Source organism: Podarcis cretensis, assembly GCF_951804945.1.
Source record: "Podarcis cretensis genome assembly, chromosome: 5".
Classification (NCBI taxonomy): domain Eukaryota; kingdom Metazoa; phylum Chordata; class Lepidosauria; order Squamata; family Lacertidae; genus Podarcis; species Podarcis cretensis.
This window is the reverse complement of record NC_137174.1, coordinates 42092514-42164445: the sequence shown is the minus strand read 5'-3', so window position 1 is coordinate 42164445 and position 71932 is coordinate 42092514. Positions and strand designations below refer to the sequence as shown.

At 42.3% G+C, this 71932-nt stretch overlaps 2 protein-coding genes and 2 long non-coding RNA genes across 6 annotated transcripts in view; 2 read left to right on the top strand and 2 right to left on the bottom strand.

The window, feature by feature from the left end:
- The window catches only part of LOC307216809, a 25301-nt gene extending 18195 nt beyond the window's left edge, over positions 1 to 7106 (top strand). The window contains exon 4 of the long non-coding RNA XR_013839330.1: positions 6712 to 7106. This is a non-coding gene — a long non-coding RNA (uncharacterized lncRNA). The remainder of the gene's footprint in view (positions 1 to 6711) is intronic.
- An 11412-nt stretch (positions 7107 to 18518) lies between these two features.
- LOC307217357 lies at positions 18519 to 42152 on the bottom strand. 2 transcript variants are annotated; one of them, XR_013839573.1, is made up of 6 exons: positions 42060 to 42152; positions 41032 to 41111; positions 28421 to 28520; positions 25773 to 25863; positions 22518 to 22575; positions 18519 to 19900 (listed from the first exon to the last, which is right to left on the bottom strand). It is a non-coding gene; the product is annotated as an uncharacterized lncRNA (long non-coding RNA). The 2 variants fall into 2 exon arrangements; XR_013839574.1 differs by lacking the exons at positions 22518 to 22575; positions 41032 to 41111; positions 42060 to 42152 and having other exon boundaries at positions 18519 to 19616; positions 19797 to 19900; positions 28421 to 29488.
- Positions 42036 to 55096, bottom strand: LOC307217355 (uncharacterized protein C10orf143 homolog). 2 transcript variants are annotated; one of them, XM_079978475.1, is made up of 4 exons: positions 54718 to 54882; positions 46613 to 46777; positions 46427 to 46492; positions 42036 to 43977 (listed from the first exon to the last, which is right to left on the bottom strand). In XM_079978475.1, exons 1-4 carry the CDS (start codon positions 54781 to 54783, stop codon positions 43921 to 43923), a joined length of 354 nt encoding a protein of 117 aa, XP_079834601.1. In that variant the 5' UTR covers positions 54784 to 54882; the 3' UTR covers positions 42036 to 43920. The 2 variants fall into 2 exon arrangements, with proteins under 2 accessions (XP_079834601.1, XP_079834600.1); XM_079978474.1 differs by lacking the exon at positions 42036 to 43977 and adding an exon at positions 44011 to 44531 and having other exon boundaries at positions 54718 to 55096.
- Positions 55097 to 66497: 11401 nt separating this feature from the next.
- GLRX3 (glutaredoxin 3) overlaps positions 66498 to 71932 on the top strand; it is a 20885-nt gene continuing 15450 nt past the window's right edge. The window contains exons 1-2 of the mRNA XM_079977372.1: positions 66498 to 66656; positions 68576 to 68684. Coding sequence (XP_079833498.1) covers positions 66574 to 66656; positions 68576 to 68684 — 192 coding nt within the window. The 5' untranslated portion in view covers positions 66498 to 66573. The remainder of the gene's footprint in view (positions 66657 to 68575; positions 68685 to 71932) is intronic.

Below are 71932 nucleotides of genomic sequence, written 5' to 3'. Positions count from 1 at the left end.
GACCAGTTCAAGTTCTGAGTCAAGGTCAGCCTCGTGTACACAGGATTGCAATAATCCAATCTGGAAGTTTAACTAGAGCGTGGAACACCATGGTTAAGTCATCTCTGCCTAAAAGGAATCATAGCTGGTGAACCAGCCATAGCTGGAAATAGGCACTCTTAACTACCAAGGCCTCCTGAACCCCTGCTCCTTTCAGGGGAATGTAACCACTATCCAGAAAACACTCTCTTCCCACATTTGATAACTTGGAACACATAACACACCCGTCTTTTCAGGATTCAGTTTCTTGGCCCACATCCAGTCCATCACTGCCTCCAAACACTTGCCTAACACCTCAGCTGCCTCCTCTCCTGATCCATATTGTGAATGGAAGGACATGTCTGGAGTTATGCAGGAAAAGCACCCCCTAAGGGTGGAACTGCACAGTATATAAAGTACAGGGACGTTTACCAAATACTGTGACAATACTTAGTTTGAAGTGGATGTCCTAAGTGGGGATATCTTTTCCCCAGTGGTGATAAAAGCCACTTAGGGAATAGTTTTCATTGGGGGAAAATGGAAGGAGCAATGCACATTGATGAGAAGGGAAACTCTCATGGGGCTAGCAGTCCTTTTCACTTGTTGAAACAGTAAAAATAACTCCTCTGGCACCAGAAATGTTACTTAAAAAAAAAATCTATTACTTATTTTCACTTTTTACATTTGCATTTCAGCCATTCTCTGTTGAGTACAGTGGTACCTCGGGTTACATACACTTCAGGTTACATACGCTTCAGGTTACAGACTCCGCTAACCCAGAAATAGTGCTTCAGGTTAAGAACTTTGCTTCAGGATAAGAACAGAAATCGTGCTCTGACAGCGTGGCGGCAGCAGGAGGCCTCATTAGCTAAAGTGGTGCTTCAGGTTAAGAACAGTTTCAGGTTGAGTACAGACCTCCGGAACGAATTAAGTACTTAACCCGACGTACCACTGTACATGGAATCACCCAGTTTTTCCTTCTCAAAACAGTCTTAAAAATAGGTTAAGTTGAGGAAGGTGAGTGAGGAGTATAACTTTCTCTGCTGCGATTCTGCCTAAAATAGCACTCAAAGCAGCTTACAGAACTATTAAAATATAAATGTTAATTGCTTACTTTCCCCCCAAAAACTGTACAAAAATAAAGCATAAGGTAACAGTATAACACATGAGAAAAAATTAAACAGATAAAAACTATTATGAGCGTAGCCAGGATTTTTGTTGGGGGGCAGGTCTTTTGTTGGGGGGAAGAAGCTCAGCTAGCTATGTATTTTTTTACTGATTTTTATTGATTGAGGGGGCAGCTGCCCCTCCCTGCCTCCCCTTGGCTACGCCCATGAAGACTACAATGCTGAATGTATGTATATATATATATATATATATATATATATATATATACGTGTAAAGACTGATACAACCATGCACAGGATTGGTGTATCAAATAACAACCGGCATAACAATCCTGACCCAGGATCTGAGAAGGTTGACAAAATAAAATATGTTTAATCTTGTGCTTGAAGCTTCATAACGTGGTAGCCTCCCTGGTATCCCTGCAGACAAAACTTCAAGTGCTGCGGCAACCCTTTGGGGGGTATGACCCCACTCCAAATGATCAAGCCCAGGAGAATCCAATTTATAAATCTCTAAAAAGAGGGGGAGTTATGCAGGAAAAGCACCCCCTAAGGGTGGAACTGCACAGTATATAAAGTACAGGGACGTTTACCAAATACTGTGACAATACTTAGTTTGAAGTGGATGTCCTAAGTGGGGATATCTTTTCCCCAGTGGTGATAAAAGCCACTTAGGGAATAGTTTTCATTGGGGGAAAATGGAAGAAAGTGGAAGTCCTATATGCCTGTCTTCAACTTCAGATTGCAAACTCTGTGGCTGCACCATATGTGACATACACTCCACCCCACCAAGAACTGCATATATGTCATTTGGCCTCTTCAAACTCCTTAGGGATTCATAGGTCACAACAAGTACATTGGCTCATGTTTGGAAGCGAACTGGCAACCAGAGTAGCTGAGCAAGAGTCAGTATAATATGATTCCACTGCCTTGCTCCATCCGGAAGGTGGGTGGTGGCATTGTATTCCAGCTATACTGGCGTGGTTAAGAACAGAACCTGTATAATGCCATCAGTGTGTGATTTTGCTTAAGTGTTTCATGTGAATATCAAATGCTATGGATGGACCTTTACAGAATAGGTTAATTGCTTCTGGGAAAGGGCCACAGCTCAGGGGCAGAGCCTCTGCTTTGCATGCAAAAGATCCCAGGTTCAAATCTCTAGGTAGAGCTGGAACTTCCTCCTTTCTGAAAGCCAGAGAGATGCTGCCATGTAGTGCAGGCAATACTGAGAGAGGCAGCTTCTTATGCAGCAAAACAGAAATTACCCAACACTGCTGAAAAAGCCCCGTCGTTTGGGAATAGAAATAAAGCAGTGATTCCAGCTATCAAAGGCTAACTTCTCCTGACTGTTCCTAAACAAAACTGAAGTAGTTTCATCACAACCCCTGAGCTGTGTCCAGGTTGAAATGGATTGAGGAAGTTAGCCTTTTCTAGAATTGCATATCGCTGATAGACCTCCATATGCTCAGCCATATAGTACTAACAGATACCTCTGAATGCCACAGGTTCAGTTTTCCATAAAACTGCCTTTCTCTCCTGTCACAGTAATGTGCTCATCAGTGGCTTTGCATTGTACTGCATTGTACTACTTCAATGAAGGGAGCAGCACTGGTATGATATCCTGGGTCAGTACACTGTAACGTACTACAGATGCAACCTTGGTTTAGTAACACAACATTTTTCTCCTAAGAATTGAAGCACGTATAACATCTTTAAAGAGGGATGGAAGGGGTGAAAGGCAGTTCCCCAAGTCTTTCTCAGAGAAGTAGATATTATTTTGTATGTGCTAGAAGTGTTCGGTTGCAGCCTTAAAGACATTTAGTAGGACGTACATTTTCTTGATTTCAGTAACTGATTGCTACAATGCAATTCTGCAGTGATACAAATTTATTGCAAATTATTATTACAAGAAGAGTAAGCTTTAATTTTCTTTAGTGTACATGCAATATTGGAAGAAAACATAAAGTGTACATTTCCTTAAATTCTTGCCCTGCCTATACATGGGCTGCTTAAATTCACATGTATAAAATGGCTGTAGCACAATTCTCACTGTTGACCAGAAAAGATTAATGCCTCTTAACTATCTGCCCTATACTCAAATGCTCCCTTGGCACAGGTCTTTCTGAAATGAATAGCGCTTGCTTGGGTGAAGCAGTTTAAGGACCAAGCCTCTATATTTCCATCAGTGCAGGAGCAAGAAGTTTTTCTGGAGACTCGTCACTTCCAAGGAACATTCCAGCTAATGGTGGTTTTGCCCACAATGCTGTGTTTCTTTTGTATCCCAAACCACAGATTGATAGGTAGCCATTATAGCTGGAATTCCTTGAAGCTGTAATGAGAGGGCTGTAATTTCATGGCTGTGAGGCCATAAGCTATGAAATATGACCTTTATACAGTGTGAGAAAGAAAACCCAGCACTGTTTTTATATTGTTCTAGTAGGAATCTACTATGAAGAAACCCTCAAATTTCTCACACAATTGGTCTTAGGGTGCTTTTGCACTTCACCAGCGACCCATGGGTCAAACTGACCTTTGCCACAGTCTACACCAGAGCACTGAAGTTAAGTAACTGAAGCACATACCGTTTTCCCAGACACTTCTAGGGTGAGCAGAAGCAAAGGAGAGCAGGGGAGAGCACTCGTGTAAGTGCAGGTGTAAGCCTTCCTCACCCTTGGATGGCAAACTGTGCTTGCTCTCTGGCCTGTATTCTTCTGTAACTGGTCATCCAAGCTACTTCCATCTGTGCTGCCAACCTAGTGTATGTTTCATCTGCTCCTGATCCAAGCCAGTAATGAATCAGCTCTGTAGGTGGAGCAAGATGGGATGATAACAGTGCAATTCTCTATGTCTGCTCAGAAGCTCAGACTCATTTAATTCAATGGACCTTTCTGCCAGGGAAGTGGGTGTGAAGATTGTAACACATTTCAAGTGTTCGCTTACATTGTTCAGTGATATTTGCAATAACCTTGCGCAGGAGGCCTTTATTATGCCCATTTTGCAGGCTGGGGGTTGTGGCTAGGGCTGATAAAATAGTGGCTTACTAGCTTTGCCCACTGAGTTCATGACTGAGAGCAGAGGTTTGAACTGTGCACATCCCAGCTCATAGATTAGACTCTAAGATATGGGCTTCATGTTCAATGGGAAGACAGCCCAGCTCGTGCCTGATCAGAACTTTGAGGGGAACTGTCCATACCAAAAGAGGAAGGGCTGCTTTTCTGCCCTGCTCCTTATCTCTGGTTCTGTTTCTCCTCTCACAGCTGATGTTGGTATAGGGGAAAGGCAGGATCCCCCTCCTTCCTCAGTCAGCCTTACATGGTAAGCTGCCATGAGTGGATTTGGGGAGAAGAGATAGGACTGCTAGTTATTTGAATGACTTGCCATCTACCCCTGGACCCACATAGGCAACTCTGTTAATGGAGAAAGATGGAGAAATAACACTTGTAGTACAATCCTCTACATGTCTGTGCAGAAGTAAGAGGCACTGGCTTGTATGCAATGGAGTGCTAGGTCTATGCTCCAGCAGCTCAAGAGTTTCCATTAGTGCTATGGGGCTTTGCTCCCTGTCGTCCCCCTAGGTAAAGGTAAAGGAGACCCCTGACCATTAGGTCCAGTCGTGGCTGACTCTGGGGTTGCGGCACTCATCTCGCTTTATTGGCCGAGGGAGCCAGCGTACAGCTTCCGGGTCATGTGGCCAGCATGACTAAGCCGCTTCTGGCGAACCAGAGCAGTATACGGAAACGCCGTTTACCTTCATTTATCTACTTGCACTTTGACATGCTTTTGAACTGCTAGGTTGGCAGGAGCAGGGACCGAGCAATGAGAGCTCACCCCATCATGGGGATTCGAACCGCCAACCTTCTGATCGGCAAGTCCTAGGCTCTGTGGTTTAACCCACAGCGCCACCCGCGTCCTGTCCTCCCCCTACATGCCCCCTAAATCTGTCCTGGGTTTCCCCTAATGCTCTGGAGTAGATTTGAGGAGGGACACAACTGGGGATGCACACGAGGAGAGAAGAGGAGAGGGTGCAAAGTCCTGTAGCACAAGTGGAAATCTTTGTGCCAATGAGACACTTACTTAGTGTTGCATTGGGTACACCTTGGGGCAGTCATTCACTCTCAGCCTAACCCACCTCACAGGGTTGTTGTGAGGATAAAATGGGGAAGAGGAGAACAATATACACCACCTTGAGCTTCTTGGAGGAAAAGTGGGATTTAAATGCAATAATTATAAATAAAGCAAATAAGTAATCAAGTTCCATGTGGCTTTCCCCTTGGTATAGGATTTCAGCTTTTGTATTTCTGTAGCACATTCAAAGTATTCACAGCACTCAACATACTTACAACAGCCTTGCGAGGGAGGTAACTAACCAGCACTTCAACAAATATCTGAATTCACCATAAGAATCTTTAGCTTGCTCTCTTCAGAAACTGACACTTAAAGTTATATTACAGATTATTAGAACCGAAAGAGCTCTATTTAAATAGAACCATTTCTTCACCACTTCCTGAGCTGTTAAGCATTACGACATAGTCATGTTACACATGTTCAATATAATTGTAAAGTTGGTGTATTATAGTTCCATATACAGTATATATAACCCCTGGAAGAATAATCAGAAAGCAGGTTAAGACAGAATACAATTTATTAGTACCTGCTTTTTCCTGTAAAGACTATACTGGTGGCAATAATAATGACTTATGTGACTTGGCTAAGCTGAATATTATTAGACAAGCAGAATATTATTATAAAGGAAATTATCTGCACTTTATTATGTCCTGTTTTATTCACTTCTGCAAAACAGAACATTTTGGCAAGAATGGAATTGTCTGGCTTGGGCCATTTAGGGTCTAATCATATATATTTTTATATCTGTAGCACTTTAAACTGTTCCTGTTGCAGTAGTTAAAATACAGAAATGTTTATTAACTTTTAAAATGAGAAAATTCTGAATGAAATTATTGTTTCGCCTCTTCGATTAAAGGAAAATTGTTTTGGATGATCTTATCAGGCTTTGTCGGCCTGCCATCTACTGGCTGGACTTTTGTAAGTTTTCCAAAAGGACGGAAAAAGTTTCCTAAATGGAAACATATGTGCAAGTTTTTAAAAACTTGCTTTGTAGAGTTGACAAAGCCATGGCTATGAAGAATGCATAGCAACCACAGAATGCATGGACATGATAGGAAATGTTAGGGGGACCAAATAGACAATAGATGACCAAAGGGATAAGTTTGGGTATCTTGCTGATTGTCTAATACCATGTTTGTTTTTCCTCTCCCCTTTTAGTTAATCTTAATAGCCGAGAGCTACGTTTTACTATTTTTAAACCACTGAGTGAAGCTTAATGAATGCTACCTCTTCAGATCTAAAATCCCAACAGTTGTTAATTAGTCATGGTTGACCTACAGTGGTGACAGACTGTACCAAAAATACTAGGTGTAGGAAAGGAAATAGTTACAGCTTCCACTTCTAAATGGATCAGTACATAATTTCCCTTTAGTGATTCATAGGTTTACTAATAAGGGCACAGGAATGACAATTTTCTTATGTCGCCATTTATGTTTTGTAGACTCATCGAGTTGGAAGGGACTTTGGAGATCATCTAGCTAAACCCGCTGCTGAATGCAGGTCTGGGACAAAGGATGCTGCTACAGCATCCCTGACAGATGGCTGTCAACGCCCTGCAACAAATAAGAACTCACCACCTCTCCGTTCAACAACTGAACAGTTATTCTTGTTAAGAAGTTTCTATGGACCCTGGGCCCTAAATAGTGGTGGTTGTGACTATGGTGTCTATAGAAAGCACGACAATTTTTAGCTGGGTCAAACCAATAACCTTTATTCAGTTCCATTTCAGTTACTGAAAAGAGAACTTGATTGTGGAAAATGGGTCAAATCTAGTTATTTCATTGGCAATCAAAATGCAGGAAGATGAAAATATTCTTTACTGTGATCCACTGATGTCTCTCCATTCATTGTTTTTATGTGCACATTTTAAAATAAAAAGGTTTCAGCTCCATTCTCCCTCTCCAAGGTATTAAGCAGATTAAAGAAACAGACAGCTCAACACAAGTACAAGTTTATTTAAAGATTTGTCACTGGTGCAGTGTTTGTTCTTCCTTCAATATATATTCTAATATATATGTATGGCAACCCAGCAGTCCCGCACTGCAGTCAGCTTGCCATTTCACATGTTCATAGCAAAGTCACCTATTCATTGGATAATAAACCTAACCTACCTTGCAGCTGATGGGTTCTCCATCATGCAGATGAACTGCCCCAACTCTGTTCAGCAGAAAGCATAGGAGGGCTTACTTTGCTATAAATAAATTGTGTGACTATGTTAAGTGGCTAGTTCAAACTGTGGCACAGACCCAAAGCTCACTTGAGTTGCAGAAGGGGAAAGGAGTTGTCACCAAGAGAAGAGTCATCTTACTGTGTTGTGAATGGAAAGTATAGCTGACCAAATTCCTTTCTAAGAACTGATGCCCGCAAGTCTCTTCAACGCTGTGTTTCAGTAATTTGTAAGTGATACTGAGATGCTTTGTCCCCACATCCTTTGATTCGCATAAGTGGAACTGTTGGTCCCCTAATTCTGGGACAAGTTGCAGTTCTGGTATGAGGCATAGCATGTACAGTGCAACCTAGATCATTTGGCAGTACACTGTGGGCTTCACACTAATACCCGCAGTATTATAAGTCACGCAAATACAGAAAAAGACTCAAACAATGCACAGCTTGTCTGACAACCATGCCTATCATATGAAGCAGAGAAAGTGCGCCCTTATCTGCAGTTGGCTTATGAATACTAGCCTGTCTCTTACCCCGGAGACCTCTCTGGGGATGTAATAAAAGCCTCCCTGGAAGCCATGCTTAAATCCTAGTTTGCACTGGAAGCCTACAACTAGCTTATTCACACAAGACTTTAATACATATTATTAACAATATCTTAAATATGACACTAATACTTCAGATAGTCATACAAAGCAAGAGAGAACAAAATTGGTAAAATTTCACAATCCGCCTCCCTCTCCACACTTTCCTGCTTCGTTTGAATCTAAATCATAATACACATAAAGTTTTGTGTACTCTGATCTTCTTTTGACATATGGTAAAAAGACCCAACATAACATTTCTTCAAGGAGCACTTGACTAGTAATAGATTTTACTATCATGATCTGATTTGAATAGTTAGGCTGCACTCAAGATACCGTAGCCACACAATCTGTTGGCGAAACTTGGGAACCTCTAACATTCTGTGCTACTGAGTGCCCCAATTCCCATCCAGCCATTTCCTACTTAATTATTTTCCCGCCATTTCCTCCGCCATTTTTATAAGCTGTAGCACGTTAAGGGTTATCATGAAGGCGCTTTGTTTTTGCTATTCACCTTAACTCTAGGAGCACTATAATCCTAACCAGAACTAAAATTAATTAATTGAGAAAGTGTGTGGACAACGACTCTACATCCTTGTCTCTGCTGTGACTCCTGTAGAGAGCACTGGTATCTATTTCTAATACTGCTTAGATTGTAAGTCACATTTGAATGTCTGCTAGAAACAGCTTAGTATAAGTGCACTGCCATTTTCATTCTGCCTCAAAAGGCTTCAGCTGTAGTGCCCTAATGCCCTAGTAATGGATATCCCGTTTAGAATACTGAACCTATTTTAATATGACAAAGCGAATGCAGAGCATAATACAAATTGTCATAAAGAACAGCTTAGTCCTCACAATGCCCTCAACTGGCGGTGTCACTGAAGTCAACAGGATTTGTGCTGGCGGTGTCCCTTGGAGGCAAGATGTCAATGCTTGAAAACTTTTCCATCCTCTGGGTCTTTTCACACATGAGACTTGTAGTGTTTTTTAAAATATTGCTTTGTAATGCAGATGTGAAGCCGGTGCTGGCCAGAATGCTCATTCAAATGACGAATGTCTCTCTTTTCCTTCCCGTTTTGCACTTAACAAGGATTACACACTCACATAAATAGCATGAGAGAAGCACAAGCAACTATTTAAACTTCATGTCTGATAACACTTTCAGTCTCCAAGGATGCAAACCTGTCATCAGTTATGCTTTGGCAAATCCCATTGACAGTCAATGGGTACACACATGTTACTAATGCCATATAAAATTGCATTTTAAATGTGTATAAATGGCGAAACAATAGGGATTCGGTCTTTTGGTATAATTTATCATCCCTTTTCTTAGTTATTTCCAAAGAGTTTCTTAACTTTTGATCATTAACGTAGGCCACAGGGTTTGTTTGTTTTAACCTATACCTTGTGGGAAATTCATTAAAACAATTAACGAAACAAATCCTTTCTTTCAAATCCTTTTTTTTAAAGAATGGCTTTTTCCGTGGTACTCAGCATCCTTGTCTACCTCTGTTAGGAGACCTAACTGGCAAATCATCAGTTATTTCCCCATCAAACTTCAAGCATCTTCTGTATTGATAGAAGAATTTGAAACCTCCATTCAGCTGCAATGCGCCAGGTGTATGAAAATAACAAAGAATCTATTAGAAGCGGCTGATACACAAATTGCTTCTCTATTTGGATTTGTGCTTGGAAATCTATTTGACCTACTTTATCTTGCCTGTCTGTTAAAAAAGCGGGGCGGGGGGGGGGAAGGACCGTGTGGAAATCAATGTGGATCTGCTTATTGCACAGAAGGGCTTGTTCCAACCAGGAGACTACTGTGTAGGACAGACAAGCATCTGCTTTGATACAACTTCACGACATAATAAAGGTTGCATCCCAGCATCTAAGCTGTGACTGTGAAGAGCTCAGGTGGCTTTGATATTTAGGCCATCTGGGTGCTGGTATCACAGTGTGCAGAGCAGAGGTCTTATTCAGATCACATGCCATTAAGCCAAAGGCAGTGTCTTTATATTCCATACAGATATAAACAGCCTACAGATCTGTTTTGCTTATTCCAGGCCTGTTCAAGTTGCAAAAACAGGACATTTATTGATGATCCATAGAGCTGCTGTGCTGTGTCCAAATTGAACTGTTTCTTATTAGCAATAATTTTGCCCTAGAAGAGTTCTCACACAGGAGTCACACCTGGTTTACTGTATTAGGATGTCCTTTTCATAATGCCACAGTACTAGAAGGGGCAAGAAATCCATTTGGCCCAAAGGCCACATTGTATATTATGATTTCTCACACAAAAGGCTGCTGTCAGACCCAACTCTGAAACTGAGGCAGGAGAAGTCGAGACGGACGAGGGAAACCAAGTGACAACAGTCTCTAGCCAGAACAGGTTTCCTATTTGTTCAGGCCAGTAAGCAAACCTGACCCAGAGGTTTTTATAAGCATTGCAGGGTACGGAGCCTGACCTAATGGTACAAAGAGGCTTCCTTGACTATTGTGGCTGGACTCATATCAGTTTCTTATTTTGGCCAGAGCTGAGTGGGTGTGTGAAGAACAAACTGAAGCCCTGCCAGAGAGATTCGGGAGGTTGCCAGTTCAAGACTCACTGTGGGCTTGAGTCCAGACAGGCACAATAAGAGAACAGGTGCAATGCATAAACATTCCAACAGAGTAAATAGTTCCAGATGACTTAGACAAGAGACTTAAGCAACTTTCTATGGGGAAAAGCAAAAGTTGCTTTAAAAAATGGGATCTGGGGCTTTTTCTGGCATTACAGTTGGCCACAGACCATATATTGAATGGCTGAGACTTAACCCTTCAGGTAATTTTTCTTAGGTAACCCAGTGTGTGAGTTAGTTTTGCTCATGCTGAGGATTGTCATATTGCTACATCAGGGTTCAAGACAAAACCTGATTGGTCATTTTAAAAGTGGGTTTTTTTTGCAAATGGTTTTAAATTTTTCAGGCCAGAATGACTCAAGGGAAGGTTTTCCAGTTGGCTTTTGTAAAGGGGAATTAACAAGTGGTAAATTGTAGCACAGCAGGATTTAGCCTAGACCTAAATCTAGCACACATTAAAATTTTGCTCCAAAGAATCTTTCCACCAAGCCCCAATGTTCAAAGGGAAAATGTTTCAGCAATGTCAGTGATCAGGTTCCACTCAAATATAAGAAGACTGGTGGTGCAGGAAAGGCCAAGAAGAAGGGAATGCAAGACTGCAGCGACAAAGCAAATCTGGGGCATAGCTAGGCAAGAGCTGAAGAGATATGGAGAGCTTGGGAGATGCAAGGAGGATATGGGGCACAGCTTGGCAAACTTGGAGTTGTATTAGGAGGGCATTTGTGCAGAAATGGGGAAACTGTAACCCTCTAGATGTTTTTGGACTGCAACTCCCATTATTCCACGAGTCAGTATGACCAATGGAGGCTGGTCTATTGGGGTGAACCCACTGTTTGTCAGCTTCCTCCATCTTAGTCTCAGTGTTGCTGTAGTGGAACTCAGCAGGAAGGACTACAGAGACAGAATTAGAATTAGTTGGTTCCACCTGTCATTGCCACTGGTTCCACCTACTGTTGACTTACTTATCTTCTGGTCCTACTGGGCTCCACCCACCACTGAATATGGCCCATGGTCAGGGATAATGGGAGTTGTAAGCCAACAACATCTGGAGTTTCCCCAGTCCTGTTTTTATGACTGAACTGCCCTATCAGCAATTGGATCAACTGGCTAGGGCAGAGATTATTGCAGGTACTAATGGTTTATAGACATTAAGGTTGAAATTACTGCCAGCAACCACAGGTCTAAAAAGAGTTAGGAATACAGGTTGTTTGGTCTCTGGCTGTTTACTAGTGACTGTAGCAACAAGATGGAATTTTTCAGGTGGAATTTGCATTTAAATAATATGTTACGATATTTAAGCCCAATAATAATTCAGATTTCATGTAGAACTTCACTTAAAATGCAGAAAGCTGTTGTGCTGATCCCGGGGGGAAGGTTACCGTAGGCGTAGTCAAAGTCCGGTCCTGGGTCACTAGCCTGGAATCAGTCCACAAGGAGCGGGGCGAGGTCCGAAACAGGAAGCCGGGTGGAGGCAGGAGCACTGAAGAGTCAGGTCTGGGTCCGGGCATGAACAGGAACTCAACAACGACGTTGCTCCCACAACCTGGGACCGGGCCGACTGGCCTTTATCTGTTCTGAGGCTAGGGGCGGTCCCGGCCCCCAGGAGACCCGCCTCTCTTGGCCTTAAGGCGAGCACTCCTCCTGGGAGCAACCAGTTCCCTTCGCCTCTCTGCCCTGAGTCTCTGCAGTTCAGGAGAGGCTAAAGGGTTACTGGGCCCAGGGGGAGACTCACCTGCAGGCACTGAGTCCTCAACCACCTTTGGAGCCAGAGTGGGATCACCTGGTGCCTGCTCCTGAGGATCTAACACAGGTGCAGGCGCTTCAGAATCCAGGCCCTGCCCCAATTCAGCCGGCCCTGGAGGCGGGGACTCCTGTGCAGGCTGGGATTCCTCTGGTTCAGCCTCTGAATCGGAATCCCAGGCCATCACAGCTGTTAACTATCACATCAGACACCAGTGATGGATGATAATGGATGGTTGTTTTGGAGTAACTGTGAATGTAAACATGATTCAAGGCACTGGAACAAGCTGATGGAAAATATGTATTCAGTGAATCACATGACTTTCATTCCCTATTGTAATGTGATCAGAGAATGATGAAGCCAAGAAGCATTTGTGCCAGGGAGCCTCATACAGGAAGGCAACTTGGAGACTGGATTGATTGCCACGTAGATAACCTGATATATTTGTGCTTACTTTGCTTAACTACCTTCCTAGTAAAATTACTGTGGTACACATCATCTGACATTGCCTAAAATAGAGAAGGGCTCTGATTGGATATTTGCACTAGTAGATAAGGTTAAAAAACAAACAAACTACTAATCTACCAAGTATGAGATGTTGGGTGGGTGGGTAGGAGGGAAGACTAGCAGGGAATCACATACATACTTGCTCTCTGAAGTGGGTTCCTTGATATAGTGCACTGGTGAAGGGATGCTGTTGAGGTGCAAGTTCTTAACATCCTTGTACAACCTGAATTGCATTTGAATACCACAGCATTTTTGTGAGCACAGTTTAAAAAGAACCCAGTATTAACATTTGTAAAATCCACGGCCTTTTACCAATATTATACACATATGATGAGGGTTTTTATTGATCTTGTTGTCTTGTTATGCAAGATGTTTTTGCAGAGATTTACCATAATAATGTCCTCTAATGAAGCTGATTATGTATCCCACAAGGCACATTAATATATGAATAAATTGTTCTTAAGGTAGGTCTATTTATCACAGGAACAGCAATAAGCATAATACAGTGTTCCATAGAGCATAGTATACACTGTAATATATGGATGCTTCTAATATTTATATTTTTTTCCTATAGGATCATTTCCAGAACAATGAGCATTTGCAGTGCTTGGTGTGAAAACAAGGAACCAATAAGAGCAAAGAAAAATGTTAAGAGTGCACAGGCCAAAAACAACCCCATGTTCATCACTTAACAATGTGGTTAGTGGTCACTATAAAGATCACATTATCATTATGACCATTTTTCAGGAGAGAGATTGATGGTGATGTCTATGTGAATGTATGGAACTGTTTACTCTGGCACAAAACAGCCAAAGTCCAGCATATACATACCCCATTGATTTATATGGGAGAACTAGGCATATGCTTTACCATTTCCTGTTAAAATGGACCATTTAAGTATTATTACATGCCACCCCAATCTCAGAGTGGCGTGAGATTCGAGGGTTCTAGGCACTTAAGCCGGGGTTTGGTTTCCTTGGAACGAGGGACAGCGGAGATTGTGGCATCTTTATGATATTTCCTTTATTTACACACAAGTACAACCTGGACATATGATGAAGGGGCTCACAGTGTTAACCCCCACTGCTGTTTCTCCCATGGACATGAATTACCACCAGCATTAATTGTGCTGCATAAAATACATAAATAGTAGAAATGAAAATAGGAAAGCCTCCTGAGAAAAGTGTCAGGGAACAGGAAGGCTGGCTAAAAGATTAGGAAGAAGTTCTTCACTATCTGCCCAATCAACAATCTAGTTTCATCTAAACAAATAGATGGAGAGTTGGTGATCACATTTGTCTCACTAGAGAGACCATAAGTCAGGTTGTAACCCTAAAGACACAATAAGGAGGAAGTCCCATTGAAAGCAATTGGGCTTCCAAGTAAGCATGCATAGGGTTGTGTTGTCATGGTCAAGCACACGCAGAGATCTGCAGCTATAACCTCCAGTTAAATGACCTTGGGTAGCAGAACTGGGAGAGACACTTTGCTTGTAACCACAGAGAGCCACAGCTAGAATAAAAAAGTACATATGAAATACATGATAAGGGAAGATTTTTTTTGGGGGGGGGTTAAGGGACATATAAACATTATTTCTTTTTAAAGTTTTTTTGCTTATGCTTAATATATAATATATGCAGGGCTAAATAGACTGTTGGCCTGACTCATGATTAGGAAGAAGAAGAAGAAGAGTTTGGATTTCATATCCCGCTTTATCACTATCCTAAGGAGTCTCAAAGCGGCTAACAATCACCTTTCCCTTCCTCCCCCACAACAAATACTCTGTGAGGTGAGTGGGGCTGAGAGACTTCAGAAGCTTCATATGGTTTCTCCTGGTCCTTCTCCCCACCTCTGACTGTTGTGGTGCCTCCCTGCTTATGGCAAGTGGGTTACTCGTCTCATTTACCATGAGCAGAAGTTATATTTTGCACACACCAGCAGAACCCACACTGGGATAGTTTGCAATGCCACACAAAGCTTGGTTCATCTGGCTTGTTCTTCTCTAATCAGGAGCAGGTCCCACAGGCACAGGAATAAACACAAGACAGATAGCTGCCTACATCAGCCACAAATCCCAGTGACTCAAATGAGTGCATATGATTGTCCTAAATAATTGTGTGTTTTTTTAAATGACTGTTCATTTGCGTTAGCTGGTTTATGGGATGGGTCACTTAAGAGCAGTTTGATTAGCTGCTAGATATGAAGAGTCATTTTTTTTTTGCTGTTTTATAATGCTGTTGTTGGCATTACTTTTATATTCTATTGATTTGTTGTGTTTTAATGGATTGTTGTTTACTATCCTGGGAGCCCTTGGGTTGAAATGCAGGACATAAATTTAAACAACAACAACAACAACAACAACAACAACAACTAATAATAATAATAATAATAATAATAATAATAATAATAATTAGTAGTAGTAGTAGTAGCAGCAGCAGCAGCAGCAGCAGCAGCAGTTTAGGTGGAATTGTCATCCCTGAAGATTTTCAGGAAAAGACTAGGCAGGGCACTTTGAGTGAGTAATAGCTCAGGTATAGAATGCCTTACCTTGGCATAGGGATCTAGCCAAGATAAACAGTGCTGTAATCTATGTTTCATTGTTTTCCAGGTTCTGATCTTGACACTTGTCTATGACATTTAAATGAGTGGTCATGAAATGACAGTGTGGTTGGAGAGGTTGGGTTCTTTCTCACTGTTTGCAAGGGTCTTTCTTGTAGCTATAAAAAGCAACGGGGGGGGGAGTTCAAAAATCAATTGGTGGGGCTTTTTTGTGACTGTTTTTGCATTGTCCATTTGTTTTTGATGTGGTTTACATAAGTTCCATTGGCATAATTTGGCATAACTATAGTGTTACTGGTTAATGAAGACCAACCACAACATCAGGACCAGTGCCAAGTATTAGCGGGTGTATGGGTAAGGTGCTTTCTGGCCTCTTCAGCACTGCCCTGGTGGCCTCCACTGTGGATTTATTAGAAGGCAACAGATCTGACAGCACTGGGGATAGCCTGAGTCGCCATCTTGATTTCTACAGAATGTCTCTTGGCCGTACAATGAGGCACAAAGACATTCTGGGGAGATTAAGATGGTGGTGGCTGCAGCTGCCTCAAATGGTGCTTCTGTTTGGAGGGCTGGGTCATAGTTAACAAAAATTAAGGTGGAAGGAGCAGGCCCTCTGGGATCTCCCCTTCCTTTTTGATGTTTATATGTCCCATTTGGAATCTGATCCACAGCCAAGCACATCAGGGTACCAGAGATGTGGAAGACTGAGAGCCACCATTGCCACCATTCATGCCAGTCTGGTAAGTGCTGCTGCATTTTAAAGGGGGTTTCCAAGGGTTTCCAGAGGTTTAGAGGGTGTTTACAGGCTTCTTAGATGGTGTTCCCCACTATACACAATTTCACGTATACATGCAGTACTTGGTAACATAACCCCCATGTAACTGGGGAGACACCTGTAGATGAACACTTCATCTTATTGCTTTTGCTTATTGTGGGACCTGCCCTTCCATATGGTCCATTGGCCCATGAATGTGGATCCCTTCCCATCTGCTATCTGACCTTTCTTTGTTTGCCATTTATGTTTCAATATTTAAGGGAGAATGAATGTGAAATAATTTTGCAAGACAGGCACCTGGCATCTCCATCGTTCTTGGAAGTAAATATTTGATTTAAATGGAACTTACTTTCAAGTAAATGGGCTTAGGATGTAGATCATATTACATTATATTACTGTAGTCTAGAGACAGCCTTATGTGATGGATGATGCGAAGGGCCACAGAATCTAGCAACAATAGCCAAATTGTTTTTAAAGCTGCAAATAAGGCACAGTTCACTCTTCAGACTTAAATTTGTGTAATTCACAGTGTTTGTTTCTTTTACTGCATGAGTAATGTGTAATCTGCATGTCTGATTGGGAATACCTTTTTCATCTGAGTGCACTCCATTTTGATTTGTGTACCTCTGGGGTGCCTAACAATGAAGATGCCAGTTGCGTGGAGAGGAAGAGGTTTGCTGAATCACAAAGAGCAGACTTTATCAGGAAAACCTAACAATGTGTTATACTTTACTAAAGTAAGCCCTGTGTGGCCAGCTGGAACTTGGAAATTTACCGGAAGCCACTGGGACAGTTAAATCACAATAGAACTTATTTTTAATGAAGTTTTCTGAAATGGCACATGACTACATAATCACCACAACAGAAATCTGTTTAGCTGGTGTATAAAGGAAAGGCATACTAAAGCTTTGACAAGGAATGGAACACACTTCTAGAAGTCTGTAAAGTGGAAGGTTCCTCCAGATGACCTGCTATTGAGCATCCACACCTGATTTCCTTGCACCAAGTTTACGCAGAGGTTATACTATGTTTGGTCTTTATTGAGTGTTTGTTTTGATTTTGTTAGCAGGGAGGAGGTTATACAACAATGAGGATTCATCCAGGTTTTCTTGTCTGATTTTTCTAATTTCCTCATCAGTCACTCATTCATTCCATACTTTTTGGTACATTGCCTCACATTCATTCATTCCACACGTTTTGGTACATTTGCAGTTAGGAAACTAAATGGAAAAGTTTGCTTCTCCCCAAAGTAGATTTGTTTTATCCAGGTGACAGAGTGCTTTGATCCACTTCCTAAATTGCCATTATACATTTGGATCCCTATCATAAAATACAGATGGTTTGGAGGCAACCTGAAGTGATCAAGAAATTCAGGCAACTGTGGGTGCTTCCAGGCTGCAGCTATTTTCAGGAGGGATTTGATTACAAACTGGCAAAGTCAGGCTGCGGGTGGGAGGTCTTGTGTAACAAAAACACCTCTGCAAAAGATCGGGCTTCCTGGGATAAGGAAAGTTATGGGGAAATGCACTGGAAAGTGTGAGATAACACTTGCTTTGAGGCAACATCATCTAACCTCCCTGCAAACAAATGAATGTTCATTAAATAGCCAACTTCATCTAATCTCCTTGGAAACAAATCAGAATGAAGGCTCAGTTTCCTGGAATCACCATGTAAAAAGCAAAGGAAGAGATGATGCAATATTCTGTGACCTGGTGTTGCCAACACCGAATAGCTCCATGTTTCTTCAACAAGTGTTTTTGTATGTAGATATGCTTACAAGTGTGTATGCAAGTACCTATTTGCTTCTCACCTTTGGCTTGGTTGAGAACCAGTTCACATGGGCACTGCTATATCTCTTGCTATGATTTCAACCAATCCCAATCAGTCTGTTAGGCAGGAAAGTCACACAGATAGGAATACAAATGCGGCCATTATAAATCCTTCTTGTGCTACAATTTTCATCATGAGAAGGACATGCAGTAGCATTCCTTTGAACAGAACCATAACACAGGAAGCAGACATGACCAGCCTTAACCTCACTATAAGAGGAGACAAATTAAGAGGTTCAGTGAACAAGTCTTTATTTATAAGGGGAATTAGCGGCAGGCTAAAGAGGCTGCAATACTATCACTCTCATCCTTGTGCATATGTGGTTCAGTTTAGAAATTGCCAATTCCATTTTGGTTTCACCATTGTTGAAAAATATTTTTGGTCGTACTTTCAACAGCTGCCTCAAGAATTTTCACCATTGTTCCTCATCAAATGTCAACCGGAAACTCTCAAGCTCACCAGAAATTCAGCTCAGTCTCAATTTTCTTTATTGTTACAATTCTAACCTCCCAGTTTTAGATCTTACATCAAGACCACAGTCTGGAAGAATGACGTTGCTGAAGCTAAGCAGACCTGGGTCTGGTTAGTCCCTGTAGAGAAGATTGCATGGGAACATCATGTGCACTGCCTTAATCACCTTTGCAGGAAAAGAGTAGGATATAAATATACAATACATCAATAAGAAACACATTGCTACTGCATTACAGGCTGCACCGGTTAGATACTCCTGCTTTTTGAGACCAAACATCCAGTTCCACAGGATCCAGCTTAAACATGTTCAAAGGCTGAAGGTAGGCACCAAAGGCTTGTGGAAGGTCTCTGGTGCTAGATGGGTCAAATTTGTGTAGGCTGTGGTTAGCGGACACAGTGCCTTGATGATGATCAGGGATGCCTAGGTTCACCCTAGGCCCCTAATTATTTCTGAACCTAATCTACCTCACAGGGTTGTTTTGAAGAAAGGATGCACACATCCCTAAGCGCCTTGGAGGAGGAAAGGCAGGATAAAATATAATACATTAGTAATGCTGAGAATTCAGGATCTTCCCACCTGTATAATTATCACCATATTTATGAGAGCACTCTCTTAGGAACAGAAATCATACCACAGAAAACGTCTCAAAACTTTGCTGTTTTCATTCCCCCTCCCCGCTTTGTTCTATGAAAAGTTTGCTCTTGAATGTAATTCCCTCTTTTGAATTCAGCATGCCCCTGCCACAATAATTTGAAAGAAACAAAGGCCAGACTAAGATGACCTGGGTAATAGGCACCTTCTATATGACTCCACAAGCAGCCTCCATCCCTGCCTGAGTTACTTGCTTTCCCCAAAACAATGATTGAATTAATCATATCCAGATGTCACCCGAGAAGTATGTGCACCTGATCTCCAAATGGCCTATTTATCACTGTACTAATGGAGACATTCAGCACATTGCGAACAAGTGCCTCACTTTTCCATTTCCTGGAGGTATAGCAGATATGCTGTGTGCATTTCCTAACACCTTTCAATGGATTTCAAATATGGCTATTGACTTAGGACCACTTTGGATGTCACGACCATCTTGAGGAAACCTGTGTACAGAGAAACATGAGTAGCATAAAAGCTTCCCTGCTAGACGTACACACACACATATGTTCCCTGTATTCCCACATGTGGTGCTTTCTCATGTGGCTTTTACAGCTCCCCCATCCCCACCCCACTGATTGTTTTTTGTGCAGAGTACAGAACAAAATGAAACCATCAGGAGTTACCTCGGCATGTGCTATTTTCAAAAAAAGGCAGAAAAACAATTCAAGTGGAGCACAGTCAGGGAGCAATCGTCAGCAAGAAATGAGATCTTGGTTTTCCATTTCATCTGCAGAGAGAAAACACAGCAGAACTGGCATGTCCACATTGTCCATACATTATGAAATCCATATGTACTGAGAAATAAAACAGATTCATTCTGCGTAGGTTTTCCCCACCTCCCCCTTGGAAATTGGAAACACAAAGCGTTCAACTGGAGAAAATAACAAGAGCTTATTGGATCACCATGGAGGCAGAACATAGCCATTGTAGCTAGTAGCTGTTGATAGCCTTATCTTCCATGCATTTGTCCAATGCACTTCTGAAGCCATCCAAGTTGGTGGCCATTAATGAAGAGCCATTGTAGATTTCTTGAGAGTAGACCATATTGACTATTCTGTCATAGTAGGCAGCTGGGTGGGCAACCAGCCCTGCGGGTGGCAGATTTGGGTGGGCCACAATCCACCTGAGCCAAGCGACTCTGTGTGTGTGGCTCATGAGAAGGCCAGGCCTGCTTATCCTCTGCATGTTGAATGAGATGTAATTCCCACTGAGTTCAATAGTGTTTCCATTTAAGTGAATGTGTATGAAATTGCAGCCTAAATCTTTAAAATCATATCATCTTGCAAAAAGCCAGCTGCAACCAGAAGTTTTTGTTATGAGAACAGTTCTAGACTCTGTTTTTATTTAAATAAAATCCTTTCCATTTAAGAATGTGTTGTGTGCGGCTGAATGAGTGAATTTTTATAATATCCTACCAGGATGTGGATGGGTTGTTTGAATGAAAAGGGTGGGTGGGTGGAACACAAGATACATGGCTTCATTTCCTTGCTTGGCCACAGTCGCTCTTTAATTTATCTCATAAAACCCCAATATCCCTACTCATAATTAAGTGGGATTAATACTTCTCTGCTGCAATGGAGCCCTAGTTAAGAAGGTTGTTTTGAGCATGAAATGTAATAGAAATTGCTAGGTACTGAGATATTATAGTAATGAGTGAGACTGTAGTAGTTCCATGCTCCCCTTCACTCCAGAGATGTCAGAAAGGCCTGTGGGGGAGAGCATAGCCAGTCTTAAAAAACATCAACAGGGGCAAATCTTTCCTATACTGCCTGCAGACCAGACAAGGTGGCCAAGTGTCCTACTATACAGAGGACAGCACTTTATCTGAAGGACTTTTAGAGCACAATTTTCTCTTTCAAGGTTGGGGAACTACATTCCCTTTCTGAGCAACTTTCAGAGGGACACATTCCCATTGTGGGCAGGGTCTGAGGCAAAAGTGGGAAGATTTTACCTCTGTACAGTAGGCTAGTTTATTTTCTTTCTGCCATACAGGCAAGCAAGAGGCATTATCAAATGTGTCAAGGACACATTCTAGCATGGCTAAAGCACTTGAGGAGAGATGGGGGGCAGTGGCAATAAAGAGTGTCACCTAGGGAGAGTAACCTGTGACCTGAGGGGCCTGACCTAACCTCTGACGACCAAGGAGAGAGTCCTGGAAAGTTGCACCCAGCCTCTGGTTCTGAGCTTTCCTGCCCCTGATCTAAACCAACCAATTCAGCATCTTCTATCTCCAGAGTGCCCACCATTCAAAACAGTCAGAAAACTTGAGCTCCAGATTGAGTTTAGCTGTCTTCTTGTAATCCATTTGGTAAACATTAGGAATAGAGTTGCCAGAGGTAGTAATAAATTCTTTCTTTTTCTTTTTTACATTTATACTTGAAGGTTAATGTGTAACATCTCAAGCAATGGCACTTTTTTTTTTGTTTAGCCAAAATTACAACAACCCCAAGTCTGTTTAAAATTTGGAATAGGTTCCTGAACCATTCAGAAAAGCCTTCCCTGGTGTATTCCACCACCGTTAAGGTTGCTCTTTACTGATGTTTCCACCTTCATTTCAAGAGAATGAAATGGCAGCCTGTCTATCACATGATGACTGAAAGCAGCAGTAAACTGAGACTGGAACAGAAGTACAATCCACAAGGGAAGCTCCACAACGGGTTTAATGTATTCCCCCCAGAAATCACAAAAGTCTTCCAGGGTCTTTTGTGTTTATCGTTAAAGATCTACAACATTTATGTGACTAAAGGCACCTGTGTAGTTTATATTTTGTTGTTACATAGAGACATTTCATAAGCGCAAACAGAAAATGGCAAGTTACCATTCCTAGGGCTTGCAACCAGGGACGGAAATGTAAATGCAGCGGCAGAGTGACTTTGGCATATTCTTAATTATGTTGGCACACTTTTGTATTGATTTTTGCTCTGTTAATTACTAAAGTATCAATATGTTGTAAAATACCATGCATTCATTATCTTTGCTTGCAGTCCATTTAAATAATTACCAAAAAAATCCAACTCCCCACCCTACCCCCACACCCCCGTCAGCGCTACCAGTGAAGCGGTAATGTACTTACTTTCCCCCCCTTTCTAGGCACACTTCATTACACAAAACATTTATTTCAGTCCGTGTATTGTTCAGAATCCTCTTTCCAATAATAAGCGCACTGCATATTTTTTTTCCTGGGTTGGTGTTTGTAGAGCCCTTGTAAATAACGCATGCATATTGAGAACTCCTCTGCACTTTCTCGTCTTTGAACGCAATTAGAAATGGTTATGTTTTTAAATCACCTGGGATTTCACATTCCCCCCCTCCAATTACTAGAGAATCTTCCCCTCTTTACTTACAGCCTTAGAGGATCTTTGTGGAGCAGCCAAGTGTCTGAATTTTGAAAGAAAAAGCTAGCTGGAAGAAGGGAACAAAGTAGTAATCATGATACAATATTAAAAAGGACATTAAAATGAGCTGGAAAAGCAGCGGCAATCATCCTGCTCTTGAGAAATACAGGAGCATCAGGAAGCTGGTCCACACAATGCAACACCCACGTATAAGAGAGCACATAACAAACCAACTTGCGCAAAAGATGCTACTTAGCAGCTTCCCTCTTCTTACCTTCAGGAAACCTTTCCCACATTGATCTGTCTCCCGGGGACTTACAGTGCTTTCTTTGCACAGCATCCTAGGGCATGGTCAATTATTCAGGAGTGGGGAACCTTTTTGATCTTAAGCACTACCTGCGACAGTGTAGGGGTGGGCTGCAGGCCAGTGGGTGTGGCCAGAGCTGCTGGTGGGTGTCGCCTTGGGGCATGCCCACACATTCCACCTTCCTCTCTCACACACACATTCATCCTCTCTCACAGGGTGAGAGGTGGTAGCAAGTGGTTGCATTGAGCACATGGAAGGCCTGTGAGGGCCACACATGCAGGGTGCAGGGTACCCACAGTGTGTTACCAGGCCAAATTTTCTGAACAATCCTGTTGGGGCTATTTCTCTCAGCAACTCAGAGCACCCTCTGCAAGGCACCTGACACTCACCTGTGATTGTGGGAGGAGATGGGCAAAAGTCCAGGCAGCTTGTCAGCCATCTTTTTTCCCAAGGGTAAGCTAAGGAACATGAACATTGACTCTCCTTCCTTGGAAGTTTTTAAGCAGAGGTTGGTTGACCTCTGCTGTGTGGGGGCTGGAATAGATGATCCTCATAATCATTTCCAACTCTACAGTTCTATGATTCTATGAAATCTGATGGGAGAAATCCCATTCCTGCATCCAAATTACATTTCTTGGCCAGGCCATTTATGTACCAGAAAGACTGAACACAAAGACTTGACTAGAGATGGCAAGGGAAGATGAGGCACTGAGAGAGAGAAAGGACATTCTGCCAATTTAAAATTTGCCAGGAGGAAGGGTGGGGGGAAGCCTCTCTGCAGAAGGGGGCAGGTTGTCTCAAAGTTACTAATGCAATTGGTTCTGCATGTTTACGTGTTGTCTAGCAGTTAACTGAGTGTGCAAAGGAAGTACTTCTTTAAACGTGCATATAATATGGATCATTGACCTTCGACAGTGGGACGGTGGAAGCAACTGCCCATTTGTCTGGAAAATGTTAAGATCACATTAGACAGTTTTACATTCTAGCAGCAGTCCATTATTATCAATCACTGGGCAATTCAAGTCTCTCTGCAGTAGGTTCTCACCACCAGTTCTTTTTAGAAAGCAAATATAGGAAAGGTGAAGGACATGAGGCTATAATAATGTTTTTATTTTGTGTGCTATGTTTAAACATCTTTATATTTTTGAGCGTTCTCACTCACAAAACAGCTGCAATCCTGAATCTGCAGACTTGGTTGTGGAGAAATTATGACCAGCTAAGCCTATTATCCCAAGAAAAGTGTCCGAAGTTACAGCTCACAGTAAAGGAGGCTGCCAAATGGCAATGCATTCCTTTTTCTACTCTATAGTGATTGACCTTATAGACTAGATTGGAATAAGTCAGGAAACAAAGCATTTGGGGGTTGGGGGATCCCAGGGGGAACTCTAAGCTGTTAACAGGAAGGTCTATGCTTCACATTTTGGGAAGGTAGAATATTTTACTGATGTTTGGGGGCGGGGAAATGTTATGGATATAGCACACCTGAGAAGTGATATGATTCACTGGGCATATGCCGTGCACACAAAGTTTGGAACCAGCTTTGTGTGTACGATAGCTTGGTTCTTGACCAAATTCCAAAGACAGTCCATTCCCCCACCCGATCTTTTCCCACCCTGCTCCCGCTATCACAGTGGTACTTATTTCTCTGGCTTCTGCCTTTGCATGTTGGGTCTAGCTCCTCCTGTGTGGTTTTAAGGGCAAGGTGAGAGAGGGCAGGAAAACAGAGAGGCAGGTAAGAGGGAGAGGAAGCTCTCAGTAACACCGAGTCTCCCAGTTGCTCATGCTGACCAGCAAGCCAGTCTGATCCAGAAGTATTTTATAAGACTCAATGGTATATCATCTGCTCTGCTCAGGCCTGACTTATTGGCACAAGGAGGCTTAATTGAATGGTATCACTCAAGTTCATTCCTTTGCCCACCACAGCTGTATGATTCTGGCACATGAGTTGAAGCCTCACTGGAGACTCCTTAATTCACCCATTCAAGACTTGCCATGGGCTCACTGCACTACTGTGCGTCTTTGCCATTGTGGGTACTTCCTCACAGATTTTGAACTCAGGTAAGGATAAAGGTAAAGGTAAAGGTACCCCTGCCCGTACGGGCCAGTCTTGACAGACTCTGGGGTTGTGCGCCCATCTCACTTAAGAGGCCAGGGGCCAGCGCTGTCCGGAGACACTTCCGGGTCACGTGGCCAGCGTGACATCGCTGCTCTGGCCAGAGCCAGAGCCAGAGCCGCACACGGAAACGCCGTTTACCTTCCCGCTGGTAAGCGGTCCCTATTTATCTACTTGCACCCGGAGGTGCTTTCGAACTGCTAGGTTGGCAGGCGCTGGGACTGAGCAGCGGGAGCGCACCCCGCCGCAGGGATTCGAACCGCCGACCTTTCGATCGGCAAGCCCTAGGCGCTGAGGCTTTAACCCACAGCGCCACCTGCGTCCCTAGGTAAGGATACCCAAGAACAAAATAATATACACACAGCTCATCAATGGCTTGTGTGTGTGTGTGTGTGTGGTAGTCCCCTTTGAAATATATGGGAGCTGGTGCAACAATATTTACATCTGTGTCATGATGTTGTACACATTAATACCTATGGGACAGCTTAAATAGTACATTGCATGTATTTTGGAAGTAGGGTGTTGGAACTGAGAGAAATAGCAAATATTGATGTGTTCAATCTTATAACCATATAAATCATCTGTTTATTGCCATTTGCACACCCACGAGTGTAAATGAAATTTAGCATGACATGGCAGTATATTGATCAAAAAGCCAGAGGTAATGCAACAGGTAATGCAGTGTAAAAGAAATGTTAGAAACCAGGAAAGAAGTGCTAGCATGATAGCCAAGAAACCTAATACAAAAACCCAGGAATTATACATATGGATTTTTCATCTGTTCACAATGTATGTCCAAACACTTTCAGGAATAAAAAGAAAGAACTTTTAGTCTGACAATTACTTATGTAGTCCTGTTTCTTCAAAGATCATCAACAAAAGATCGTCAACAGAAAAAGCTAGCAAATCTTCAGACCGTCAGTGTTTCTTCCTCGCTAGAAAAACAATTGAGGAGATTAATTAAGTAATAAACCTTCCCATAATCACCACTATAAACATGAGTAATGACAGACCCAACTTCTGATTTCACCTCTGCACTCCACATCTCGGCTTCATTATCTCTCTCCCCCCCCCACCCCCCAGCGCTTCACCTTCTCCTCCATCCTCTGGAGCCCTGGATAAAATTCTCCATTTTAATCTAGTTTTTAAAATCACCTGAAGACTTCAGTAATTTTGAGCAATACCCACTACATTAGCAGTGCACTCCTCCTATGCATGTCCACTCAGCAGTAAATCCCATTAAATTCACGGAGATTTATTTCTTCAGTGCTGCAATCCTACACTCACTCACTTGGGAGCAGGGGTGTTGCTGGAAGTGCTGTGCCAAAAATTCATTCTGTGTCCCTCCCCCCTCAACTATTCCCCAGCAATTAATTCAGCAAGTAATTGCATGTGAAAATTATCTAGTTGAAATTTTGTATAAATTCTCATGAGTGTGAGGGTTTTTGGGGTTTGGTGGTTTTTTTTTCAACCTTTAGCTTAATTTTAAGGTGACCAAGTTGTGTTTGTGAATGTCCTTTCTTTCCTTCTACAAACAAAGTCTCCAATGGGCAGTACCCTACAGCCTTCCTGGGTGCCTGCAGTTCCTGAAAACCCCATGACAACCTCAGCTGGGCTTTATTAGCAGCATGGGAGGATTGGTAGGCTACTTATACTGTGCCTAATGAGTGCAGCGAACTCAGACGCTCAGTAGTCAGCCTCCCCCCCCCCCAGCTTCCTGTTCTTAGGGGAAGGCACCACAAGTTAACTTCTCCCATGGAGCTTTTTAGATCAGTAGGTGTAGGCAGCCAGGGAGGCTGCAGAGTGCTGGAGAAAGCTTTAATGGAGTGGGAAACACACAGACCACAACCTCAAACCTGCACCCATCAAAATTCTAAAGAAATTTTAAAGTGCCCAGGGATTGAGACTGAAAAATGGAAGCATGTTTTCCAGGTGAAGAAAAGTTTTGAGAAGCTGGAGTATAGGCACAGGCACTTGAAGGATTTCAAACACAGGACCATTACACAAATTTGCATAAAGGTATAGGCTGTCTCAGAGCTAATTAAGATGATGGGCAGCTCTGGTCTTTTTTCACTGGTCTTCCTCTCCAGTGCTACAAAATAATTTTTTGACACCCCTCTACCAAATACTACAAGGCTCTGATGCTATGCTGTGTGACAGCCTGTGACCTACACATATCTAATGATTATGTTTATCCATGGTACACATATTCTATGTTTTTTTTTGGACATTGGGAGTTATTTTTTGATCTGTTGTGGTTGTGGCTAATCATCTCATCTGACTCCTAAGCATTTTTTCTCTCCCACCCCTCAAGTCCAAGTTATTTAAACAGGAAAAAAAAAAGTTTAAGGATAATTTCTGGGGTGGTTGGAACCCAGTCCCCTTCTGTGCTTGCAAATCTCTCCCTCCCTGTTCATCAAATTGATTTGGACAGATCAGCCTGGCTGGTGTGAGGAGAGGGGCAAGGGGGTGGAGAGTAGTTTGGGTGTGAGTCTTCTGGTGTGAGTCCTATATAGGGAAGGGGGAGAAACTGCATTTAAATTTTCACTTTCTGGAAAAAAAACAAAGAACTGAACAACATTATAACTGAAACCCAGCTACCCTTGCAAAATTGCACTTCTCCAAATTTTGCAATTCAGTTCTCAGCTAAGTAATGTGTTGAAAATGCATATACATGGGTATAAAAAAAACCATACAAAAAAGCATTCTGTTAGGAGAAATTGCTTTGCAAAAACATGTATATTAGGCAAAATTGCATACAAGTTTATTTGTAAAAATGCACCTTTAAAATGCTGGTGAATTTCCATGGGGATTTTTTTTCTTTCTTTCAAAAATGACACACAAACTGATGTGAAAATGTGGAGAGCTATGTTTTTAACTAGAAAAATGGGAAACAAGTAGAATTGAAATTGACAGGTCTATCTATCCCTAGCTCTAGCGCATCAAAACTTTTCAAAAGTGTGGTATATCGGTCCTGCTGATAAGATTCTGTATGCATAATGCATACATAAAAGTGCAACTCTTGTCTCAGATTACAAAGGAGAGCTGCAGTTTTATGCATGCGTATGTAATCTTTAAATATTTGCCTTATATAAAGGGCCTGTATATCAACACAGAGATCAAGCTGGAGAGAGTGGCTCTTTATTTCGTCAGGAAGAGCCGTTTTTTAAACAGGCTTCATTTCCACTGAATAAACCAGCAGGTGATCTCTTATGCATCTGTTTTCCCTTGATCTTACTGTGTGAGCGACACTTGCTTTACACTAGCATTAACTGTCAAAATATTATTTAGCTACTGTATGCCTTCTAGAGCAAGCTTTATTAATAAAAAAAAGTAAAGGAAATGTAGTGATAATTGAATCTCTTTATAGTCACCATGTAACAGAAAGGGAGGAAGATGGTTTCTGACCTTAGGGGAAAACATCTGGATTTCCTCTTTGCCCCCAAGATCATGTCCTCTCCCTTACACTATAATCACTTTGATTCACAATACCTCAGAGGGAGATAAAATTTGCAATGTGTGCATATGATCACAGAAACGCAACAGCATTCCTCCATTTCTGTCTTCCTTCCTTCTTCTTCTTCTTGAATCCCTACAGGAATCACATTAAATAAATATATAGCAAGCTGCAGTGTCACAACAAGTAGATGTACAATTATGAGGCCTAATACCCAAAGGAAATCAACCGGAGACTTATTAATATCCAGACCCTACAAAAGACAACTGTCAGACAATTGGTCAACAAGGTACATCGTATCTGTTAGATACTGACTAACCCATTATGATCTTTATGGAGTGTCCTTTTGGGGTCTAGATCTTCAAATATGAGTTGGAAGACCCTTTCCTTTTATTAGTTGCTAAGCTCTTTATACTTTTACCATATTGCAGCAGGTTAGAAGTCTGAGCTTTATTGTCTTACGTTATTGAAAATCCAGATTCCCTCAGCCTTCTCCCTCAGGTCAAGATTTGTCTGCGAATACATTCTCATTTCTCCATGTACAAAGGCTGTCTGGAGAGAGGCAGAAAAAGATTATGACTGTAATATACTTAAATCCAATTTATTTGCCTGACTAGAAACTTCCACACTTCACAATTGCTTCCTACAGAAGATTTTGTACTTAATTCTTTCTTGGCAGTAAAGAGCAAGCCCGATTCAGCTCATCTGACAGATATATACATGACACACACACACACACACCTGAGCCAAATGGAAGAGCCCTGGAAGAGATGGGTGAAAATAGCAAATTTGCACATTTACCTGTATGTGTTCACACTTTATTTTAATTTAAGTATGATTAATTTGCATGGTAGAAATAGCTCTTTAAAGCTCATGTGAAAAGCTGGCATGATGGCGAGAGGGATGGCTTTTTAACTAGATAACCCGACACCTGACACAAAGGAATTTCATACAGATGTACAACTGTTTGCATTGTAACCGAACACAAACCCCTTTTTATCTATTTTATAATGCAATACTCTTGTTATTGCTGAATCTTCACTATGCCTTAAAGGAGTGCATCTATATTACCTGCATTACATCCTGGAGGGAGGAAGAAAAGAAAAGTGGGTGGGGTGGTTTGAAAAGGATTCACCTGTCAAGAGCACTGGACCTCAAACTGGGCTTGCAGAACTGTTTGGAAGCAGTCGCTGCTCCTCATGGATCCGAACCATAAGGCACAATAAACCAGTAGCCTTGTTGGCTGAGAGCCTCCACTTCTTAGGTTATTTACCTATATGTAACAAGCCAGCAATATGCTGCCTTTGGGGGGGGGGCAGCCTGGTGTGCAATTGTTCTGTCCTGGTTGTTTATAGTCTGTGTCCTTAGCCTTTCTGTTTCCTTGGCTCTTCACCTTCTTCTGACTCTTTCCATTTGAAATTATTTGCTGCATGGAGGATGTGCCCACAGCCAGTCACCTGATATGGTACTGGACCTGTTCATGCCTGGACACACAGTGAGACCTGAACCAACAAGAAACAATCCCAAGCTAGGCGTTGGCACAAGCCAAGCTGGATGACAGACTGCAATCCTATGGAGTCACTTACATTAACACCTCAAAGGGGAGGGAGGAAGAACCCTGACTATTTTTGGGTTTGGCATCCCAGTCAGCTTGTGATGGATGAACTCTCTTGCCTTGTCCAAAAAAAGGTCTTCTGCTACCAACTAAAAATGCAAAAGGTAAGAAACTGGGCTCTTTCAATAACCAGATTGGTTTTTTCTATTCTTGTTTTAAAATCAAGGCTGAGAGCACTGGAGGGAGGGGGGGACTGATAGGGCAGGAAGCACAGAGGTTAACAGGTGGCAGAGTCACAGCAGAGCCAACTCCTTCTGGCTTTGCTGCCGCCTTCCTCCCTACTGAGATCTACAATGGCAACCCTGAGACTAAGAAGAAGGAGGCTGCCAGCCGTTGGACTAGATATAAGTAACTCTTGGGGTGGCTGAGTCTTGCTTTATATCATATTAATCAGTCAGGGAAAATGCTGATTGGTGGAACTGAAATTTGAAGAACATGCTACCATGCAAACAGCGCCAACACACTAGCTCATCTTCCAAGTAGCATATTTGATTCCTTTCTCCCTAAGGCTTGTATTCAGTGGAGTGTTAGGAAAACCAGTCTGCGCAATGATTTCTCCTTGTGCAACAAAATGATCTCTTTCTTTGTTCCCCCTCTGCATTCTCTAAATCTGTTCTGGAGTTTCCCCCTAACACTCCAGGGCAGGTTCAGGGATGGCACAGGGTGTGCTTGGGGGGTAAGGAGAGATAAAAACCCCTTGCGCCAATGCTAGACCTTATGCTAGTGCAAATATACAGTGGCTTGCCACCCATAATCTTAGGGATCTATTTTACTTTCAGTCTGAAACCAAAGCTCAGCTTGGAGAACGTCTGCCTTCCATACAACTTTCACTCAAGCTGTAGGACTCAGAGGCAATGGGGTCTGACATGGACCAGTTGAAATCAATACTAATATGTCCTAAAGAGCTGGATCTTCCACAATACTGATGGGACTTAAACTGTCATTATAGAGAGCCAGTGTGGTGTAGTGGTTAAGAGGGATGGACTCGTAATCTGGTGAACAGAGTTCGTGTCTCCACTCCTCCACATGCAGCTGCTGGGTGACCTTGGGCTAGTCACACTTCTCTGAAGTCTCTCAGCCCCACTCACCTCACAGAGTGTTTGTTGTGGAGGAGGAAGGGAAAGGAGATTGTTAGCCGCTTTGAGACTCCTTAGGGTAGTGATAAAGCGGGATATCAAATCCAAACTCTTCTTCATATATATATATATATATATATATATATATATATATATATAATTGTGAAAGGTTGTGCGTAAGGATAACAATATGTTGGCATAGTGATAAGAATAATGTACAGCTGATCAAGACAAGTGGACATCAATTCATGTACCAACAATGTGATTGTTTCCTCTTTGGTGATGGGCCTACACCTCTGCGCTTGAGTCAGAATTCAGCACCTGCTGAAGACATTCTTATGTAGACAAGCATTCCCAGAGGTTTAGAAAGTTTGTATGAGTTTTAATTTGCTATTCTATTGTGGTTTTAACTTTCTGTATGTTTTAAATTGTGGTTGTAAATCTATTAGTGATAATTTTATTTCTTTATCTTTTTGTTAACCGCTTTAAGGTTTTTCCTACAATCAAGTGGTATATGAATTTTATGAAACAAACAAACACAGAAATGCAATTTTTGCTATTCACCTGTCCACAGGTTTCTTTTGAAGCTTCGTCTCTTTTTCTAGTGCACTTCTGTTGAAAGCAGGGACAAGAGACTCCAGTAGGGATGAGATCTCTGTTTATTTCACTTTCCTATAATAAGATTTTTTTTTTAAAAAAAACCCCAATATTACTATTATAAATTGGGTAGCTGTTTTTAATCTGTAGTTTTAATGTAGAAGAATATTAGCTATAATAGCTATACTACTCATAAGGCACCCTCTTGTGGTGATAATACTGTGTGACTTGTGTAAGAGCTTATGCTACTTGTTCCAATCTTTGCTCAGGAAATCTTGCTCAGGACAAATACCTCCAGCACCTCTTCACTTTTCTAGCTGTTTTGTTAGTCTCATTCAAAAAGCAGAGAATATTAGTTAATTTAGATTACTAGAGAAGTCCATCAGAAATGCATTCCTTAATCAGCATCTCGTTCTCAGTTGGGGTTTCTATCCTAGCCCCATTTACCTGGGAGTAAGCCCCAATGAATTCAAAAGGACTTACTTCTGAGTAGAAATTGGCCACTTCCTGGCTGTCATGATTTTGGGGCACAATTCAATCACATACTGGCAAATTCAGATTCAACAATTAAAGTTGATTTGGAGATATCTGCAAGATACCCGCTCCCCCAAAAGACAGGCCTTTTCACAAGAAAAGAAAGTGTCAGAAACATACACTGCAAAGCATGGGATAGCACTTGCTTTGATGATCCAATATAATTTAACCTTCCCACAAACAAATAAGAACAAATGTTCATTAAATAGCCAGCACCCTGCCAGTGACCAGGACTGCATCCTAAGTAGGTTTCATTGCGGCTGAAATCAATGTGATTAACAACAGAATCCTACGCATACCTCCTCAGAAGCAAGCCCCACTCACTTCACTGAGGCTTATTCTTAGATAAGTGGGTAAAGGATTGCAGTCTAAAGTATACTGGACAGTGCATCTAGTTGGTGGATCGTTCATTACTTCAATTTAGAGAAACTCTTCTTAGCATATATACTGTGTATCTCAATTCTGGGCGTGGCATTAGGCTTTTTACCTTTTTTGACCAATGGGACCCTTCTCCCCTTTTCTAAGATTCTTCTGACAACTATAAGTGTATTTCAAAAGGAGATTATGGGGTTGTAAAGAAAAGAAAGAACAGAGTTACACCTGCTGGCTTAAGACGGCACCCACTTCATTCCATGTACAGAACCTGGCCTGACTGGCAGTTACAGAGGAACACAGAAACCTGCCTTGCACTGAGCCAGACCACTGGGCCACCTAGCCCAGTGCTGTCTACAGTGACGGCCAGCAATGTCTCCAGAGTTTCAGATAGGGCTCTTTCCTGGTCCTACTGGGAGATGTCAGCGATTGAACCTGGGACCTTCTGCATGCAAATCAAATGTTCCACCACAGAACTACAGCTTTCCCCCTTATTTCACCTCTCACGATAAGGCAGCATCCTCCACTGCGCTTGAGGGCAGCAGGCTAGCTTAGGGAGTGTCAGGCAGGCACAGCTGTCTCCTTCAACGCCTTGTATCATTCTCCTCTCTTCAGCATCTGCTGCCTGTGGCAGCTGCCTCACTCTGTCTAATGGCTGTGCCGGAGCCCGGTCCTCTTTTTTTTCAATAGGCCATCCTAGTTCCATCAAAGCTGCTCTGAGCATTCTGAAGGGAGAGTGGCATAAATAAAACACACGAAAAAAGCTCATATACATGCCTGCATCAGGTGCCCAACATAAATGAACTTGACTCTAGGCTAGGGTTGCCATATTAGAAACCAGGATACCCCAAAATTTGCTTGAGCTTCTTTTTCTTTTTTTTAAGGAAACCACCGAAATTGTTGAGGCTTTTTTTTTAGATTGACTTGCCTAAGATCCAGGACATCAATTCCGCCTTTGAAAACCCGGCAATGTCTGGGAAAATCCAGACGTATGGCAGCCCAACTCTAGGCTACAAATGAACTGAAAGCCAAGAAACCTTAGGTCACCTTTATTTTACTGAAACTGTATCCCCACTTCTTTGCATAACAGCTCAAATGCATAAATCTATTTGTTTATACCCAAACCAGAACAGAACACAAGACAGAGGAAGAATCTGCTACAATGTCCGTTGTTTTGGATCCATATAGAAACTGCCACACAACCCATGCAGATTTCAAGAAACATCTCTCTCCCCCCCTTCATTTTTAAACTTTCAAACGGTTTGGTGATTAGTTTTGTTAAGAGCACCACATTGCTAAGTTGTAGGTCCCTGGGGTCAGAAGAAGACATTTAGAAACCTAAATAATAATAATAATAATAATAATAATAATAATAATAAATTATTTGTACCCCGCCCATCTGGCTGGGTCTCCCCAGCCACTCTGGGCGGCTTCCATAAAAACCAAAAATACACTAAAATATCACAGATTAAAAACTTCCCTGAACAGGGCTGCCTTAAGATGTCTTCTGAATGTCAGGTAGTTATTTATTGCTTTGACATCTGCTGGAAGGGCATTCCACAGGGCGGGCGCCACTACCGAGAAGGCCCTCTGCCTGGTTCCCTGTAGCTTTGCTTCTCGCAATGAAGGAACCGCCAGAAGGCCCTCGGCGCTGGACCTCAGCGTCCGGGCAGAATGATGGGGGTGGAGACGCTCCTTCAGGTATACTGGGCCGAGGCCGTTTAGGGCTTTAAAGGTCAACACCAACACTTTGAATTGTGCTCGGAAACGTATTTACACATTGTTAAGAACTTCAGACATTTGCGGTTCTCCCACAAATGCAGACCATGAAAATGAAGACGTATTTGCAATCATACTTGGTAGCCTTTTTTATGTGGAATAATTACAGAAATAATCTGAAGCTGTGGATCAGATTATTAATGAAAAGGGTAGCCTGCAAAGTCTCCTAATACCTTTTGTAAAACAAGGCAGGAGACTGTATAATATAATGAATAGCCCTGGGCTTGAGGACTGCCAGAACTAACATCCTGAAATCTGTTGTCTCAGCTGATGAGCTCTAAAGGGAACACAGCCAGAAGGAGCAGCAACTGTACAGTCGATGGAACTGTTGAACGTTCCATATACCTTCCATATACTGTTTTCCTGTCTTTACAATTGTGTGGAGCACAACATTTAAGTCTGTTGGATTTATGAACTGCTTCACACAACATAAAGACCGGAACTGATTTACAAGAAGAATAAAAGATGCAGGTGAAAACAAAAGTTCTAAAAACACAGTCAGGTTTCCAAGAGTTGGAGCTGCCCCAAATGCCTGGCAAAATAAAAATTCTTTGCCTGGTGCTGAAACGACAACTAAATTAGTGCCCAGTGGGCCTCCCTGGAGACAGCGTTCTTTAGACAGGGGGCTACTACAGGAAAGACCTGTTCTGTTGTCACCACTCTCTGGACCTCCCCCAGATGCTGATCTCAGGGTCTGAACAGATTCACAATGGTTGCCATATGTTTGATGCTAAATGGAAACACCCACTAATAAGAGTTATTCAGGTAGTCAAGATGGCATTTACCTCCTTAACACTAGCCAGATGTGGACAAACCCCATTTATTTATTTATACTCCACCTACTAACAAAAGTTATTGAGACAACTTGAATTATATTAAAAGCACAACACAATAGTCACTACAGCCAGGCAAAGATATATGCAAGTCCCTCTCTCCTTGTTCTTTGATTTTCCAACAAATGCCATTCTGCAGCTGAATCTCTGGCTGTTGGAAGCAACTAGTTATTAGGCCACACAGGGCAGGATGTCCTCACAGGTTGGCTGCTGCTGCCTCTCACAGCCCTGGGCCTGATGGCAAATGTGGGAGGTGCTGGCAGGCAGGGAGCATATATACTACAGTGGTGCCTCGCAAGACGAAATTAATCCGTTCCGTGAGGCTCTTCGTATAGCGTTTTTTTCGTCTTGTGAAGCAAGCCCATTGACAGCTTAGTGGATTAGCGCTATTAGCGGTTTAGCGGCTTTTAGTGGATCAGCTGATAAGCGGCTTATCAGCGGATCAGCTGATAAGCAGCTTAGCGGCTTAGGAAAAGGGGAAAAAGGGGGGGGGAACCCGCAGGAACTCGCAAGACATTTCGTTTTGCGAAGCAAGCCCATAGGGAAATTCGTTTTGCAAAGCGCCTCCAAAACGGAAAACCCTTTCGTCTAGCGGGTTTTCCGTCTTAAGAGGCGTTCGTCTTGCGGGGCACCACTGTACATGCCTTCCTCCCAGTTCACAAATGTTCCTGTTAATCTAACGGGAGGAAAGCATCGCCAGCTTTGCTTGCTAGATCATAAATCCTACACTGAAATCACTTTTATACAATATGGCAATTTTGCATGACTCGCGTTTGAGGGTCTGCAACAAGAAATGGTTCTGCTTGTGTATAAACTACAGCATGGGTAGGCAAACTAAGGCCCAGGGGCCGGATCCGGCCTAATCGCCTTCTAAAACCGGCTCACAGATGGTCTGGGAATCAGCATGTTTTTACATGAGTAGAATGTGCCCTTTTATTTAAAATTCATCTCTGGGTTATTTGTAGGGCCTGCCTGGTGTTTTTACATGAGTAGAATGTGCCCTTTCATTTAAAATGCATTTCTGGGTTATTTGTGGGGCAAAGGAATTAATTCATTTCTCCCCCCAAAATATAGTTCAGCCCCCCACAAGTCTGAGGGACAGCGAACCAGCCCCCTGCTGAAAAAGTTTGCTGACCCCTGAAGTGACTTGTGCAGTCTGGGAGGATTTTGAACCCCCTTCTGTTTTCTGATCCCTTCAGAAGACAAAATGCTTCAGCGGGAAGGGCCAAATTATGCTTTAGCCTTCTCCTTCAGACTAGAGCATGTAGCCACAGCCAGAAGATCCTTTTTATAGAGTGATGTTTTTTGTAAACTGTTTTGATTATGTTGTTTACAATCTTGTTTCTCTAAGTTCCGGGGTGAAGCTAGGGATGCCGGAATCTTTAGGTCTTGGTTTCTCTCAATTTCTCATTTTTTCATCCTTCTGTTCTCTACATTTCCAAGTCAGTTTTTAAAAAGTCTTCATGAAAATTGATCGGCATTTTAGAATTTCTCCTAATATACACATTTTGTATGCAATTTTGCCTAGCATCCACATTTTCAAAAAAGGAACTTCCCCTAATAAAATGCATTTTTGTACTTTTTTCACTAATATATAGAGAACTGCATTGCAAAATTTGGAGATGTGTGATTTTTGAAGAGTGGCTGTTCGAAAGGTGGCTTTTGAATAGCAAATCTATCCTGTCTGATTACTCTCTCTTTGGCCAGGGCAACCTGCTCCAACCAGGCATCATCCAGATATTTTGGACTACAACTCCCAGCATTCCTGATGGTTGGCCATGCTGATGGGAGTTGTAGTCTAAAACATCTCAGAGGGCATCATGTTGGGGAAGGCTTGGCTAGGGAGTGAAGGCATGAGGATCCATACTTGAACAACATGGCACTATATCTCCCATAGTACTTTGTACAGATTTGTACAGATCTGCAAAAAGGTGTCTACGTCAGCAACACAACGCTGTAAAACACAAAGATGCAAAACAAAAATTAAACACTGCTGTTACACAGTAACAAATTACGAATGAAATAACTGAGCAGAAGTTTATAAAGCAAAGCACTGGAAACAGAAACAAACAATGCAGAAATCAATCAGTTTGGTCCCAAAGCCTTTCTGAAAAAGGAACAAAGTTATGGGACCTGGCATTCCGGAAAGTTGGCACCACAACAGAAAAGGCCCTGCTCTGAGTACACCTGTCAGACGTGAGTTGGCTAAAGCATGCAGACTAGGGTCCTCAATATTGAACAGAACACAGAAGGGGGTTGCCAAGTCTATCTGTAGTTCCTGTGATTTTCAATATATGTCCAAAGAGTTTTACCTCACTTCAACCAATATATGTCCAAAGAGTTTTACCTCACTTCAACCACCTAGCTGCAAATCATTGTTACAGACAGAGGTGACATGACTAGAAGAATCGAATCATCCCAGAGAAACCCAGATATCAGATTTGGTTTTTCAGATCTGTGAAATGTGGAATGCAAATGCTATAGTCCTTTTTTTTTAAATCCCTGCTTACTCTCTAATCTTATCAAATATACATCCACATATCGTAATACACACAAATAGTATTAGGGTTTGCAAAGCACATTTTCTTAGAAAATCCAATTTCACAATGTATTTTTTTCCTGCTGACATATTAGCCATTTCTTTATACATTAAAAGGTCTTACGCTACTCCAGCTGAAGGAGACAGAACTGAGCTGCATAGCAAAGGCAGGGTAAGCTAATCACATTGCATTATTATCCTTCTGCAGGAAATACTTTTTACAAGACATATACATAATGTTTTATGACATGCACCTGGTCTTTCCTCTTATGGCACAGGGAAATGTCTTACTCACTGATACCTATCCTCATGCTGTTTATCCCTCACAGTTACTTTGTGATATCACTGTTTACATGTGAATGGAGGTGCCTCCAGGTTCATAAATCTGTATGCAGTAGTATGGGTTCTCTAACAGCAATTCATTTTAATTATGTGTGACATAAAAGGACCACCTACAGATGAGACAATACAGTTGTAAGATTTTCAAGGTTGCTACAGGGAATACTTCATAACTGAAGTATGTTTTCCCTAAGGAGTTATACTACCATTTGATTTAATTTTTAATTTTTACATTTTAATCAAAAATAGATCAAATGGTGGTGGTACCCCCTGGGAAACATACTTCAGATATGAAGCAGTTTGTGTTTCCTTTAAATATGTAAAGCTGCCATTTATGTATAACTCATGAATGACACCCTGTGTTGCAAGCAAATATCATGCGGCGTTTTCTATACTGCTCCAGTAACAATAATAGAATCACATGCAAGTATAGCCTGACTCAACAAGGAAAAGACGTGCCACTCAGACATGTCAAGACCAGATTAAATTCAACAGGAAGCTGGTCCTAATTAAGGTCAGTTTCAGAGAACGCTGAAAGACAGAGACTCACACCATACAATCCAGAAGTCATGCATCGACTGTCGCTGAGCATGTGCAGAGTATCATACTAATGAATACCTATAGTGTTCCTCCACATAATGGGGCACACTATATGCCTCACATAGTGCCCTGGGAAAAATGGTTTCCAGGCACTTTTGAGACTTGACAAACACACCCTTTTAAACAACAACAAAACACAATACAGGCCCCATTCTTTATTGGGATGTTTCAAGTTACATTTGACAGTTTCAGAAGGACACACGGGGTGGGATTCACCTAACGGGCCCATCAGTGGAAGCCCTGCTGATAGTCTTCCACTTGCACAATGGGGCTTTTCCTCCTCTTCTCCCACCCTTCACCCTCCCCCAAACACTGGCTCTGCAGAACAGCGGTGGGGGCAGGAAGATTGTTCTGCAGACAAGCTGATAGGCTTGCACAGTTGGAATGCTCAACATTGCACAAGGCTGAATAGCACCTGTGGCATGTTTTAGAAATAATTCATTTCAGAAGTGCTGTAGACTACTTTGAGATTCTATATTAAGCAGTATATAGATGGTTTAATTAAATAAATGTGCTGTTAGGATCAGAGTGCTGTAATGTAAGCTCAAAAGGCCAGATATAGTATAGGAGCAAAATCCTAAACAAGTGCTTAATGCACCTTATTATTTAGATAGCATCACTGGGGTTTATCAAGATCTCAGTCTAGGAAACTAGGAGTGTAGCAGGAGACTATAGGCCTACTGTTCTATTCTCAGAACTCTTCCCCCTTAGCATTTTATCAGTCCATGGGGCTTGGAGGAGGAATGGTACTTGGACCACATCTGATACCTGTTTCCTCATTCTGTTCTTTAATTTGGTGATTGACACTGTGAGACCAGCACTGATTTATCACATAGGTGCATGTGTGCAGAACTATAGTTCCCCTTCCAATCATGCACACTGTGGAAGGGCAAACTATTCATAAATCAAGGATCATAAGTTGGAGCCAGGCTTTTTCTGCTTGGAGTAGACCTATTGAAATCAATTGAACCTACATTAGTGATGCGGGTGGCGCTGTGGGTAAAAGCCTCAGCGCCTAGGGCTTGCCGATCGAAAGGTCGGCGGTTCGAATCCCTGCGGCGGGGTGCGCTCCCGCTGCTCGGTCCCAGCGCCTGCCAACCTAGCAGTTCGAAAGCACCTCCAGGTGCAAGTAGATAAATAGGGACCGCTTACCAGCGGGAAGGTAAACGGCGTTTCCGTGTGCTACGCTGGCTCGCCAGATGCAGCTTTGTCACGCTGGCCACGTGACCCGGAAGTGTCTCCGGACAGCGCTGGCCCCCGGCCTCTTGAGTGAGATGGGCGCACAACCCCAGAGTCTGTCAAGACTGGCCCATACGGGCAGGGGTACCTTTACCTTTACCTTTATAGTCTTATTGATTTCAATGGAGTCTGCTTTATGCATGACTAAGTCTGGATCCAATCCAATATATTCAGAATTGTCAAACTAATGTGGTTGAGACTGAATTTATTTTAGTTCCATATTCTGGGATCTTTTCTTGACCTGCACAAGACTGGAACTAGCATCATACTCTGGTTACTTAACTGATGGGCCAATGAATTTATTTAGGGTGTTGTACAACAAATAATGGGACGCGGGTGGCACTGTGGGTTAAACCACAGAGCCTAGGACTTGCCGATCAGAAGGTCGGTGGTTCGAATCCCCACAACGGGGTGAGCTCCCGTTGCTCGGTCCCTGCTCCTGCCAACCTAGCAGTTCGAAAGCACGTCAAAGTGTAAGTAGATAAATAGGTACCGCTCCAGCAGGAAGGTAAATGGCATTTCCGTGTGCTGCTCTGGTTCGCCAGAAGCGGCTTAGTCATGCTGGCCACATGACCCAGAAGCTGTACGCCGGCTCCCTCGGCCAATAAAACAAGATGAGTGCCGCAACCCCAGAGTCGGTCACGACTGGACCTAATGGTCAGGGGTCCCTTTACCTACAACAAATAATTGCTGACTGTTAACACCTCTGTCTCATCCTCATGCTCCATTCAAATGCTATTTGTCATTCATAATTGAGACTGAGCTACAAAAGGTGATCAGGATCCATTTAAAATGAGCCGGGTAACCCTTAAACCCCAGTTAAAATGCACTGACAGCTTTGTTTTCTTTACACATCTGAGTATATTGTGTGTCACGTACAAAGTGGAACTGTTCAATATCTGGGTATGATATTTGAGGCTATGATACTCTTACTGGGACAGCTGGTCACAGAGGAGGTGTAGGTATAACGCTTCAACAGAATGCTCCCCCACAAAAAGGGGGGAAAGGCTGGCTTATTGTAGATCTGTCAAGAGACCTTGGAATATGCTGACAAAACAAGCCTCAAAAGAAAAAGCTGAGGCCTTAAATCCTGAAGAAAGACCTTTGAGGTCAAACCACTTACCCCAGGGAATCCTGTTCAGGTCAATTCCTGGAGAAAGTGGATTGAGGAATGCAGACCAAGAAATTCTAGCCAGGAAAGAACTAAAAAAAAATGAAAAACAAACTTAAGGAGAAGTCTGGGAATGAAGTGGCCTTGCCATGAAACCAAAACCTCAAGTCTTGAATAGATTTGCTTGCAACTATATTCAGATACCTGTATTTTTTCTACTACAGAGACTATGGGTCTTTGCAACTACTGTCTTTTGATGAAGGCATCCGGGTTTATGGAAGTGATGACAACAATATCACACTGTGGGTGATACACCATCTTTGTCAGGGAAATATCAGCATATAAGGCAGCATTCACCTAATGAACCCCACCACCAGAAGCTTCTGCTTGTACAGTGGGGCTTCCCCCACTTCTCCTCATGCCTCCTGAAATTGGGCTCAGGTGTATCTATTCGGAGAACCCCAAGAACACTACAAAGGGAGGGGGAATCATTCTGTCTGATATGCCTGCACAGATGGAATGTTTGTTGAATTCCACCCATAGTAATTTAATAGAATCATAGAATTGTAGCGTTGGAAAGGACCAGAAGGGTCACCTGGTTCAACCGCCTGTAATGTAGGAAATCTTCTGCCCAACATGAGACTCGAACCCATTACCCTGAGATTAAAAGTCTCATGCTCTACCGACTGAGCTATCCCAGGATTTTTTTTAATTGTGAATGCACCTCTTGTGGTTTATACTGAACCAGGGTTTCAGAACATACAAATACCTTCTCAAGTTACTGACAATGAAGCATCTTATGGTACCTGAGAATGGCATGAATTTTTGTGGACTAGAATCCACTTCATTGGATCCATGAGGCATTTTCCCCTCAGCTGGCAGAAGGGGAGGGAAGTAAACAGGGAAGTCAGGTGGAAATGCAAACTAGTCTGTGACAATCACATTAAAGGGCATTAAATGTATGTGGAATAAGCATAGTGAGCATGCAAAGAAGAAGTCATTAATGATAACACAAATGTCTTTGGTTATTTAATTGACACCTGTAGTGGAACAGGAACATGATTCAAGCCAGAGGCAACAGAACTGAATTTCATGACAGGTTGTAATTCAGTAGTTGCACTTTTCACTGTTTTGCTGTTCAAGAATGGCCACTTTACAAAACTGGTTCATTAAAGAACAATGGGAGAATAGGCTTCGTTTTAATAATAATAATAATAATAATAATAATAATAATAATAATAATAATTTTGTTATTTATACCCTGCCCATCTGGCTGGGTTTCCCCAGCTACTCTGGGCGGCTCCCAACAGAGGACTAAAAACAATAAAACTTCAAACTTTAAAAACTTTCCTAAACAGGGATTGTGTAGATTCTCTTTCCACTAGAATTTCACTATGTCTGGAAAAGTCAATAAACAAGAGGGAATAGTGGTCTCCCAAATCCCAAATCAGTGGAACATACCTCCATGAAACAGTGCATGAGTAAAGCCTTTAGTAATATGCAGTCAAACAGACAAGTGAAATTGCCTGTGGTAAGACAGGAAAGAAAAAAGTACGAACCAGATTGTGGGAGAGGGTTAATCTTAATTTTCTTAAATAATGATCTTTTTAAAGAAAGACAAATGTAATAAAAAAAATCAATGCTATCTTTTAAAACCAACATGCAATTTATTTTTTAAAAAAGTTTTCCATAAACACTGATTTACAAAATACAAAGATTTCAAAGGTGAAATAAAAAATAAAAATCTGCATTAAAAGTGGTAAGAACCTATATATTATTTTACATATATGAATGTAGGAGAATGAGGCTTTCTATACAAAAGGATGAATAACATATACACATGTACAAAACTGATCATAAAAAAGTGATAATGTTGAAATTTCTCAAAGCAACGCTTTTGTGGTTATAACACTTCCTCCCTATTTAATTTTGGGATATATAGATATGTGTCTATATGTTTATATATGTGTATATGTGTGTGTGTGTGTGTGTGTGTGTGTGTGTGTATAACTATTTACTCGTTTGTAGAAACCTTTGATCTAAGATTACATTTTCAGTGCACAGTGGCCTGTGTAAATATTCTATAATCTATTAGGAAAGGGGTGTACGGGACGTTATGGGAGGGGTAGTACTTCTGGTGGGGGACACTTCGTGCTCCTTCTAGGGTGGTAGACTGTTCACTTTTGGTCCTCACCCTGCACTCAGCTCTCATCTGTGGCTCCTAGAAATAGTCAGAATGTGACAGCGGCCGCACACCAGAATGGCTTTGACCGGCCATTCAACTAGAGGAGGCCAGACACACCTGGTTCTATATACTAGGAGGCTTGTGCTATTGCTCATAGGAGTGGTTGCTTTGCAAACAGCTAAAACCCATGCATGTCGTTTCATAAGTATCCCTTACTGTTTTCAACTAAGGCAGTCTTAAAGAATACTCGAGCCACATATTTTGAAGCTGTCTTACAGACTGTGTTGGGACTAGTCTGAGTAAACAGAGTATCACACTTCTGGAATTCATAGGACAGAATATGTCTAGTCTTGCTTGGTTAACTTCTATGAGTAACCACCCACTGGCCTATTGTGTTTCCTATGTGCTTTACATGAATGAACATTGTAATTTCATTGCAAGAAATACTAAGACGGTAGCAATCTAAGGCTGCTGAAAAGTGAGGATGTATGGACTCAATTTTCAAGAAGTATCATTTACTAGGTTCAATTGGTTGCTACCAAGTAGCTCAACTATAACCTAAGGAATCACAAGATTGATTTTAAGCCTTTTCAGGCAAGATCTTCCCCAGATCTAAGATAAACTGTATGAATATAATAATAATAATTATGAATGTAGTGGAGTGTGGAAAAAGTATGGAATCTCAAACCAGTCCTTATGTATTTTGTTATGGAGTATCACTGCATCAATGTCCTTTGATCTTCTATAAATCCCATAATATGGCCAAAGTGTCCCTGAAATTGGAAAAAAAAAGCAAATCAGGGGTTACTATACAGATCAGCATTTGCACTATATAGAAAAGGAGAAGCCAACATTGTGCCTTACAGAAGCTGAGGACTACAACTCCCTTTAGCCTCAGCTGCATAGCCAATGGTCAGAGATGATGAGATTTGTAGTCCACAACATCCGGAAGCTATCCCTGATGTAGAGAATAAGGAGTAAGCAATACCCCTGCAAAAATATTAGCAGCCTTGACAAGCATGGGAAGTGTTAGCTTTGATGTCCAAGTAAGACGTTGACTTTGTATTCTATGGCTGGATCTGTAGGGAGCTTCTGAGTGTGGCTGGATATGCTCATCCAATACAGTTGGCCTCCATAAGCCAAATGCTTTCTAAACTGAGCCTACACTACTTTCTTCCTGTTTGCATAAGAACAAAATAATTGCCTTGCTCGCTTAGACCAAGTCCCAGAGAGTCCAGCATTCTGTCTCCAGAGGGGTTGGCCAGATGTCTCCAAAAAGCTCATAAACCAGGCGCAGAAGCAACAGCCAACCCATACAGTTCAGCTGCTGCTGGGGACAATCAGAAATAAATCGAATCACCAAAGGCAATGTTTTAGCTATTGTGACTAATAGCCATTGATTATGCACCATGAATTTGTCTAATCCTTCCTTCAGACCATCTAAGCTAATAGACATCACTTTATCATGTGGCAATTTTATAAGTTCATGAATGGCAAATGGGGAAAAAATTTGTCCATACATCCTAAGATGAGAGATGTCAGCACAGGATTCTTAAGTGGCTCCTACTTTTCAGGGAACTTTTCCCATGGGGTAGATGCATGCATGAATACCTGTTTCAGACATTGCACAGAACCACAGAAACAGGAAACAAGAGCTTACTCATGCGCCATTTTTCCTCTGCTTGTCAAATATCTAAAATTGCCCACAGACAACATTCATCACACTTTCCCTGGCTTTTGCAATACTGGAACATGAAGGGAGGACCTTTGACTCCAGTGGCCTAGCCACATGTCATACAAGAAGCTAGTTGCAAAAGGGGTGGGAAGAAATCTTAGTGTTTGTACTGAAACAGGGTCATTTAGCTGTTATGGTAGGACCTCCAAGAACCCTGAGCTACCCAATGAGGTTATACTAAGCAAAAGTGTAAGCTAAGGCCAAGTTATGCATGATTAGGGAAATTGGCAGGCTTTGGTGTCTTTTGCGTGTATGCATGCTGCAGGTCAGCATAGTTTGACCTAGGATTCCATATCAATGAAAAAGCATGTTTTATACATTACAGAAAATGCACGAGAAGATCTATCTATCTATCTATATCTATCTATCTATCTATCATCTATCTATCTATCTATCTATCTATCTATCATCTATCTATCTATCTATCATCTATCTATCATCATCTATCATCTATATCTGTTAAATTGGAAAAAAACCAGGTAAACGAAGTCCTTGGATTAGCTTTAAATCAAAACATGGCTATTAAAATGGTTTGTAATCCATAACAAATGCCTATATCCTGACCCTCCACAAGGCAGAAGAAAACAAATTAGTTTGGCCAGTGTCATTGTGAATGATCCAGCTCCCTGACAGTGTCCTTTCCTTCAGGAGAGAGGACTTCCCACCAGAAAAAAAAGACTAATCACATCAGTTTCCATGGGGGAGAAGACCCACCCAGAGGGCTTTTGTGGAATGCCTGCAAAAAGGTCAACCCTTTTTTTGAGCTGCGGACATGGATGCTACTGCACCCCTAAAGCCAACTGATTTCGTTAAATTCCACCAACAAAGGACTCCCATCTGCAAAAGCCTTCCATTCCCTTCAGTAAATAGGATAGGGCTTCACTGGCAAAGAATTGCATGCACAGAGCTGCTGCCTAAACTGAACTGAGTGGGGAAGTCTGCAAGCCCATTACAAAGCACTTGGGGGTCTGTCATTGTTGGGACAGAAATAACTTTGCATAATTAAAAAAAATCCAACAACCTTCTGATACTGAACTAAACTGCTTGGAAATGTTTAAAAGAAGTGTGCCATATGTGTGTCTATAGCTTCTCCCCCACCCCCCAATTTTGTGGAATAGTACTTCTAAAACTCTGTCCATAAATATTAAAATGTCTCTTAATTGGACATACTCCTGGAATACAATAATCTACACCTTTTTAACTTGAATTGAGATTCATTTACGTGACTAAACTCTGCTTTCTAGAATGCATTTGAAAAATGAGCCCAAAGTCCCTATATTTTCCAATCTGATGCAGGAAACGTATTAGTTTTGCACTCTGCTAGCATATGGAGAAAAAGCTAAATCAATCTGCCTCTTTTATTTACATGCTTTATCCCAGAGAAATGTAATTGCAGGGTTTTTTTTTATTAACTTTATGTTTTATGGCTCTAATATTTAAGAACAAGCCTATCTTTTATGTCATAGTAAGAAGGTTAATATACTTACAGGTTCTCCAGCAATACATCTTGGGCAAGGCTGGGCTGTAGTTCTGGTTTCATTATCCGGAAATATCTGATTAACAAGCACACATACACAAAATTCTGAAAAAAGCAGCCACTGGTTGACATTTTTATTATGAAATATATTAACATCTTCTGCTAAAAGCATGGATTTGGGCTACATAAAACATACCACGGAATTTGGCTTTTCTTTCATAATCTGAGGACTAAAAAAATCAGCGGGATCTTTCTGCTTCAAATCCTGCTCCATATCCCAGTAATCCATAGCACACTTGCTTTGTGGGTGGCAAGTGCTGATCACTTGTGGAATAGTCTCTGAACTTCTACATGCTCGTTTCTAAAAGGGGGAATAAAAGGAAAAGAAATTAAGTGTAAAGTTTCCACCACATCCCACTCCTCTGCTTTGCACAAAGAAGGTCTCTGACACCTCTGCATGGGGCTGGGAGAGACCCTTGCTTCAAACTCTGGAGAGTACTGCTGCCAGTCAGTGCAGACACTACAGAGTTAGACATTATACCAATAGTCTGATATGGTATAAAGCAGCTTTCTTCATTCCTATTACATATACACACACACGTGCCATAGAATTCAAACAGCAATATGATAAAATAGAATAAAATAAAAATCAATGTGAGTATTTAATCGACAGTCACAGTGTGGACCACCCGGACAAAGCTCATGCATTACTGGTAGAAACCCTATACTAGAGAGATTTCCTAGGTGTGCTGAAGAATATCAGTTTATAACATTTTTAAAAAAGACCTATCTATCTATCTATCTATCTATCTATCTATCTATCATCTATCCATCCATCCATCCTAGTTGGTTAGAGCAGGCATGGCCAAACTTGGCCCTCCAGCTTTTTTGGGACTACAATTCCCATCATCCCTGACCACTGGTCCTGTTAGCTAGGGATGAGGATGACGGGAGTTGTAGACCCAAAACAGCTGGAGGGCTGAGTTTGCCTATGCCTGGGTTAGAGCATGGTGCTTATAACACCAGGGTTGCAGGTTCTATCCCTGTATGGGATGGCTGCATATTCCTGCACTGCAGGTGGTTGGACTGGATGATTCTTAGGGTCCAACTATACAATCTTATGGTTCTATAGTGAAAGACCTGTGCTCAGTGTGTTTCAGGACCTGTGGGATGTATAGGGCAGTGGAGCCACAGGATGCTGAATGTGTCAGTGGTTGTGGTCCAAGAAATAGAAAGGGGGAATAAGACCTGCATGCATTCCAAACATCCTATATGCACTATCCTTAGCAGGTGGGTATGATTTTCAACCACCCCCAGACCTGACCCCTTTTAATGTTTTTAGAGCAAAGGTTTCTGGAGGGTGGGAGAGTTTTTAACAGCTGTCCTTTCCTTTGAACCTCTGAATCTTCAGATGAGTAGAGCTCTCAGCACTTGTATTAGGGAGTGAAAATCCACTACAATATGCTCACTTGTAGACAGCAAATTTAAAGTGGATCAATGCAAGAAGAATTTCCAAGGAGAAAGGCTGAAACAAGAGCACTGTTGAGAAAGAAACAAGATATAGCTAAAGGAAGTGAATCAGAAACAAAATATGCATTATGCTATGAATGTGCAAAATGCCTTCCACCGGGAAAACATCCACCTCTTTTGTTACTGCAGAATTTGTCCTTTATTAAAATCTATGGTGTGCAAGTTCAAGTGGCATTAACTAGAGATATGCAGGGGACAAAGGATAAAAGGAAAAAGTGAATTGGTGCTGTGCATTAGATGAAATTTTGCTTATCAAAAATGAAACCAGACTATTGCTTTGGGTTGGGAGGTACTTAGTATCAGGGACAGAAATTTAGCATACAGAGTAGTTGTCTAAGAATCTTATACCAACGCAGGCAGAACCTACAGAGGTTTCTACAGAGAATTCCAAATTATTCTGAAATTCAATGCCATTGGAAAACATCTCGTGGAATTGCAACAACAGACCAGCGTAGAATTCTGATGGCGGATGCTGCATTAATAACACAGTACCTAGCACGTCCATGGCAAAGCCCTACAGGGTCATATAGCTTTGGAGACCACCTTAGGTTATTGAATTTCATCAGATGGTGCATAAGTGCACCAGACCTGTTCTAACAGGGCTAAAAAGTCTAAATAAGTCAAGAATATAGCTGATAAGGGCTTGGAACAAGATAATTACAACAGTGTCCCACTTTTTAAAAAGTACTGTAAAGTGTAAATCCAAGGATATACAGGCATTTTCTTCTTTGGAAACCTGAGTAGGCAGATCATTTTTATTTTATCATATGCAAACAAACAGAGGCAGGTATACAATGTCTGAAAAGTTCTATACGGATTAATCCATATCTTCACTTGGTCACAAGTGTCCGACAGCCAAGTACAAAAAGCCCCTGGCAAATTCTGAATGCTGCTCCCAACTACTTTGGGCTCACCCCCTGGGATATGCAGCAGCTTAGTGTTTTCTAAGGGTCTATCAAGTGTTTAGTGGCACTTGTCTGGAAACTGCAACCATTGTTTCAACAATGGTTGAAATTGTGACCTATAGCTTTATACTTTTAGGTAGGAATATGCCTTTTTCTTTAATTGCATTGTGAATTCTGACATATACAAAATAGCTTAGAAATACAGTAGTGTGTTTATGTGTGTGTGTGTGTGTGTGTGTAGCAAAAAGAGAGGTATAGAACATAGTCAGAATCCAGCCTTCAACTGTTTGCCTTCAAGAAAAGTGGTTTTATGTGTTTCTTGTTTCTGAACTATATATATTGTAGAGCCTGACAAGAGCTGGTTACTATTTGTGTACAATGACAAATAGAAATGAGATTACATTACTTTTCCATGTACAGATTGTGATGAGACATAGTTGAAAACAGGAGTTCACAGAATGTATTTTTTCCTCCTCCTCCTCCTCATATATGGTGTTTCCCTGATGCACAAGGTCTGTAGGTAACTAGTTGGGGTTTTGCTTTCACTTGCACAAACATGAGCAACCCACAGAACCTCTACAAGTAGGCCCTGTTTAGGTTCCCTACAGCTAGTACCTTGGCAGAACTATAAAGAATGAGAAAAAGACAATCTGTTCCAACACCTTCTTTGAAAGGCACAAATGCAGTCAAGCAAAGCAGTTACAGCTCCCATCACTGAAAACTGGAAGATTCTAGGAACGTCCTCAGAAAGCACATTTAGAGGGCAATCGGCGACACACTCCGGGTGAATTGAGCAAACTGGCTTTACATGACAGCACACAACCTAAGTGAATCTTAACCAGCCTGTGTAAGTTAGAAGTGGTACTCTACAGAACAAATGTGAAAGTCTAAACTAGCATTAACATAGAAGTTTCTTGGATGACCTTTGTGTTTACATGTAGTACTGTAGATAAAAGTATCAAGCATTTATTGCACCCATTAGCATACTGGCAAACCTGAATGAACACACAGCCAGACGATTTCAGACATTTATCTTACAGGCCAGGAAATTGTCTGACTGACCACCCCTGTACAACACATGTAGAATATACTTTAGGGTATAATTTGCACTAAATATATCTGATGTGCATCATGGAAATTGGATGTAGAGATCTTGGTTATTTGCTCATTAACCTTTATTACCTTTATTGGGGGCAACCCACTCAGATGGGTGGGGTTTAAATTATTATTATTACAAAACTGATGGTTGCCTTTTAGCTCTAGGCAGTTTCCAAGGGGGTGGGGTGGGGATTACCTGACCTGGGTATGTTACTGGAGCTTGTCTCTGTGTCTACAGATTTGATAGTTTTAACAAGGAATTGTTTATTTGGTATTGTTTCTCAATCATCTCTTGTTTCTCTTGACCTAGGGATCTGGATTCAGTAACAGATTGCTGACAGCCTCATAGTAATGCCCCCTTGTTTTAAATGCCTGACAGTGCTTTATATTGCTGCACACTAAGGGTGCATACTAAGACCAAACACTCATCTAATGGTGGTTTGTAATTCATTCATTCATTCAGCTGTCCGTCCTATTGTGGATGCTTTCACGAACCCCATCATCTTTGTCCCCAGCCTGATATTTGTTGGTTTGGCTACTTCTGCATGGAATATACAGCTTGACTCAAGGGATAGGCTAGGCTAGGTAGCCTGCACTCGGCACTCTGGAACGGCTGCATTACCATATGGCTGGAAGCACTTTCTTTGCTAAGTATATCAGTGGGATAAAAATTAAAGGAGACACCAATTACCAACTCTGATCTCAAAAGCTGCAGATAAGACCAATCACCCCTTAAGGGTGATATTAAAACTCACTCTACTGAATATAAAGCATTAAAGAAGATGGCCTTTAGACAGACACTGAAAATGAGGGTGGCATTAGCCTGCATTATTCCGATCAGCATGGCCAACAAATCCAATCCTCCGAAGAAATGCTATTAGTGTCACCAAAAAAGAAAAAGGGGAGGGGGGGGGGGCTTTGTGCAAAGTCCCTGAAGGAAAAGAAGCAACTAATGTCATTAATGCGTTAACAGCCTCTGGTCACTTAACAGAGTGGTTTTAATAGGCTCTAGAGGGGAAACACGTCCAGCCCTTTTCAGCCAAAGGGAAGGTTAGAGCTGTGTGTGGGTTTTGAAGATAGTGGGTTGGAATCCTTGGGGATTTGCCTGCCTTGTTGTATATTTGCAAATGTCCTTTTAATAAAGCAAATGATGGCTAACTACAATTAAGTACCAAAGGTGGCTCTTTTAACAAGCACATGCCGTTGCACTGATAGGTTTAATTACACTATAAAGCTCACCGGAAAACACTTCAGGAAAAAGATATAGGGGCATCAAGCTTTGCAAAATTAGTGTATAACAAATCACTGGTGATTTCAGCTTCCTGTCATGAGTATGCTGCTGCATTTAAATTCCGAGTCTCTTTAAGAAACTGGATTTTTGCTCACTAAGAAATTTTAAAAGCTCTTTGTGTTAAGAACTTTCCCTTGAACTATTTCCACACAGGCAAAAAAACAAAACAACAAAAAACAAAAAACCTTGTCTGTAAAATATTTGAAGGACCAGGCTCAGTCATGTTTAACTATTAACACTAGAGGGCAAAACAAAATCTTAGTATTTGGTAAAGTAACCCTCAGAAGCGGGAAACAAATTAATATTTTAAAATACTAAGTGCAGGTGTTAGAAATTTCTTTGCTTACAAAGCACACTGAAGTCACCTGCAGTATGATTTCAGGGGATGTTATTTAGTTTAGTCCCAATGTATTTATTTATATTTTTTTAGGTTTGTGAAGAAGTAGGTTGGTATAGAACAGGGGAGGGGAATTTGTTGCTGGGCTGACGTTGCTGAACTGCACCTTGGACTCTCAGCCATCCTGGTTGGGGCTAATGGCAGGTTTAGTCCAAGAGCATCTGAAGGGCCACAGTTTCCCCATCCATGGGAGGCAAATCACTTAAGGGAACCACATTGCCTACTCCTGTCATAGTTGAGTATTTCAAATTCCCAGGTACCAGTAGGCAAGGTGCCCAGGCAACTGGTTATTATTTTTTTCAAGCTCCAAGCAACGCTTTCTCTTCAGTGCACACGACATCCACCTTTTCCTCCTTTGGAAGTGACAATGTGTTATGTCAGATGCATCTACAACTTATAACTGGGTAATGGTTTCTGACATTTATGTATCGCAAAGTGGCTACATATTTCTCCATTCTCACGTCCCTGACAGCTCATGAAATTTCCTTGTCAGAATCTGCTACTTCCTTGCAAGGGTGGAAAGGTCTGATGAATGAGGAGACCCTCTAGGAAGGTGACGTAGGAGAATCACTTGAAGGTTTGAAGAGGCAGTAAAAGTATCTGACAGGGATAGGCCTAAGAACACCAGAAGTGATGCATGAAGCAAAAGGTTTATGACCCAGAGTATCTTTGTTCAGGCCTTTGGTTTTATGGTTTGGTCTTTTAAAAGGATAACACTGAGTTCATGTAAGTCAAAAGAAGAAGAAACCCCAGGAAGTTGGTTGTAACTGCTAGTAGTCACCTACCAGTTTTTTAACCACCCTGTCTCCGAGTGCAGATATGGAAGGCAGAGATGATGATGATGGTGATAATAATAATAATAATAATAATAATAATAATATTTATACCCTGCCCATCTGGCTGGGTTTCCCCAGCCACTCTGGGCGGCTTCCAACAGAATAGTAAAGGTAAAGGTACCCCTGCCCGTACGGGCCAGTCTTGACAGACTCTGGGGTTGTGCGCCCATCTCACTTAAGAGGCCAGGGGCCAGCGCTGTCCGAAGACACTTCCGGGTCACGTGGCCAGCGTGACATCGCTGCCCTGGCGAGCCAGAGCCGCACACGGAAACGCCGTTTACCTTCCCGCTGGTAAGCGGTCCCTATTTATCTACTTGCACCTGGAGGTGCTTTCGAACTGCTAGGTTGGCAGGCGCTGGGACCGAGCAGCGGGAGCGCACCCCGCCGCAGGGATTCGAACCGCCGACCTTTCGATCGGCAAGTCCTAGGCACTGAGGCTTTAAGCCACAGCGCCACCTGCGTCCCTTCCAACAGAATATTAAACATTAAAAGCTTCCCGAAACAGGGCTGCCTTCAGATGTCTTCTAAAAGTCTGGTAGTTGTTGTTCTCTTTGACATCTGGTGGGAGGGCATTCCACAGGGCGGGTGCCACTACTGAGAAGGCCCTCTGCCTGGTTCCCTGTAACTTGGCTTCTCGCAGCGAGGGAACCGCCAGAAGGCCCTCAGCACTGGACCTCAGAGAGAAGGCAGAGAATGAGAGAGCAAGATGGTTTCCAGAGGGATAGCCATGTTAGTCTGTTTCAGAAAAGAAACCAAACCAAATCAAAGAGCCTAATAGCGCTTTAGTGCATGGGACCATTTTAATACCTTGCTTGTCCACAAGACCTTTCAGAACAGAAGGGGCTCAGGGTTGCCGATGTGCACCACTTACCCCATGCTGCCAGGCAATATCCTTGGCAGTGGAGAGGAAAGCACAGGTGCAAATTTGGGCAAGCTATGGCGGGAGATTTGGGTAGTTCAAATCTGCTTGGCTCCTTTCAGCCCAGCAAAAACACCTGTCAGTCCCAAGTCCAACTTAAGAAACAAGGCCATCCTTCAGCTCTGAACCTAGCTCAGGGCAAAAAGGTGGCTTAGCATGCTCACCTGCTACCTAAGCCAGCTCCAGGCTTTTGGGGCCATAGACTAAGGTGCCTTTAGCTGCCCTTGAACTCCTTTCCAAAGTGCCAGGTTCTCCTTCCTTTCCCTCTCCCACTGAGCCTAAATCTACCCAGCTGCCCAGGATGAGGACACAAGAAGCTGCTTCTCCATCTCTTCACTCTTGTCACTGCCTGGATATTCAGAGGGGGCAGGTGAACAGGCAGGAGGCTGTGGGGGTTAACAGTTGGTTGCCTGCATAAATACTGGCCTCTGCAGGTGCCCACTCACAGCTCTGGCCTCTGGGGCTGAAGGGTACAGAAAGCAAGATCCCCACTAACTTCAGCTTCAAATACAATATGGGAAATGGGACAAGGCAGGAATTCTCAGATCTTCTGCTCTGAGGGCTCTCTTGAGACACCTGAAAATTACTGAGGCCCACCAGTCACAAAACAGTTGCTGACGGAGCCGGAGTTCGGGGTAATTAGCTGGCAAGTACTGACATAATTTTTCTACTGTTATCTAACCCACTTTTGGAAATAGGAAACTTAAAGGAGAGAGAGCGAGACACGCGCCAAGACATTTACGTTCGGGAAATACTGAACATAAATGCTACAGATTTGGAGGTTGTGAAAAAGTTGCAAAGTATTCCTACTCATTAAAGCTCCGCCAGCTCTTTCAGACAATACTAACTCGCCTGGACCTTGTAGCGAGCGAACGTGTGTGCGCGTGCCTTGAAATGCAAGGCTGGCACATTAACTTGCGAAGTCCTGTAAGGGCTTAAGCGGCTCCTTTTGCTTGCTTAGAATTGCAACAAGCAGCCTTGCTCTTTTCGTGAAGTTTGCTTTCTCTCCCCTTCGCCCTGCCCGGTTTTCCTACCCTCTTCTTTAGCTCTTGCTTTGAGAGGCTCGCAATGAAAATAATACGCGCGCGCTCTGCCTTTATCACTTTCGCTTTCCAACTTTGTCTTGGAAAGCCGGCCGCAAAACCTGCATTCAGGAGAGGGGCTGCGGAGGCGGAGGAGAGACGGAGAGCGGCACAGGGGTGGGGTGGGGCTCGTTGCTTTAGCGGATGTTACAGCGCATGCTCAAGCCTACACGTATCAGGCCGGGCAGCAGCAGCAGCGGCTCTTGTTGCGCGCAGCCTGCTAGAGCTGAGCGGGGGACTTACGCGCTCCGGCTCGTGCATGCTCAGCTCCGCGGGCCTCGCTCTCCGCCGATCCGCCACCAGGTTCATGGCCACTTGACAGGCCGTTTCTCTCACTGCGCGCTCGGTCCCTCCGCGCCGCTTCTCGTGGGGCTGCGCGCCTGGCGCTCCACCCCTTTCCTTTTCGTAGCCAATCCTCCTAATCTGGCAGGCGAAGGATAGAGCGGCCTCCGTGTGTGTCTTTCTCCTTGCAAGGCCCGGCTGATAGAGCTCAGAGCTGTTTGGTGCAAGTTTACGATGCCCAGATGTAACGATACCAGGAAGTAATGCAGTGATCGATCCGTGAGAAAAATACAAGCAGGGCTCAGGACTTCTGCAGCGAATCGGGTTATTATTATTCCCCCCCCCCGATTTTTTAAACCACCTTTTTTAGTTACTGAAAAAACACCTAACCCCTCCTTACAAATTCAGTGAGGCGAGGTAGTCGGAGCACACTGTTCTTTGAAAGGATGCTTTAGCAGAAACTTCCTAGTCGTTCTGGTAATCACTCGCAAATTAACTTGCTGTCAAAGACTTTGAGTCTATAGCAGCAGAAATGGTTTGTTTCTGAATTGAAATAATCACCTCTCTTGGAAAGTTTCATTAATTTTATAAACCATTTCAGCACAACCCATATCCGTTTTACAAAGGTAGATGGGGACCTCTTGGCACAACAAGATTCCCTGAAGGAGATGAGCTTTGTCATGTGTGGTCCAAAGCTGTTTATTTCTTACCATTGTAAGTATGGAGTGCATTCAATGAACATCCAGTTTGTGTTTTCCTTCTAATGCATCAACCTCTGAGATGGAATGATGAGGAGCATCAGCTCTTGGGTCATGTGGAAAAGAGTGTTATATGTGCTAGTATTAGCTTTAAATTACCCTGCCCTGTCATAGTAACCCAGACGGATAATAATTATTAAAAGAATACTCTGTTTTCTAGATGATGGTGATGATAATTTGTTAAGATTGTATACCGCCATTCATCTGTAGATCTCTGGGTGCTCCACAGCACAACAATACAAGATAAAAACACAAGGTCCATGCAGATTCCAAGTAGGTTTTGAGCCACCTCCTCACAGGAACTTGTGAATTGGAGGTCCTGGAAATAAGCCTCTTGTAGTTTTTAGGAACTTTTGTGGACTTACTGAAAATGCCAGCTTAGAACTGAAAATATCAGGAGTTCTATGCAAGACATATAGGCCTGTGATGGAGAGTTAGGTCTTCCTACCATCTTTGATGTCTGCATTCTCTTAGAGAACATTCTGCCCAACAACTAGTAGTACAGTGGTACCTTGGGTTACAGACACTGCTAACCTAGAAATAGTACCATGGGTTAAGAACTTTGCTTCAGGATGAGAACAGAAATCGCGCGACGGTGGTGCGACAGCAGCAGGAGGCCCCATTAGCTAAAGTGGTACCTCAGGTTAAGAACAGTTTCAGATTAAGAATGGACCTCCAGAATGAATTAAGTTCTTAACCTGAGGTACCACTGTTGTTGGTTTCCATTGACTTTTCTACTTGGTGCCCCAACCAAAATTAATCTTCAGCTTTGTTAATATACCATAAAAACAGTCTAGATTTTCTTTATTCTTGTTTTATACCTACCAAGGAACCTGTGTGTTTTGCCTAAGTATGGAGACAGGTATGGGTAACTAGATTCTACATTTTCAAAAAGGTGGTTCAATCATTGCTTCTTCTTTGCCATAGACCCAGGTGCAACCCCAAACCAGCATAACAGGTAGGAGATTCTCATTTGAATGTCTGCTACCTTGTAGCATTTCCCATCTTTAGACTGTCTAAATGAAGACTCCATAGCTTCAGCATTAGCCAGTTCTTTCCCCCTATTGCCTTGTTTACCGAAGCCTGATGAAGGGTTCCAAAAAACACATTTGTTGGCCTGAAATATTGCCCTATGTGGCTTTTGGAATTCATTTGTTTTATATATTTATTCAGGAACCTGTTAAGAACCTTCAAATGTAGAATGGTTATCTACTCTTTGTTGTCCTCTAGCATGGGTGGTGTTACTGACTCTGTGACATCCTCTATGGCCCAAGTGTCTAGCAGAGACCATGTAGCCAGACACAACCTCAGCTGTATGGCTGTCCAAATCCTCATACATTTCGGTGTTTCTGGAGTCCAGCAGTTAATCCATTGCAGACTGTGGTTCACTACTAGATGAAGTTTAAAATCACAACTGTTTGGGAATAAATAAATAGTCTTCTTTTCACAGATACTAGATATCTGGAGCACCAAGTGTGACTGACACACACACACACACACACACACATCTGTTGCTATTCCTGTTTCATAATAGCGTGTTACTAATATGCAGCTCAGAAGCAGTATCTGTAGGTTTCATCTCTGATCAATAATGATGTTTAGATAACATCCCTTGAGGTTTTAAGCATTTCTCCAACGAGAACACAAGCTATGGTTGTTGTTTCTAGGGACGGTTTTTTATTTTTAAAGATCTGTGGATTGTAGTCTCCCATACTTTTAAAAAAAGACCACAAGAGAATATTTACAAGTCACAGGGACACTCAAGATTTATAAATTAAGACCCCACCCAACAGATTTTAGTAGGCAAAAATAATCTTGCTGACACATAGTCTAAACAGTCTATGTGTTGTAATGGACTCCACTAAATGTGTTTTCTTGATCAGATCATTTCCCCAAGTCAGTCGTGTTACTCTACACAATTGAACGAAAGGCTCATGGTACTCATGACAGGGCAGTTTCATGACAGGAAATATTACTGAAGGGTTAAGTAAAAGTTTATGGCACTGTACCAGAGTCAGCATTTTAAGAGCGAAAACAATTGCAGTTCTCCCATTGCCTCGCTGGTAGGGCACATGGCTTTGCATGCAAATAGCCTCAGGTTTAATGCCAGGTGTCTCCAGGTAGGGGTGGGAAAAACTCCTGCATGGAACCCTGGAGTGCTGTTGGTCAGTGCAGAGAAGGGTTTCCCAAACTTGGGTCTCCAGCTGTTTCTGGACTACAGTTCCCATCATCCCTGACCACTGGTCCTGCTAGCTAAGGAAGATGGGAGTTGTAGTCCAAAAACAGCTGGCGACCCAAGTTTGGCAAACCCTGGTGCAGAGTCTTGCCCAAGGCAACCCAAACTGGTAAATATTTTGAGAAGGCCCTAGAGCAGGCATGGCCAAACTTGGCCCTCCAGCTGTTTTGGGACTATGATTCCCATCATCCTTAGCTAACAGGACCAGTGGTCAGGGATGATGGGACTTGTAGTCCCAAAACAGCTGGAGGGCCAAGTTTGGCCATGCCTGCCCCAGAGGATTGGGAAATACAGATATTTTATCACCATCACAACTCTTTTGTTACTTTATGTCAAAAGACAGTCCCCTCCTGTTGAAAGTACTCCGTGTAACAGAATTGCTCAGTTCCAGAATATGATACAATTACTCTATGGCAACTTGGGGGCAAGGAATATTGAAACAGCATTCTAGTGTCTGAATGGTTGCCTCCCATCATAAGTAATATTTAGCATTTACAAAGTGCTTTCGTGTGTTCAAAGTTCTTCACTTAATTGCCTAGCGGTAATCCTTATTATGAAAAGTAGGTCAGTGTTATTATCAACATCCATATTGCAAATGGAGAGATGAAGCTGAGAGAGACGGGCTTGCCTAAGGACACATAGTGAATTCATCGCAGAGGTGTAGTTCTATGTATGTTTAGTCAGAAGTATGTCCCAGGGTTCGCTGGGACTTATTCTCTTGAGGTGATTTTGTGTTCATAGAGGTGTAACCTTTCAGAGGTCTACTCAGAAGCAACCACTACTGAGTTCACTGGGACTTATTCCCAGGAAAGTTGGTGTTGGATTGTATGCTTATGTATTATGAGAAATGTTATTATTAACAAATATGGCTAAATAAGGCCACAATATTGTTTTAATAATGCTCAGTGTCTGTAGCAGTCCTTTCCAATTTTGTCAGGGCTTTTCTGTATAATACAATGATATAAGTGACATCTGCAGAACAGGTTGTCATGGAAACGATGTAGCTCATTTAAACATGCATTTACTTTGTCTGGTGGTTGACCAAAGGCAATGGGGGCAGTGGTGGGGTGGGAAATTTCTGCATTAATGGTGAAACAAAATCCATCTTCCACTACTTTGGATTCTAATCTGGATTAGAAATAGTTTTTGCAGGATTTGCCCGGAGAGGGCTTGTTGGAACATTGGCGGAAGCAAATTAGAGTAAATAGCAGTCTTCCGACCCAAACTGAGTATCAGTTCAGGGAGGCCTCCAAGTCACATGAAGTTCTATCAGCCTTTGGCAATGATTGACTGTGATTTGAATTCTAGTGCTGTTGATGTTAGATGTATAATAGGCTCACAATTAGTTCTGAAGATAAAAGACCACCTCTAAGACTGCAGTCCTATACATAGTTGTCTGGGAGTAAGTGCCATTGAACTCAATGGGCTTAATTCTGAGCAGACATAGCTAAGATTTCATTGTAAGGTGGAGTCTCACTTATCTTTCATAGTGGCTTGAATTACAGCCTAGATAGCTCAGTTGGATAGGGCATGGTGCTGATATTACCAAGGTTGCAGGTTTGATTCCTGTATGGGACAGCTGCATATTCCTGCATTGTGGGGGTTTGGACTTGATGATCCTCAGGGTCTTTTCCAACTCTATATGATTCAATGAGTCTTATTATTCTAGCTTACAGCATCATTCTAGCTATGCTGCAATCTTATGCCACTTACCGGGCAGTAAACCCTATTTAATTTAATGGGACTTCTGACCATAGGTGTGGTTAGAACTAGTCTCATTAACTATAACAAGTGTGAAGAACCTTTGGCCCTCCAGATGTTGTTGAACTACAACTCTCATCAGCCCTAGCAGGCCTGGTCAATAGCCAGGATAATGGGAATTGTAGTTCTGCAACATCTGGTAGGCCAAAGATTCCCCACAACTTGGCTATACCAATGTATGCCAACAGATATAATGGGATATACCTGACCGTTACAAACAGAAGGTATACTTTTGCTGAAGAAAGTCGCATCAAACAAAACACAAATTTAGTATGATAAGTCTCAGTGTAACACTGTTCAGAATATTTTTATGGATATAAAATTACAGGAGGTTATTATTTTTTCTGTGCTATTACTGATTTTCTCCCATTCTTTGTGCTGGTAACCTGCATCTGTCTTCTCATTTTACAACAGAAATGCAAATGCACTATTAAAAACACAGTATAAAGAGTTTGGCTATACTTAGAGGATAGTGCTAACTTTATACCCCACACCCAATTTCCTAGCCAGCTAATAATAAAAACAAAAAGCTTTAACAACAATGTATAGTCACTCATCTTCAGAGGGTGTTGATGCCATCTACAGACAAGCAGCTATCTTTACAACTCAGACTTGTAAAAAGACTCATTTCTAAGAAATATTGTAATGGCTTAATTAAACCATGGATTTATTTATTGGAAAAATAAAGAACGATTAAGATACATTTCCTTTAGCAAGATTAGGAGGTCAAAGGATCTAAGATATTGTAACTCAAATATTTGATGAAAATGTTGCATAGCAAATGGAATTAGCATTTTTCTCACTTTTGGACATCTGGTTAAGCTTGCCTGTTATTCTTATATGAACTCTTGCAGACTTTCATCTGACTTTTTGCCTTATATTCTTTTCTTATGTTAACTCCATATTCATTTGCTTTCTCCTTGCTTTTCCTGGGCTTGTTGGCATTTGGCAGCAGCTACAGCAGAGAATTATCAAGGCAGTTGGGGCGGTGGCACTAAATATTTAGCTGGCTTTTTTTGCAGTTACACTCTTACTTTGCCCTCTTCTGAACACAGCCTTGTACTTTCCTGCTAAGACCATTCCCCTTCCCCGGGGGCGGAGTTGTGGGTGGGCATCTGGGACCTCACTGTGACCCGAAAGGGGGCAGAGTGGTGCCACCCGCATCATTGGGACTCCCAGCCGCATCATACCCCCCCCCCGCTGGCCAATCAGGTTAGCCAGGGGGCGTGGCTGCTGCCGTTTAAATCATGGCACGGCTGGGGGGCGGCCTCCTTTCACCTCCTTCTTCGGATCACCCAGCCCACCCACCCTCTTTTTATGCGTTGCTTGACTTTGGCCTTGCTATGGACTAATGTCGGTCACCTTATTGTTGAGGCCAGGTATGAATTTTTCCACTTGGCAAACTGGCACCAGCCATTTGGTTTTCGCCTACCTTGTAACAATCGTCACAACTTTGTAAGGTTAGGCGGTTAGGCATTAGGTAAGCCTGGTTCATGGGAGGGGAGGTTGTTGCCTCCACCTGCCCCTCCTCGTTAAGGGTATCCTGTTAAAGGGATCCAGGGGTGTGGATCCTGTCCAAAGCCTGGGCATGGGCTAGGACCACAACCCCATCAGGGACCCTGGGGGTGCTCTTAATATATCATAGGGCACCCCCTATCGGTGGTTGACCCTTAAGAGGATTTCCTGTGGGCATGCAGGAGTCAGGATATAGTCTGGTTTCACCCAATGCCTAAGCCAAACCGCTCACATCTGTAACCAATAAAGTTGTGGCTTTATTTATCCCATTAACTCAAAATACTTGCATCCATGTGTTTATTATCTAAGGGGAACTTTGGGCCCCAGGGCCTTGCCACACAAACAAATTTTTGCCCCCTTATCTTACTTAGTGGTTTATTTTATTCAGGTGACCATGTTCTTTTCTGTAAGCAATCTTTACTTGCTTTTGTCTTTATCCCCCCAATTGGGAACAAGGAAAAAAATTACAAGGGTATCTTCATTTTCTGGTGAGCCTTGTTTGAGCTCAGGCAAAGAGATCACTAAACTTCTCACTGTGTATTCTGCCTTGGTCAAAAAATGGATCTCACATAAGTAAAGGGAAGCTTATTAACATTCATAAATTTTAGACATTTTGGCACCTGAGGTTTCCTCCCTGCTAGGGGAGAATGGGTAAGGGGAAATCCTCATCAGGATCAAGGGGGAAAAGATTGATATTGGAATCTGCTGCCCTGGAGGATCCTACTGCTTGAGGCAGTTGCCTCACCTTGCCTCATGGGTGAACTGGCCCTGAAAGATTTTATATCCTCTTCTTGTAAGTATGTGGCTGGTTTAATTAGAATAGCTTCCCCTTCTTTTACTGCAGTGTTTCCCAAGCTTGGGTCTCTAGCTGTTTTTGGACTACAATTCTCATCATCCCTGACCACTGCTCCTGTTAGCTTGGGATGATGGAAGTTGTAGTCCAAAAACAGCTGGAGACCCAATTTTGAGAAACACTGCTTTACTGGTTTTGTAGAGTTATCTTATGTGTGTGTAAATATAAAGTAAAAAAGGGGGTGTGACATTCCAATTGTAAACACATAAGTGATAACTTACTTCATTTGAGTTTAGTTCCAAGTAGGTGTATGAGGGGGATTGTAACCTGGTTATGGATTTACTGAATGTGGGATGTGGCTCAAAATCAAAATAAACACTTGCAGCATGCTTCAATTATAAGAAGCTATACATGCTTATAAACACTAGATATTGGATAAGTAGGTTAAATGCAAAAGTAATCTTCGACAAATAAAACATGGCATTTTGAAAGCATTAATTAAATTCCAGCATTCGCTGCCTTCAAACGCATATACTCAAACAGTAAGTTATTTTCGAAGTGGTTTGTATACTAGCATATTATCAGCAACTGGAAAACGCACAATATGTTTCTGGCAAAATATTATGAAAATACTTTGTTCATAAAAGAACTCCCCAACCCAATTAATATATGAGCTCCCAAACCCAATTAATACATAATAAGCAGTGCTGAGGCTCCCCACAGTACTATAATTTCCCAGAACTGGAAGAGGGTGGGTTACCAGAAAATTGGTGGTGGTGATGGAGAGGTTTTAAGGTATTCCTTTAAGACATTTGGCTACGTTTTTATGTATTTTATTATAGAGCAATGGAGAAATAAAATTTATGTATGAAATTTAACCTTCTGTTTGCCTTGAATTCATTTTAATGTGTTTTCCCTTGACTTCAGTCTTTCCTTCCCCTTGTGACCTGGAAAGATGTTCCTCGTCCACTGTGATGACTTTGACTGGCTGTGTGTGTGAGGCAGGCAGTTTTAAGGCCAAAGAGCTTAAAGAAGTAAATCCTATTTTCCTCCTTCAGATAAAAATAGTGGTTCCAACGGGAGTACAGAATTCTGTTTAACGGTGCTAATTTTCAATGGGGGAATTTCTCCTGTAAATACAATGAAATAAAAACTGAAATGGTCAGGAATGTGTTTTTTGACAGGTTCAGTAATTCTCCCTCCCTAACATATGTATAATATGAGGTGTCCATAAATAATTTGTGATGCTTTTTGAGCTATTGCCGATGAGATACATTCTGATGATAAGGACCGTAAGCCTAAAATCCAGTTACAAGTGACCAATCCCTAGGAACTCCAATTGGAATACTCATGAGCAAGTCAGTACAGAATAGGAGATGGGCCATGTGGTCCTCAGTATCTTTTTTACCTCTTAATATGTTTTGCCCTAGAGTTAGATATGGATTTTGCAATCAGCTTCCTTTTGACTTAAGGTGAGTACCTGCACATCTGGAAACTTTGGTTTCCGTACTCAAAAAGCTGTGCTCGCTGCTGCCCTGTTCACTTCAGTGGGGCTCGTATTGGCTGAGCGGTTGGAGGATTATACTTGTCTGGGAGGTTTGCCAGATTAATTTGGCCCGCTGCCTGTTGTTCAATCTGGAGCTACTGAAGCCCTCGGTTTCTCTGGGACCCTGCTGCCAGATATTCCATATGGGATGCCCAGAAATATAGCCTAACATTAGGGAGATTTAGTTCTCCCATGTCTCGATGGGCCTATACATTTTTAATGACAATTCTTGTTTTTTGCCTACCAAATGAACCTTGAAAAGGTCTTGTGGAGCTTATTAAAGTGTGAGGTTTTAAATTCTCTGAAACAGTTGTAGTTGATATAAGAGACTAGGGAGGGTATTTATTTTAGGAAGCAGTATTCTTTCCATAATTGGTGCAGGGAGGTTCATCCACCTATGCAGATGATCCTTAACATTCAGTGACATCAGGTTTGTACTTGGTTGTTGAATGGCTTCATTAGCATCTTAAAACTAGAATAAGGACGTGTAGTGTTAAGGGCTTAAGGAGGTTTCTTAGTCATAGATGTGGTGTGCTAAAAGAAACTGCAGGAGCAGAGCAAAACAGAGGGTGTTTGTTTTTTGCTATTTGTTAGACCCTGCAGTCTGATGCACACAGTGCTGATGTTGGTGCAAGTTATTTGCATGTAATGGCACGACCCAGCAAAAGGAACCACCCTGGTAACTGGGGCTTCCCTCTGATTGATTATGCAAAACAAAAGCTTCCCTATGGCCACAGAGCTTTCCAAGTCCATAGCCAGCAAAATATGCAAACTCCATATATTTTGCAGCTGCTTCCCTTTTCTTCTGCTGCCTCCCAGTCTCATACCCCTGCTCTGTTCCTCTATTCTCAGTTGACATCCTCAGAGATTGCTTTGCATACACAAGGAAACAGACAAGAAGAATAGCTGTGGCCTTCTTCTAAAATTTAGGCCTATAATAAACGACAATGGTTTCTAGACAAGCAAGTTCAGGACGTATTTTGGAGGGAAAGGTCATAGCTTCGTGGTAGAGCATTGCTTGCTTGCATGGTTCAGTCCTTGGCACCTCCAGCTAGGGATAGGAATGTCTCCTGTCTGAAACATTGGAAAGCCACTGCTTGAAAGGTAGACATAACAGGGCTACATGGACCAATGGTCTGATTCAGGGCTTGTCCACACTTCTGTCTGTCCTGTCACTTCTCCCCAGGAAAATCTGCTGTTTACTGCTGAATTGGAACAAACGCCAATCTGGTTTTCTACATCAATCGGTTTGAGGAAAGAATCTATAGTTTGTACACAGCCTGGGACTTGCACAGCAACAAAGCTCATTGGGTGACCTTTTGATACAGTATAAGGCAGCTTCCTCTGTTCCTAATTTGATGAATTATGGTGGGAGCAGTTTAAAGAGAAACTGGTACATGTGCTGGCTTCTCTTTGGAATCCTTGGATTTAACTGAAGTTTATTGTTACAAATTGCTTTCAGCCACTAAAACAGGATGGCTTACACTTGAGTAGATTTAAGCTTATTTCAATCAAGTGGGAGTGGTTGTGCTTCTGAGGGATGAGTTTAGGTGAGTTGTATTTCTAAACAACATTACCCCTCCCCTTTCCCTCAAGGCTCTTATAATTTTAACAGATGCATGCTAAGCAAATTCAACAAGTGAAACTCATCTCAAAACTGCACTTCCATGTTGGGAAAGCTTCTTTGTTGATTTTTATGTTCAAGACAGTCAACTTGCCTGTGCTTGAGCAGGAGCTAATATTAAGTCTCTGCTCTTCTTTTACAAAGCATTGGACCTTTTACTCATCACAAATGGCAGGAAGAACAGAATTGTATCTTCATTCCCCTAAACAACACAGCCATGTTATGCTGAACATAGGATCAAACTACACAGCTGTATTCTTTCAGCACAACCCTATGGAGGTTATCTTGAAAGGCAGGAAGTCCCACTTTCATGTAAATACGGGGTTTGCAGACTTGTACATGCTTACCTTGGAAGTGACTGAAATCAGTGTCATTTATTTCTGTGTTATGCATAGGATTGAGGTGCAGTTTATATTGGATATAGCAGGCATACTTATGAGTAAGTTTGAAAAGGAGGTTTGACTGTATGCATTTTTTTGGGTAATATTTACAATAGCTTAAAGCCTTACTGAAAGGAGTATCAAATTGTTAAGTATGTCCCAATGAGCTGGGGTGCTGAAATTTGTGGTACATGTTTTGAAGGTGTCCAAATAATAATAATAATAATAATAATAATAATAATAATAATGGACTCTTGCACAACAATCCTTTCAAAATGGGGGGTGAGGGGCTATTGGTGCATCCCAAATACTGTAGTCAAGCTACCAGTACTTCTGCATTAGCTAGAAAAATTAAATTTGGTACAGTACGGTATTGCAAACAGAACTAGATATCGAAATGACCAGAAAATGCTACAAAGAAGGCAATTGTATGTCTCTGTGTATTGAGGCCAGGAGATGCCCCGTCTCTCATTTTCTAATTTAACCTTGAAATTTCTTACTTGCCCCACATCCCCATACGAAGTAGTGGACCCATTAGTTTGTAGGAGGGCAGGGTGGTGTGGTGGGGGCGGGAATAGGCTTCAGGGAGTGAAATTATGGTCAAGTTACTTCCATGACACAGAAAGTGGAAACATCATTCACTCTCTGTCACAAGCAAAGTTATTATAAAATCCTGAACAGTGGAATGGATGTACCCATCAATTCATATAGGAGCTGCCTGCACAGCGTGTTCTCCATTGCATCTGGTCTAGGTGGACCAAGATCTGAGTCGGTGTTGGGCAGTTTCCTACGTTCTTCAGACTGGCTGGGTGTGGGTGTGTGCACACAACTGCAAACATGGATAGATCCCGTGCACCAACATTAAAAGTCCCAGTAAAGTTTTAGTGGCATTTGCCTCTAAGCTATGCACTGCCTTAAGAACAAGGCGCGTTGGCTACACCTGCATAAGAGTTGTGGGCAGGCCGCTTTGGAACCGCTGGGCTTCATTTGTCGCTAAGCCGCATGCGCGAGATTTCAGCAAGCGTTCCCGAGGCTGAATCGGCGAGTGAGGGGAAAAAAACAAAACAACAACAACCCTAGAGCATGCGCAGTGAGGCCGCCTTAGCGGAGGCGATAGGCTAGTAGGCGACATGTGCGTTTAGCACCTCCCAGTCCCCCTCCCTCCCTCCCTCGCTTGGCGGCGGCGCCGAGATCAGCACCAGCCATGGCGGCGGAAGGAGGAGCGGCAGCTCTGGCAGAAGCGGCGTCCGCCGACCAGTTCCGCGATCTGCTGCAGCAGCCGGGAAGGTACGTTGTTGCTGCCGCCGCTGCCTCCCCCGGCTTCCAAGCTCGGCTCCGAGGCTGGCAAACAACCGCAGCCGAAAGCGGGTGCAGCAGCAGCAGCAGCAGCGCCCGCTGCCAGGCCGCCGCTCCGTATTCACACGTTCACTTGATGCGGGTGTCCATTCCGACGTTTTGGGCCGCTGAGCCGAATGGGGGCTTTCTCTCCAGCCAGCGTTGCTAGGAGTTCAGCCATCGTTATCCCGCCTTGTGCCCTCCCCTTACCCTTCTCACGATCGAGAAGGTTGAAGGGTGGCAAGAGTTCTTCTCCTGTGTGGGGATAAAGAAGGCTTGAAAGTCTTACTTCTGAGTAGACGGGCTTCGGGGGTCGTGCTCAACGCCACCGTAGTCCTTCTGAGTAAGACGCCTAAAGTAGGCTTAATTTGTGCGCAGTTTTACTTCCTAGAAGTGTGCGCTTATAGGGTCCAGTCCATAATCGTGTGAAATATAAAAGCGCCTCTTGAGGACACGTGTGTATGGGGGCGGGGGCGGGAGCATGGTCTTGGCTTCCCCACAGGACAGAAGTTAAGGAGCAGGTCAGATCACATAAATGACACTGCACCAGACTTAAGTGCTGGTACTTTTTTTTAAAGGGATCTGCACACTTTTCCTGCTGTATGAGTGTCTTTGCAGGCTATAACTTTATAGTATTAGAATGTTGCCCCTTTTTTACTATCCTGCTGAGTAGTAAAGGTGAGATAAAAGTTCTGCAGCTGGCTTCCTTTGTGTGCTGAATACAGTGGAGGGCTAAATTGCTAGGTTGCTGCTCTGCCAGCTCAATCCACTTGCCATCATGTATTTCTGGTTTGCCTGTGGCTATGAGACTAGTGTTTAAAACACAAGGTTGATACACATGTATTGGAGAGATTTACACACCCAACCAGGAGGGAAAGATGCCCCCGCCCTGTGATTGGGATTTCTCTTTCTCAAATAAAGGGGATTTAAAAACACTATGGATTTCTGCTAGCATGACCTGTGAAAAAGACCAAGAGTGTTGGAAAAGAAAGCCCTAGTTGTTACCAACTTTTCTCTGTGGAACCTCTATAGGACTGTTATTTATCCATCCCATGGAATGATGATGGGGTATAATGGATTAACGTGGGGTGAATTAACAGGTTCAGTTTGTACCTTCTAGTGTGGTTCTACAGGGAATTGCTAGGTTGGAAGTCTTCGCTATGCAATCTCCCACTGAGGGGCAACACATCATGGTTGTAAAATACCTGGAATATGTAAATGGGATATGTGGCAGTGAGTGAGAGTTAAATTTGGATCACTGCCTTGAGTAGAACCAGAAGGCAAGCCACGGGGACCATTGGTTTGCCATATACTGTGATATGAGCAATCCTTGTGGCTGTGTACCAACTGTCTTCTCCCATTGTAGCAGAGGTGAGCAAACCAGTAACTTTTCAGTTCACCCTAGTTTCCCATTTTGTCTGAACCAGGAAACTATGGTTAACGGCTTTGTTCCAAAGCCAGGATATTAAGCCATGGTTTGAAATTGTCTTAAAACATTCTAATGCAATCAGAGGCAGCTAACTATAGTTTCCAGCTTCTGTTTAACAGAAAATTTCCTCCCTGTCTCTGCTTGCTTGTGTAAAGGAAGATGTGCACACAGCTTGTTCATATCTTGGCTTAGAGAACAATCTAAATGCAGCCATGGAGTCAGATCGTTGGTCTGTTTGGCCAACTAATCTCAATTTTGACTGGAAGTGGTTCTCCAGGGTCTCAGGGAGAGAGAACCCTTTTCTGTCCTCTTCCCAAGATCTTTTCATGTGAGATAACTAGTGATTAAAGCTAGAACCTTTTGCCGTGACTCTGATTGCTTTTATTTTACATTGTTTTGTTGGCATCTGACCTCTCTGTTTTCCCTGTTTATTTCATCACAGGTCTTTAGTGGTGGTTCATTTTTGGGCCCCATGGGCTCCTCAGTGTGTTCAAATGAACAATGTCATGGCTGAGCTAGCAAAGGAGCATCTACAGGTTGCATTTGTGAAAGTAAGTTGAATCTGCTTTTGATTTAACATGAATGCTTGCTGTGTGCATACTGGGAAAAGGTGGAAGCGTAACTACTCTAGCTGCTCCTCCATTGCTTAAAAACTTGGAACTTGGCAACTTGGGTCTATTGTGGCTTTGCAATTGCCTTGCTATTCTCTTTCCTTAGTAGTACAGTGGTACCTCAGGTTACAGACACTTCAGGTTACAGACTCCGCTAACCCAGAACTAGTACCTCAGGTTAAGAACTTTGCTTCAGTATGAGAACAGAAATCGCGTGGCGGCGGCAGTGGGAGGCCCCATTAGCTAAAGTGGTACCTCAGGTTAAGAACAGTTTCAGGTTAAGAATGGACCTCCAGAACGAATTAAGTTCTTAACTTGAGGTACCACTGTAAGTGTTATAGACTCTTCTATTCCCTTACTTTAAAACTACAATAACTTATTAAAGCTAATTGGTGACAGCGTCAAGAGTAGGGGCAATGCTTAGCAGCCTAGGAAATGCCACAGTCTGTAAAATTATCTCATGAAAGTCAGTGGGAGGTGATTGAAAGAAATGTATTTTCAATGGGGAGGTGCATGCATAGAATTATAGGCTTGTAGAGTTGGAAGGGACCCTGAGGATTAACTAGTCCAACCCCCTGCGATGCAGGAATATGCAGCTGCCCCACACGGGGGTCGAACCTGTACCCTTGGTCTTATCAATACCATACTCTGAGCTGCACGCGCACACACACACACACACACACACACACACACTCTTATGCCCTGTGATCGAAGCTCCTACTAGGTGTGGAAAGCAAATCTGGACCTGGAGAGTGGGGCCTGTGCCTTGATGCTGATGGTGGTATGAATGATGGGGAGAGGAGAAATCTCCACAGTATGTGAGGAGGGAGAGAACCTCTCCTTACTTCAATGCTGTGGTCTTTGGTTGCCTTAGAAAACGCTGAGATGGCGCTTACTTTCTGGTGAAAGCATGGACTCAGTGGTTGTTTGCAAGCATCAGTATAAAAACAGGAGGTAGTGTTCTGTAATAAGGAAAGCTGATAGAAAGAGGTCTGGTGAGACATAAGTAGTCTATGGCTAAGATCTGAGGGTGGAAGCAGGTCTAAGAGGCTTGGTATTCAAAATGTTGACATGAAATAGCCATCCAAATCTTTGATTGCCAAGTATCCAGCTATAATGCTAATACTCTTTTTTTCTCATTTAGTTACGTGAGCTAGCACTTTTAATACAACTCCCAGTAGCTTTTTTTCCCTGTAATGCAATTGACTAAATCCTGATCTTCTTATCTGAGGGATTTAAGAGAGTAATACTACTCTTTAAAAAAGTCCCCCCCCCCTTGTGTGATTAGATGTAATGATGCTGCTGGTTGGGTAAATAGATATTCTCTTAATTTGTGTTTTAGCTACTGATTTCACCTAACAAAGATACGTAAGTTTTTGGGTTTGCATAATTATGTATGGTGGCTGTCTTCCTATGGTAGATTGAAATCTGGATTTGTGTAATAATACTTGTATGTCCCAGAACCAGCACTCTGGTAGGTAGGAAAAGAAAAATGCACTAGTTACAAGTGCTGTTCATCAACCCTTCATTAGTAGTTTGGATTAAAACACCCCTATCGTGCTGAAAAACAAACATTAAACTTTTGTGTCAGTATTCCTCAGCTCCATGCTTTAGGAATTCCTCAAACCATGATGAGGTGTCAATTGCCATGTGGCCTACCCTATTAATTAACCCCAACCCCTCTGCTCATGGAAATATCTTTGCAAGATACCTCGTTAAGGGTTGTCCTGAGCAACTGTGTCACTGGCCTGCTTCATTGTAGTTGACCGTTGACTTCAACTAATGTGAGACACAAGCTTGTCCCTGTGTATGACCAGTTGATTTGCTTGCCCACCAACTCCTCACAGTGCTTTGTGCCATATGAAAATGTTACAGTGGTTGAACTGTTAGTACCATTCAAAGGGAAGACCCAGGGTTCAAATCCCTAGTCAGCTATGAACTTCACTGGGTGACCTTGGGCCAGTCATCACCTCTCAGCCTAATGTACGTCACAGGATTGTTGTGGGCTTTAAATGAGGAGGGGGAGAGCCATGTATAACACTCCAGTCTCATTGGAGAAATAGTTGGGATACAAATGCAATAAACAATAATAATGATAGTTTACGCCCAGAAATTGAAATTGGCCCAGTTTGCATGTCACATTGAAACCGTAGTTAAAAACAAACTGTGGGAATGTGTATGTTGCTGAGAAGTTCCTACTTCTTTGCTGGGAAACAAGCAAAGGTCCGGACTGTTTTGCAATCTGAACTCAAGACTCATGGCTTATTTCTTTCCAAGCAAAACCACCAGCGGTACCCAAGATTTGCTCTTGGCCTGCTTCTTGTGATTTGTCTCCTGGCGGTGTGGCATCTGCAGGAACAGGAAAGTAGTGGAATTAAACATTTCCAGCAGTGCACACTAGCACAAGGTGTGTTTATATTAAACTACAGGTCGTTTTTAACTGTGGTGTAATGTGTTGTGTGAACTGGGCCATTAAGATGCCCCACCATGACACTTAGAACATAAATACCTGTGACCGCAGTGTTTCAGCCAAACAGCTTTGGTCTTGATGTATAATATGGAACAGAACTCTGCATTATTGTACTAGTAGTTCTTGTAGTTGAGTAATGTGTCGTTAAGTCACTATTGGTAACAGTTAGCTACAGTAAGTAAAGTCCCATCATTGTGCAAGTCTATAATTGTATTGCCTGAAGTCAAATTAATTATAAAATTAATACGTTTGCGTGGTAGCGATTAACTGAAAATAGATGGGGCTTTCAGTGAGTTACAATGAGGAAAGATGAAACATGAAAGTACAACATCAATTATGCTAAACAGAAAAGAGAAAAGAAAGCTTATTGTCCTTGTTTGCCAGAGATGTAGCTGATTTGCCTTCTGTAGCTCTGCCACCTCAGAATGGCTAGCTACATCTGTGGCATGTAACCTTTTATTGTAGTAAGAGTTCTTTTGTTTTTTTTTAAATGCATTAAAATACTATAGAAACCACACCACAAGTAGTCCTAAACAAAGTGAGGGCAAAAAAACATAAATAAAAGTCTGCCTTCTTGCTGCTGTTGTTAAATTTACTGCCTGCCCTCCATCAGCAGGTCGTGTTACAACAATTTAAAATTCAGTATTGAAAACAATGAAAACAAATTTCAATCACAAGAATAGTAAAGGTAAAGGACCCCTGACAGTTAGATCCAGTC

Excerpts from the sequence above, each read along its gene's own strand:
- LOC307217355 (XM_079978474.1), bottom strand. The coding sequence starts at position 54,783 with ATGAACCTGGTGGCGGATCGGCGGAGAGCGAGGCCCGCGGAGCTGAGC. Across the intron at positions 46,493-46,612 it reads AAGAAAAGCCAAATTCCGTG|ATATTTCCGGATAATGAAAC; the intron begins GTATGTTTTATG and ends CTTGTTAATCAG. Across the intron at positions 44,532-46,426 it reads GATGTATTGCTGGAGAACCT|CAGCTGAACTGTATGGGTTG; the intron begins GTAAGTATATTA and ends TGTCCCCAGCAG.